Here is a 61,583-nt window from a genome sequence, read left to right on the forward strand (position 1 = left end):
ATGTCACCAAAAAATTATCCAGCGAGAACAAAAGGGTTGTTGATACTGAACGCAGCCAGCAACGCTTGGTTGAACCCTATAGAGCTGCACTTATTGATATCCATGCTAAGCTAGCTGAAGCGGAGAATGAGTTGAAGGGCACAACCGAAAGGCGACAAACTTTGGAAGCCCATCAAGCAAAATATCAAACATTGCTTCAAGCTGAGTCAGATGATTTGGAGAAGCTAAGCAACGTCGTAAGTAACATGAAAATGCCCTCTGATGATGATTTGCGCAAGCAAGCTACGGCTGAGGTTGAAGTGGCACACCAAGAATCCATAAGCTAACTTGTCGAGGAAATCCCCCAAACTGTTGAGCATTTGTAATGATATTTTATCAATACAGTTATGCTCTCATCGATCGACGTTCTCCTTCGTGCACTTTGGTCCTTTGTTAATAGAATACATAAGACTTGTCTTAACGAGTCTCTGCCTTCAGAATTTCAAAACAACTGCCAAAAACCAAGTCTTAGAATTTTAAGACGAGGTTCGAAGTATTTCAACCAGCACTTGATTGAGGTAATGACCCTTGGTTGTTTTGAAATTGAAGACGAGGTTCGACTGATTCCAACTAAATCTTGGTTGAAACAATGACCTTCGTTATTTTGCACCTTGAAAACGAGGTTCGACTGATTCCAACTACATCTAAGTTGAAACAGTGACCTTCATTATTTTGCACCTTGAAAACGAGGTTCGACTGATTCTAACTAAATCTTAGTTGAAACAATGACATTCGTTATTTTGCACCTTGGAAATGAGGTTCGACTGATTCCAACTACATCTAAGTTGAAACAGTGACCTTTGTTATTTTGCACCTTGGAAACGAGGCTCGACTGATTCCAACTAAATCTTAGTTGAAACAGTGACCTTCGAGGTTCAAACGAGTTCCAACTGAGTCTTGAAATTCGAACTCAATCGAGACAGTGACTCTCGTCACTTTTGACTTAGGAGCGAGAGTAAATCTTGTTAGCTGAGGTGGCAACCTTCTACAGTTCCCAAACTGTTGATCCACATGGATCCGTCGCTTCGTTTCATCGGCATTAATTTAATGCGTCGCTTCGAGCCACATCTTCGTCGGCGTTAAGTACAAACGTAATTAATTGCGTGGCTTCGTTCCCAGCACCCTTTGGCGGTTCGGTGCTTAGAGATTCGTGAAGATAATCACATCCACTTGGTTGGCTTCTTCGCCTATAAATAGACAATTGCCTTTTTAAAAAGATCCATCTTCCTTCTTTTCAAAATAACTCAGAGGGATCTCTGCATTTTAAAGTTCCTCTCTTTATCTCCTGCGAAGTTCCAAGCTTCTTTGTCTTCGATGATCGTCACTGGTGAGGTAGGCAAAACTAATGACGCTACTACTTCAGGTAACGTTCTTGATCTGATGATTATTCTTGCTGCTTGTAAGTTAGATGAAGTTCAGTCATTTAACAGACCTCAATTTCAATTTTATGCAATTCTGACCCATTGATCTTTGCAGTGGCTCGTTCGTTTGAGAATTTCTTAACCTTTCAGAAACGAAGTCAAACTGTACTTCGACAACTTGTTGGACTTTTGAATGTAACCCCAAAGAAATATCTTAATTTCAAACATGCTTACTATCTTGACATGCCATGCACCCTCAAGCATGCAGTCCTTCATCTGGACTTTAGTCTATGTGGCAGCTTCGCAAACTTAGTGAAGTGCTTCTTTTCGGAAGAGTCAGCAATAATGTTAGAGTTGCCTTCACGTTCTGCGGAGATAGGGAAAGTGTTGATCCTATGCTCAGAGCTTGTGGTGTTTCTATTAGCACTCAGCATACCCAAGTAGATAAGCGTGTGCTACAAGCACCAAAGTTAAAAATTGGGTATGGGGAAGACTTCATGTCTAGGAACGGAAGATGGAACTTCAACAACAAGAACATCGACGTTGTTGCGGACGAAGCTCGTAGTGTAACTTCGAAGGCCGTTGAAAGAACTTGTAACTAAACCTCGTAGTATAGTTTGAAGATCGTTAAAAGAACTTGTAACTAAACCTCGTAGTGAAGTTTGAAGGTCGTTAAAGGACTTGTAACTGAACCTCGTAGTGTAGTTCGAGTGTTGTCGAAAGAACTTGTAACTGAACCTCGTAGGGTAGTTCGAATCTTTTAAGTTCAATCTCTGTGCTTCAATTTTCTGTACTTTCAATCATTATATGAATAACATTTATAGTTTTATCCACATATTATTCTCTTCTTTTTTGTATAATTAAAGAATTTTAACTTAGGATTTTAGCAAACCCTCAGCTATCAACGGACTTAAGTTGTCTTTACCAACTGTTGTTTGAGTTGGACTAGCCATACTTTTTTCCTCAGTATGATGAGTTATCAAAGAGTTTCTCTTAGACTTAAGTGCTAAGATTTTTTTTATCCTTAGCCTCTTTTAGGCTTCAGATCAAATGTAGGATAACAAAGTTCAAATTATGACTAAGTGTTAAGAACGAAGCTTAACACATAGCAAGCTCGATGGGAAAATAAACATCATTTGTGAAAATGACGACGTTGGGATGATCAAGTCATTCAATGACTTAGAATAACAACGATAAAGAAAACAAAGGCACATCACTTGGTAGGCCAATGTTGGAAAACAAACGTCATTTGGGGAAATGAAGATGTTAGAAAGAATCATGTCGTTCAGTGACTTAAAAGTATAACAACGATGATGGAAACAAAAGTACATCACTTGGTAGGCTAACATTGGAAAATACACGTCATCGGGAGAATGATGACGTTAGGAAGAATCATGTCGTTCAGTGACTTAGGAGTATAACGACAATGATGATAACGAAGGCACATCACTTGGAAGGCTAACGTTAGAAAATGCACGTCATTTGGGAGAATGACGACGTTAGGAAGAATCATGTCGTTCAGTAACTTAGGAGTATAACGACAATGATGATAACGAAGGCACATCACTTGGTAGGCCAACGTTAGAAAACATACATCATTTGGGAGAATGACGACGTTAGGAAGAATCATGTCGTTCAGTGACTTAAGAGTATAATAACAATGATGATAACGAAGGCACATCACTTGGTAGGCCAACGTTAGAAAACGCATGTTATTTGGGAGAATGACAACGTTAGGAAGAATCATGTCGTTCAATGACTTAGGAGTATAACGACAATGATGATAACGAAGGCACATCACTTGGTAGGCCAACGTTAGAAAACGCACGTTATTTGGGAAAATGATGACATTACAAAAATCACATCGTAGGTTACTATTGGAAAGATATGTTTTGAACAAGAGTTAACTAATGACTATCAGAGATAATCATTAACATGATAGTTTTGTGGTCCCGCTATCCTATTGAAGAGGATTAGTAAGGGAAATTTGGAAGAGACGAAGTAAAGAAACCATTACCTTTATTTGTTTCTCCTCCTACTATGAGACACACTTGATCATGGGGCCTATAGGTAATATTTCTTCAGAAATTTACCATTGATAGGTATCATGAGTTTGTCATCATCTTGAGTGACAAGACGATATGCCACATTTGAATAGATAGTTTCTACCATAAATGGTCTCTCCCATTTTAGCTCGAACTTTCCTTTCTTTTTGGAGCTCAAAATTATTGGGCGTCGGACGGCAAGAACCAAGTCTCCCTCCTTGAATGTGCGGTATCTAACCTTTCTATTGAATGCTCTGGAAATCCGAGCTTGATAAAGCTCGATGTGTTGTTGAGCCAGTAGTCGCTTTTCATCTAGTGCTTCTAATTCTTCAAGACATCAGTGATAACTTTCTTCTGTTGTCATGCCAGTTGCAAGTGCTATCCGCAGAGACGGAATTTGGATTTCCAATAGTAATACGGCTTCACATCCATATACCAAGGAATACGGTGTCGCTCCTGTCAGCGTACGAACCGTTGTTCGATAAGCCCATAAGCTTTGACCCAGTTTCTCATTTCAGTCTCTTTTACTCGTCGAAACCTCCTTAGTGAGAATTTTGATAATGGTCTTATTGAAAGCTTCTGCTTGTCCGTTAGCAGCAGAGTTATAAGCTATTGAAGCCAAATTCTTAATTCTAAATTTATCACATAATCGAATGAAGGCTTGACTAACGAACTGGGGCCCATTGTCATGGACGATACACCTCAGAATGTCATATCTATATATGATGTGATGTTTTAAGAATTTAACAACATCATTTGTCTTAACTTCTCTCAACGGGATTGTTTCTGTCCATTTAGAGAAATAATTAGTTATCACTAAAATAAAGTGATGCCCCTTGGAAGAGGGTAGGGTTATTAGGCTAACGATGTCCATATCCCACGTTTCAAAAGGCTATGAAGTGGCTGACGGGTGAAGATGCTCGGGCGGTTGATGCATGTAATTAGCATGTATCTGGTATGCATGTTATCGTTTAGCATAAATAACAGCGTCTTGTACCATGTTAGGCTAGTAATAACCCAATCTGCGTAGTCGGTCCTACAATTTAGGGTCGAGCTGATGAGCTCCACAGATGCCATCATGAGCTTCCTTAAGAGCTTCTTTTGCTTCTCTATTTGACAAGCTACGAAGAATAGCCCATCATACGACCTTCGGTATAAAGTCTGGGATTGGGAATCGTAGTAGAACCTAGGTGCTCCTCTACGAATAGATTCTCTTTCCTTGATGTCTTTAGGTAATAAGTCATATAGAACATAATCAATGATCAGAAATCATTAATCTTTAGGTTCGTGTGTTGCGGGCTCATCTTCAATCACGTTGATCTGCAACGCATACTTCAACTTTGCTGATATCCACTGCTCATCCACTAGTAAGTCAAGATGAATCCACATCATTTCCCTTTTAGAGGTAGTGTAGGGGACCATTCCCTTCTCTTTCTTCTGATGAGGGTTAAGGTTTATAACACTCGTCTCTGCTTGGGGAATTGGTTTCACGCCATCTTGAATTTGCACCTCAGCAAAGTCTCCGAACTGTAGTGAAACCATATTTGCAGATACCTTCTTTTGCTTAGCTTGAAGAGTCATCACACCTGCATCTAACAAAGCCTGGATCTCTTTCAAGATGTAACATGCCTTGGTTGGGTGGTGCACCATCCTATGGTACATGCAATAGTTAGGATCGTCGGTCCTTATCACTTCTTTGGTCCGCCTTACCTCTGACAATTTGATCTTCTTCATTTTGATCAAAGACGTGAGGATGTAAACCACATGTTCATCTTTGAAACCATACTTCATTTTGTCGAAAGATTTTCTTTCTGTTTTGCAGAAGACTTCGGGGATGGTGTTGTCTCAACAGCTAGAGTATCCTTCCCTTTTGATTATTTCTGGGAATTATAGTTACATTTACCCCTCCCTTTTTAGGCTAGGATTCCTAAGGTTCTTCAGCCTCTATCCTCTTGAGCATGTTTTTCACCTGCTCTCCTTGTCAAACCAAATTTTTCCATGAACAGGCTTCAACAGTGCCCATCTTAGACAAGATATTGATAGAAAGATTATTACGACACATTTCCACAAGAGTAGCTTCAGAAACTTGATCATGCGAATGCAACGATCAATTTTTGAATCTCTTGACGAAGTCACTGATAGACTCCGTCTTCTTCTACTTCTCGGCCAATAGCGTGGCCATAGACACCTCGGTGTCATCGTCGAAGAATCGAGCTAGAAAAAGCTTCTCCAAATCTCTCCAACTTTGGATTGATCCGGGCTCAAGTCTGCGGAACCACTCAAAAGCCACCCCTTTTAGGGTGCTGATGAACAATCGAGTCATAATGAGATCATTACCCACTATATGTCCGGTCTGCGCTTGGAAGTAATAAATATGTTGAGTAGGAGAACCATTACCATCAAATTGTACTAGATTGAGTGGTTTGAACTTCGAAGGATACGGGATCGTATCCCATTCACTTGGATATGGCCTAGCTACCCCAGTTCTTTGAAGTTTCCTTGGAGCTTTAATGCGTCAAGTTGCTTCTGGAAATCGTCTAACTTCTGGTCCCGTACTTTCGTACGAGGATTGGATTCCGCTTCATATGATTCAGAATGGATCTTCACAACATTTTCCTCCTCATCGCCTTCATCATCGCCATCTGGGCTTCGACGACTATTTTCTTCATCGACAGGTGAAGGGCGCCTACGCCTTGATCCCAAGGCTTGGGGATAAACCTTCTTCTTCTTCTTTTCCTTCTCATGGAGGAGTTTCTCCACCCTGCTTCCAAGCGTCTGATAGATTCCTGTTGTTGGAGGATGGTTGATTGTTGCTCTTCCATCTTCCTTGCCATGTATTCCTTACTTCCGACCATGTGAGCACTTGCTTGTTCACTTTGATCTGTGTTGGAAGGCTGAGAAGTGCCAATGACTGAGTTTTCAGGCTCTTCTTCAGTCACGTCTGTGATACCCGCTAATCATCTGTAATCAAATGGAATCACTACACCCTTACGAGTACGAGTATGTTGAAACATCCCTTGTCCTTCCACAAGCATTTTACCTAATCCTGGAGAGTATTTGGAATCAGAAGATTCAGATGAATCAGCCAAGACTTTGCTCTTACCCTTGTTGACCATGTTGATCATCACTTCAATGTGACGATTATTGGATGCTTTCTTTTTTGGACGAAAGTGTCTTCTTCTTGATGACAAGATCGTCGATGGCTCAGTCAATCATTTGAAGACTGAAAATTTATGTACTGACTCCCCACATGGGCATTGGGAAAGTACTGTAGAAATAAGCGTCTCGCAGCAGCAATGAGATTGCATCTGACTCATATTGCTTTTGCGCGTGAGATAATCTTGAAGGTCGCCAACAGGACAACCCCCAGCTGACTCTGTCATCTTGGCTTTACCCAGGCGAGACCCTCTGAATGATAGAGGTTGATGACCTTGGGTATCTTGACATACTCCGTCATTCATGTGACAAGGTTTGTTGATATGACGAGCTTGGCGCATACGCCTTCTCGGTTGGTTCTTAACTTGAGATTCGTTTTCTTGACGAACCTCGGTATGAACCGCTTGTTGAATTTATTGAACCTCTTTTTGAGGACGAGGTTCATGTTCTGAGTCTACTCGGATATGAGGATGAGGTCTGTCATTTTGACATTCCTCAATCACTTGACCCTCGTCAGACTTGTAAACCTTGGGCTGGTCAGCTCTCGGTCGATAGTGAAAACCGTCTAGCGAGACCAAAGCTCGAGCCCTGCAACGAGCTTGGTTCCTGCACTGATATTGTCGAGCACGACTCGATAGTAGACCAATAGGAACCTTTGCCTCAGCCGAAGCTGGCGAGGTTCGTTATCAAAAGCCATAATTTGGCTAGTAGAAGCCGAAGTTCGGCTAGGTTGCTTGACAATCCATTTCTTAGTCTGACGGCTAGTTGTTGGAGCCTCCTCTTTGAGGGGCATGGACTCGAGTTGAATCATCAAAAGCCACATGGGTTGAAGTCTCGTACGAGACTCAACGACACTTACGTGCCTTCGTGGGACTAGATGCTCCAGAAGAGATATTCTCCTCGTATTTGGTCTGGTCAAACTCGATGACCAGAGTCTCAACCTCAGTTCCCACTGCAATCTTATCTGACTGCACCACCACCATCTTGTCGGAAAGAATGGCTATTCTCACTGTGGTCGCCATCGTTTGTAGGGTCAAAAATTTGACTAGGATTGATTCTTTTATTTTAAGAAAACTGGGTTTCATCACTTGGTATGAAACTCTAACAATCACTCACACTCTCTCTCAATTACAGATGAAGAAAAGATTAATTCAGCTCCTCCTTGTTTAGAGTGGGTTCTTGGTGGCGAAAGGATGCTTCCTCCGATGCTTGAGTCGAGATTGCCTCCCGTTGATGATCAGAACAAGATTGCCGGAGCTTCTGACGTTCGTTAGACTGCTAGAATCGATGTTCGAATTCCAGATCTATATGCAGGAGCTCTGATCTCTGATGATTATCTAAAGCTTTAGAAGTCCGAACCAATCAACTTTTTCTAACCCCTTTCACTATAGCCATCCATGGCTATTTATAGGGTTTAAGCACGTAACTAACGTGCTAAGATCACAGGTAGAGGGGCGTAACTGCCTCCTCCAAATCAGCGCACACCGTAACGTGCTCCTGAAGACTAGCCCACGTGGTTGACTAAGTCCTCAGAGCCGTTACAGCTAGATCTCACGTGGATGATGAACCTCGTCTTTAATTGAAATGGGGTTCGTTATGTAAGACGAGCCTCGATATGCAACGAGGTTCATCTTGCAAAGCAAACTTCGCAGTAAACAAGCTTCTTCTGACGAATTTTGTCTTCACTGACTTCGTCTGACGAACTTCGTCTTCACTAATGAACTTCGTCTTCGATAGCTGAGTCCAACTGTGTAGCGAGCCTCATCTTCACTAATGGAGTTGAGAGGCTGAGGATAAGCTTCGACCCTCGTTTCCACCAACGAACTCTGAACTTCGTATTCGATGACCAGCTTCGAACCTCGTATCCAACGACGAACTCTAAACCTCGTTTCTAATGGCTAGTTTGCTTTTGTTGTTGAGATTCACTGTGTGGCGAGTTCCGTTTGGGAAGTGGATCTTTGCTGAACAACGAGCCTCGTCTTGGATCGAGACGAGGTTCGTTTTCTTGATGACCCTCCTCATATTTTGAAGCTTGGCATTTTTGAATGCCTACATGGACCTCACTGGCTCGATGAGCTCGACTTCTCCTTCCTTCTCTCCTACTCCTTCTCCATGCTCCTCTCCATCAATCTCGCCGACCTCCTCTCCTTCTTCTCTAAGCTTTCTCAACACTTGCCTAAGATGAGGGGGACGCTCAGTGGTGGCGGAGGAAGAGGCAGGTGAGGAAGACATTGGGATCGGAGGGTAAGAGGAGTAAGAGGGGGAGAAAGGTAGAGTTAGGGGAGAGGAGGAGGAGAGGAGCATGAGAAAAAGAGAAAGGCAGAGAGAAGAAGAAGAAGTACAATAGGGGCAATTTTGGAAGTTTTTTGGTTACTTTTTGAGACAGTGTCAAAAAGGGCTGAATCACAAAAAAACTTGGTATTTGGGCTTATACATAAGAGAATTAATACGGGGCTGGGGCACACATGAAGTTTGTTTTTTTTGGGGCATTCACATGTTTTTTTCCAAAAAAACTATAGTAAAGTAAAATATTTTAAAACTTTCATCACGTGGAGATTCTCACTTGGAGTTTAATCAAGAAAAAATGCTCAATTTATAATTCTAAAACATTTTGTTGAATTATAAAAAATATAAATAAACTAATTAAAGTAAAGTGGAATATTTAGAAACTTTCAATCAATAGAGATTCATTAATAATTGAGAATAAATTTTAGGGTAATAAAAATTTTAATAGAAACAAACCTAATTAATTGAAATCAAGGGTAAAATAAAAATTTTAATAGAAACAAACCTAATTAATTGAAATCAAGGATAAAATTGGATATTAGTTAATTAAACTAACTAAATTCAGTTAAAAGTTATATATTTGAAATAAAATCAATATAAAATCCTACCCAAATAGTTCTCAAATAACTTAAATCTCTTTTACTTCATTCTCTTTATTTTTCCCATTAATTTCTCTTAACACCATATATAATTATATTATATTAAAATAACATGATATAAAATAAAGAAAAGTAAAATAAATACCACGAGTGTTCAAAATCAAGAGAAGAGCCCCCAATTACAAATATCTCTTGTTCGTGAAAATCCAAAAGAAAATCAATAGTTAGAAAAAGAGCAAAAAAGTATTAATAATTCATGAAAAGAGTGAAAAATAATAGCTTTTAGGTCTTATGTGAACTCGTCAAAGGATTATCCTAAAAGAACAATAATAAAAAACGTTAAAATTTTATGAAAAGAGTGAAAATTTATTTTGTGAAGAAAAAATACAATTTTGGAAGAACGGTTAAGGACTCATCAGAAGTGTAGAGGTAAATAAAACTGGGGCGGGGGCTTTTGTATTTTTTGGATTATATTCAAGAATATTTTTTTTGATATTTAAAAAAAATTATTAAATTTTAAATAATTAAAATTTTACAAAAATATTTCAATTTCAATAATATAGTTTAATTAACTAATTATTATTTATATAAATTCTAAAAGTGGTGGATAAATCAAATTATATTCTATATTAATTATTATTATTTTATTTTTGTTATATTTTATATAATTATATGTTATAAATTCTAAAAGTGGTGGATAAATCAAATCTTAAGAAATTCAAGAATATCCTATATTAATTATGATTAGGTTATATTTTATACAATTATATAGTTTATAAATTCTAAAAATAAATAGTAAATTGAATCTTACAAATTTTAGGAATATCATATATTAATTATTATTGTGTTATATTTTATATAAGTATATATTATTAAATCAAAAAATAATATGTAAATTAAATATTAAAAATTTTGGGAATATCCTATATTAATTATGCATATGTTATACTTTATGAAATTGTATATTTTTTGCATAAAATATAACAATAATGTGTAATTCAAATCTTAAAATATTTGTGAATATCTTCAATTAATTATGTGTGTGTGTGTTTTTTAAATCAATTATAAGTTTTTCCTCATTCTGCTCATCAAACTTTTATTAAAAATCAATCGCAAAATAAATATTCCAAATAATTGATGTAAAATTATAATAGATAAAATCAAAATATCAAATCTATTACCAATCCACCATCATATAGACTCTAAGAGCCTGTTTGGATTTGTAGAGGGTGAAGGGAAGTTAGGGAACTAGGTGAGAGAATGGAAGGGGAAGGGAAAGGAGTTTCCTTCCCCTTGGTTACACCCTAATGGGGGGTTATTCGTTGGTGTAATTTGTGGGATAATGGAGTAATTTTTGGAACATCAACTTTTGGTGTTATTCATTGGGATAATTGGAACTGGTGTAAAATTTGAGGTGTTATTAGTTTTTTGGTGTAATTGGGGGACAAAAACTCCATTACCCCTAAAATTACACCAGCTATATAAGCATGACTCAGCTCCCAAGCTCAAAATTACCCCATATCGCCTCCTGGGACAAAAGAACTTCCGTTCTCGAGCTCGATCGAGAACAAATTCGTCGTCGTCGTTCTCGAGGTCGTTCACCCGCTCCTCCGTCGTCGTTCTCGAGCTTGAGAGCCAGCTCTGCCGTCGCCGTTCTCGAGCGCCCGCTCCGCCGTCGCCGTTCTCGAGGTCCATCGCCGCCGTTCTCGAGCTCGTTCGCCGACTTCGCCGTCGTCGTTCTCGAGCACGATCGCCCGCCGCCATCTCCTCCGCCGCCGCCTCCGCACCACCGCCTCAACCTACCCAACCCAGGTACCCTACCTCAACCTATCTCAGTTCTACAAGTTGATCTGAAATCTCTGAAATATTGTTCTTTTTTTTTTTGAGAAAAATGGGCTCAATATTCATGTAAACTTGACTGATTTCAAGCCAGGTGCCAAACTGATCCTTTGTAAACTTGACTGTATATGCTAGTGTGAATTTCACAAAACTGATTTAGGCCAAAACTGATTTCAGGCCAGGTGCCAAACTGATCCTTTGTAAACTTGACTGTATATGCTAGTGTGAATTTCACAAAGACCAGGATTCATAGAAAATTATCATAAACTATTTATTAGAAAAAGTTTTTATTGTCTAACTTCCAGTAAAATGTGATACGCATGCCCTTAACCTTAAAACCGTTAATTAGGTAAAATTTTATTCATTGTAATACAATTCCTAGTGCCTTCAGAGAGGTTTATCCATTGATTTTAGAGTTTGCGGTAGTTTTCTCTAATAAAAATGGTTAACAATAGTTTCCTACAAAGTTCTAAACAGATTTAGAATAAATTTTATCAGAATGTCCTCATAGTATCAGATCAGGATCTTGTGAGCTATTCACTGGGAATGTAGGAGGCACTATGGAACTTTCAGTTATCGCCTTTATGGTTCAAAACACTTCATTCCTATATGAGATTTCTTGAAAAGATCTGTATTCTGACAGGTCGTGTTAGTTTTGTAAAATTTACTATATCCATGAATAATTTACATGTCGTCACAAGTGCTGATTTTATAGCTGCAGGAGACCAATATCAGGGAATACATGTTGAGTTTTTAGATATGACAATACAACTAAAGTTACCATGTGAAACATGGTTAGGAGTCCTGAAATGTCAATATTTTTAATTATAGATGTTTATTATAGATGTTTTTAGATATGTATATCATGATAAACGGAATTCATTCCTATATGAGATGTTCTTTATTGTGTATCCAATCCAGAAGAGACTAACATTGTTTACAAGGAAACACCAATTAAAAACAAGTGAAAGAAAAGCTTGAACACGATAACTTCTTCATCTCCAAAATATTTGAACTCTAGAAGCTTAATAACAACAAACATTGCCATTTATATGATTACTTTTTGCGGTTGACTGTGCCTGTTGAGGGCCTGGAGCATATGAATTTTTGAGGATGCTACTAGTTATGTTGATTGGTGGTGAAGTTCCCTTCTGTTGATTTTACATGATACCTGTCATATTGTTTGGCATCAAACTATCAAGACTGCCAAAGAAATCAAAGTACTATGCCAACTTAAAACTCATTAAATCATGCATCAATCCCCAGTAATTGTAAGATAGATATGTATTCCCATGCCAAGTTTGTGTATAACTCGTGTCAGATTCTTTTATTAATGACTATTATCTTGGTATGTTTTTGTTATTATACAGGTGAGGTTGTTCTATCTAATTTGCTTTGGATAGTTGTTTGCATTAGTAATGAAGTGTTAGAGGGGGTCACGTGGCTTGATTACTGGTTGTGTGATGGAATTCTTATGCATGCTTTGGATAGTGATGGAATTACTTGTAGTGATGGAATTCTTACTTTTTTGGTGAATATATTGTATTAAAAATATTACTATTATTTGATCTCGTTTCCTAATACAGGATGGAAGATAATCAGAATGTCTCTATTTTTCTATTTGATGAGGATACTGCTGATAATCTCCTCATTCGCATTAGCAACATGGCTGCACAAATAGGAGGTCTAGTCACGACTATGCTGATTAAAGTGACGGGGAAGGCCGAAATGGTATCAATCACATAGTATTATATAAAGAGTTGTGAAGGATTTAGTATTATATAAAGAGTTGTGAAGGATTTTCAGTTCGTTTGCACACAATGAGGACATAAGAATCATGATTTCGTCCTTTGCAATGCAATCCTTTCCCGAGTTTCTGAAGTGTTGATGCTTGAAAAGTAGGGAAATGGAAACATGTTAAGATACTGTTCATGGTGATTGTTAGCAGCAGAGGCAGCTTGATCAGGAGAAGTTGTGGTGGAGCTCGGGTTCGGGCGGTTTGGGGTTGAAGGAGGTGGTTCTGGGGGTACTTGGTGGCATGTGGTCGGAGGGGGAGGTGGTGTTAGGGGTGTTTGGCGCGGTGAGGGAAGGTGAGCGGAGGAGGGTGGTGGCGCAACGGCGGCGGCCACAATTCGATGTTGAAACCATTTATCTTGTATTGTTGTGATAATTTGATGTTGAAACTATGTACTTGTGAATTTTCTTGTATTGTTGTGATAATTTGACGTTGAAACTATGTACTTGTGATAATTTGATGTTGAAACTATGCTCTGGTGATTTGTATGACAGTTGGAAAATTTTGTGTGTTATTAAAGATTTGGGTTGTATGTTTGAACAATTATTGCAATTAAAAAATTTATTAATATAGCATAAATATTAAAATAAACATCAAAATATTCAAAGATTGATTAATATTAATATTATTATATTATTTTTATTATTTTATATTAAAATAATCTTAAAAATAATATTATTGTATATTATAACTATTATTTATTTAATCATTTGATGTTATGTCAAGTTAAACTTGAATTTAATTGAGCTATAAATATAATATTATAAAAAGATGTTATACTAAATTGTCCCACTTAAATTGTCCCATTACCCCATTTTACCCTAATTTATTCCACTCAATTATCCCATTGGGTAAAATTACCTCATTGGAACAATTTACCCTAAATTACACCAAATTACACCAATGAATAACCCCCCCGACCCCCCCTAGGTGGTGAACCAAGGGGAACTAGGGTGAATAACTTCACCTCCTAAATGTTCCCAAACAAGGTGAATGGAGGTGGGTGAATAACTTCACCTCCTAAATGTTCCCAAACAAGGTGAATGGAGGTGAATGGTTCCCCTAACTTCCATTCACCCTTATTCCCCTCAATCCAATTCCCAAACAAGGTGAATGGAGGTGAATGGTTCCCCTAACTTCCATTCACCCTTATTCCCCTCAATCCAATCAAGCCCTAAGTCTCAATAAAATTAAATGAGTTGAATTTGCCTTCTTATCTATTTGAAGGTTTAAACAGCAAGCACGGTATTTGGTGATAGATTCATCTTATGCAAATATCAAAATTACAGTAGAGAGGATTAGAACACATAATAGTTTACATATATGCTCAAAAAGAAATACCTAAATGTAGAATTAAAAAAACTAATCTACCAAGAAAAAATGAGAAAAAAATACCTAAAAATAGAATTCATAGAAATAATTCTTCTAATACACAAATCCAAAGTTACGAACAATGAAGAATCTAAATAATAAAATAAGATTAAAATCCCTAACCAAACATTAAAATCTTTGAATAAAAGGGGGAAAAGGAAGAGACGCACCTCTGGTTTTTGTGAAGGAACTGATGGAGAGAGCCGTCAGTAGTTTTTGTAAAGATTGAGAGAGAAAATTGATTAGATAAATCATAAGAATGAAAAAATGTTATAGAAGATATATACCCAATATTATATAAATTTCAAAATATCATCTAATTAGTTAAATCATACCTAATACATTCTTACAAATGTTCCATCAAATTTTCCAACATTTCATTTTTACTTTTTAATTAAACCTAATTTGGTTTTCATTAGAGGGCTTTTTCGACTTGGACATTTTTTTTCGATGAGCATGTCTTTAAGCAAGCTTTACGGCAACCCACAACACTCAAGCTAAAGGAAAGAACTAAGCTCTTGTGTATATATAGAGACATAGAAGAGGGTTTTACCCTCTTTTGATTCAATGCTTTTTCTTTAAAGGTGTTCTATTTATACGTAATCTTTGAATATTTAAAATTTTAAATTATACATTAGTCGTATAACTGTTGCCTCCCCCCCCCCATCAAATTATACCATCCTTGGATTTTAACCTTCATCTAGTTTTCCATATATGATTGAAGTAGAATACTTTGTTAAAATAATGTAATTATTGAGGGATGATTTAAATGGTTCAAATTAGAATGTTTTATCTTATCGACAAAGTTTATAATTTGGGGAGTAATATTATAAATACACAGGATTTCATGGGTATATGTAAAACCTCATAATATATATGTACATGTATGTGTGTGTATATCAATTATAAATTTATAGATTAGCATATTATTTACATTCAAAACTTCCTTCTATTGTTTAACAAGTGCACTTACTTGCAATGCGCTTGAACTATAATAGTTAAGATTTTAAAAAAGCTTGAAACAAGTATAATATGGAGAACAAGAAGAAACACAAATTAAGAAAAGAGAATTCGGATCCAATGCTGTTCAAGAGAGATCTGAAACCCGTTTTCGGGTCACAACATCTGTGAGATCACTCGAACTTAAACCCATCTGCGATCCGACGCCTCCGTCTCTCCTTCTTCTTTCAACTAGTGTGAACACCGTGCAAAGCACAATATAGAGTATATTTTTTTTTCTACACTACAGTAATTCCGGTTTTAAAATACTACAGTAATATTTTTGAATTACTAAAGTGACCCTCCTGTGCGACAAATTTTTTCAAAAGTGCTACAGTATCCTCGTGCACTACTTTTAAAAATCACCATAGCATCCTGTTTTTTATAAAGTATATATAAGTGTAGGAGGATTACTGCAGACAGTATGAATAGTGATCGTTGGGTTACACTTTTTATATTTATATGTTTATTTATAATATAGAGACGAGTAGATTTCTCTCTTAAAAAAAAGAGAAAAAGAAAAATGCAACCCTAGAAATTCTTTAACGTCAACAACCTCTCGAAATCCCCTTCATCGATCGAATCCCCTCTCTCAATCCTTTAACATTCTGCGACCTCGATCGATCAATGGCGTTGTCGGCATCGGACGTTCAAACCGTCTACTCTCTCCTCACCAACTCGTTGAGCTCCGACGAGTCGCTCCGAAAGCCGGCGGAGTCCGCGCTCGCCCAGTGCGAGAATCGCCCTGGATTCTGCTCTTGTCTCCTCGTACTCGCGCTCTCTCTCTTTCTAGGGCTTTGATTGTTTCCATTTTTGGTATTTTTCTCAATTGGGGATTGTGATTGCAGGAGATTATAGCGGTTAGGGATGCGGCTTGTAGCCGATATTGGAGGCATCGACGAGATTCTCAGTGAGCTTTTTGTCTCAATTAGATTATGAAAAGAATGCTCGTTGTTGATTCAATGGTGCAGAACAATAAATTGTGTTACTCACTTTGGGAGCAAATGTATGTGATTTCCCTTTGTTGTGAATGGAAAATTAGGAGAGTGAAAACTTCTGGGCTGGAAAGTGACAATGTGAGATTAGAGATTATGTCTAGCATTCAGAAGTAATGAAGATTGTAACTTCACTTGGAGATGATCCTCAGATCAAGTGTTGGATTACTATAAATTTACTTCATCCCCATCAGAATATGTCTAGCATTGTGATCAAAGAGTGCATATGCTGCATAAAGGGGAGAATTTGGGGCAGGTAATGAAATAAGAGCACTAGAGTGTGAGCAATGCTAACAAATATACAGGTAAGAGGAAATAGGAGGTGTCAGATGATAATGTGCTCAATTTACAACGTAGATCATGCTTGACTTTGGACACTATGCTTGACTTTGGAGACTATATTGGCTGTGAAAGGAATATTGATTGCTTATTCTTAATTTAGTGGTGATGGAGTGAAGACCTTAACATAGCTCCTGTAGAATTTTGTTAGTGTTTGAGACCTTGATGTGACACACAAATGTGGAAAGTAGAGGTATGGCTCTTGCTGTAGCTTCAAAATGTAGAAGAGATACCTGAAACGAAGACATTATGATCGAACATTATGATCCGTAAGAAAATATCCATCTGGATTTTGAATAGCACCTTTGTGATTCCAATTTAAACTTGGCAACACAAGCACTCTAGTAAGAAGTTGCATGAAAACATTAATAAGCGGAGCTTCTTTGTACTTCTTAGGACTGTGATTTCAAGATTGATGGTGTAAAAGGAATAAATACACCAAAGCCAAAAGCATTGAGTCGGGCAGTTGAAAATGAAGAAGATTGTTTTGGTCAAGACCCTCAACATCCTTCTACTATCCTTTATTTCCTATACATAATACTACATGATATCTAATAAATTTGAAGGCTAAATTTTAGAAATGCAGGAGTCCACCCCCTGGAATAACAAAATGGTTGGAAAGCTTTTTGGCCACCTTAACGAGATTAGAGAAGTTATAAAGTATGTACATAGTTTTCATTATGGTTGATTTAAAATTAAATATTTAAATATCATTAATTGGAAGACTCAAGGGTTTTTAATTTGGTAATGTTGGTCCAGTGTGCCCTTGCTTATGGTTACTGTCCAATCTTGTAAAGTATAATATATGTATTGACATTATTAGCTGGAATGGATGCCCATGACAAGAAAAGAAAGAGTAAAGTTCAATGTCTATGGAAAGCAAGATATGTATTTATGTTTTATGTTCGTTTTTTAGATTCCTTGTCATGCTTCCACCTAAAGGCTAACTCTGAAATTCTTTCTTACTTTCATTGCCGATATTAGCTCAGTTCAATCTTGCTTGTGTGGATGTTGTTTAATTTGGAAGGTACATTGAATCCTTGCAGAGGGATTAGCAATGATGAGAAGGTTCACCTTCGAAAAAAGCTGTTGTTACACATCCGAGAAGAGAATCCTCAGGTAAGACTTGATATTGCTTTAACAGGTCAATTTATTTATGTACAGATGCTTAAATTATGCAAAATAGTTTTCTCTTTCTCGTTTGATAATCCAAGATAGTGAATGTACAATATTCAGTAAATCTTGTTACTAGTTATTTTCATGTGTTGTCATCATCATCAAGGCCTCTATTTTTTTTCCTTTCTTTGTGCGTCTGTAGTCATGCTAAAACTTTATTTTCTCTACTTTTTGTCATCAGATAGCGCTCCAGCTTGCTGTTCTTATCTCAAAAATTGCACGCATAGATTATCCAAAAGAATGGTAGGTTCTTATTGGTCTTCTTACAAGATTTTATAGTAGTAAATTAATACAGTAGTTTTAATCATGAAAATTAGTAAGTAACATGCTTTTTCGCTAGTTCTGATATACTTTATGGTATCCGCTATGTAGTTGTCTGTTCCTGATTGGTGGAAGTAAATGTTGTGTAAACACCTTCATGTCTTTATTTCCATGCTTGCAGAATTGTGGTCCAGTTCATGGACTTCATGTGGTGAACTTGTTGTCAACTTACCCGACTTTAATAGCTCATGTGTCATAACATGTTCCTTGCAGCTAAAATGAAAAAAACTCCTGTCAAGTTAAGAATAAAAGGCTTAAAATTTTCTCCTTTCCCATGACATGCTTTTATTTGCAGAACTAAATTCTTTATGGTGTGAACAAACTAGAGAATGAAGGAATAGCAACTTTTCTCTTGTTTTAATTGTCTACTTTTGAGAGATGTTTGGTAAATCAAGAGACACAAATAAGCTGGTTGTTCCTGTTCATTTTGCTAGAATATAATTATGTTATATCTGTTTGGCAGTAAACATTTCTAAGCCATATATTTATGACAATACCTGGTCTATGCACTAATTCATTTAAGGAAGCTTCCTGATGATAACTGAATGACTATTTGCTGGCAAGTCAACCTGATATTCCGATATGACCTCTCCTCATCTGGGGTGGAATGCTACAAATGTCTGAGCTAAGTAATTCAGGATTTTTTCACACAAATCGATCAATTCAACTAGGGTTTCACAGGTCAATAATGTTCCTGAAATTTGATAATGATTTTCATAACCTAATCTGCCATACACAGTAGGTTTGAACTACTACATGATCTTTCTGCGAAAATATTATTGCACGTGCTCAACAAACCTAGAGGATTCTCACCTAGATTTTATGGTTAGCTCAGAATAGCCTATGCCTACAGGACTTAGTTTTGACTTGAGTTACACTTATGTATTCCAGGGAAATAAATTTCATTGCACGGACTCAGGCATCTCGTGGAATACACTTTAGCTTGAGCAGGATATGGAATGGTATTATCAACATTGCATCGAAGTAAAATACCTATTAAGCTAAAATATTGAAGGCTCGTGTAATTGCTTAACCTTTTATCAGAAGTAATTTGACTTCCATGGCCCCCATTTTTGCGAATTAAATACATCTAAACAAATAGTTTGACATCAAAATAAAGGTCTTTCCAAAGTTCCATTCGGGGCGTTGACAGTGATGATGAAATACTCACTAGGAGTTGATATTTGGAGGGACATTGTCTTGATTTTTAATTCAAAAAAATGGAGTGACTCAGAACAAAGCAATTGAGCTAATTAGTAAGTAATGTAAGAATGCTTTAACTTAAATATACTTTTGAGGCACAAGATATCTGATGATAGAGCATGTCTCTGTTTCAAGAGTGGAGAACATGGCTTGCTTCTTTTTGAGAATTTGTTGAATGCACTGCTCTTCTTCAGGGCATTGGCTGAGCTTTCTAACTTGAAAAAGGTGTGAAAGCAACTTTGTGGAGCCACAAAATGTCCTAACGTTTGGAGATTGTTCAACTCTAGTTGTTTTTTAGTGGAACGGGCTTAAATCTGAGAGCATTGACAAGGTGCCTTTGTAGTTATCCAGAAGGTCACTACCCTCCGAGGGGCTTAACTGATGGGTTTCGGAAAATTAAAGGAGTCTCCGTGTGTGCGTGTGTGCGCGTGTGTGTTGTGTTCTCTCGACTCATAGTTGGGTCCGATATTCAAACCCCATATGCAGATTTTTTTGATGGTGTGTGGAGTCAGATTAATGAGTGCATCCTAGTTAGAATCAACAATCAGGGAGAAAAATTATCACTGGAACCGATCATCAAGAAAGAGAAACTCTATCCATCACCTAGTCATTTCATTCGACTTTTTTAAGCATATACGTTTTGTTATGAAGCCTTATTGTTTTGTATATATTGTTTGTATTGATCTTTTAATATTTGTTGTTGGTTTTCTTTTCATCCCATATCATGTCGATGCGTCCATGTTTGTGCTTAGAATTTTAACTACACGGATTGGACATCAATTTTTTTTTAGTCCAACAATATATGTTATCTATAAATCTGATTATTCACCTTGCATTGAGAATTTATAACATTTTGGAGTTTCGTGTATAATTCCTCTAAGAATTTATGCATCTTCCAGAATATATTGTTGGTTTTTCTTGTCATGCAATGTCATGCTGATGTGTCCATGTCCGTGCTTCGTAAAATTTCAGCTACATGCATTCAACATTAGTTCTTTTTTCTTCTGAACAATATACCTAAACAATCCATTGATTGTTCACCATGTATTTACAATTTATAATATTTTGCAGTTGCTTGTATGGAATTGATCTCTTAAATTCCTTGTATCGTTAGGAATCTCATTCATAGCTTGAATATATCAATCTACCCCTTGTGCTATTCATCTAAATTTATGCTCTTAGTTAAGAGGGTATTTATGGACCGTTACACATAATATTCAATAACATTTTCTATCTGTTATAAGATATTGAAGTATTGTAATTGAGCATAGGTTTTATTGGGTTTGCTTTCTATTGTGTTTAGGCCAGAGCTATTTTCCATATTGGCTCAGCAGCTTCAGACCGCTGATATGCTTGCTTCTCATAGAGTTTTTATGGTTCTATTTCGATCTCTAAAGGAGTTGTCAACAAAACGTCTTAGCTCCGACCAAAGAAACTTTTCAGAGGTATTCTCTTCTGCAGAAACTTAATAATGCAATATTTTGTTACATACACATGCACATAGATAAGATGAAGCATATCTTCACGGGCTTATGACTTATCACATGGGATGGAAATTTATTCCTTTATTGAGTTCGTTTGGCTTACTGATCGATCTCTGCTGGTGCCAAAAGTTTTGGCCGTTTCTTGCTTCATGTGTGCTAACTCCTTTAATTGCGTAAATGATGCTTTGCTACATATCTTAAATGCTCAGTCCCTGCAGAAGACTGATTTGATATATTTTATTAGCTACTTGATCTTATCAAGAATAACACTTTTTATGTTGTGAATCTTTGCTAGGAAATTCTTTACAGCGGTTACCATGGAGTGGTGAGAGTGGTTAGCGTAGAGTAGTGTGTACCTTTTTCGTGAAAAGTGTCTGTGTACCTTTTTCGTGAAAAGTGTCTGCTTTATTTTGATAACAGGTGCTTAAAGTGCAGATCCAAAAAATGTAGTGCTCTATGCAGAAATTTGTACAAGTTGAATCTTTATGTAAATTGTGATTTATTGCTTATTTCTTACTATTCTTATACACCATTGGAAAAGGTGGAGTCGAAGTTCAAATGTTAAGTTTAGCTCCTTTGCAGCAGTTGATCTGTTAAGCTTTGTTTGCTATTTAGTTAGAATTGATTTGTTTTGTGGTACCTCATCTAGCCCTTAAGTTGGTGCCCAAAGTCAAGTAGTTAAAATCATCTGCTAGAGTTCAGTGATGAGTATCCAATGTTTTAGATATCGGCTGATAAACCAATTATAAGCGATTTATCGGTTTTGGGGGCCGTCTGCAATGATAAGTTCGATTCTAAATCGCTCATTGTTTTTGGATGTTTATCGCCAATAATGCGGCGATAAACTCAGTTATTGGCCGATATTGTTTGCCCAAAATTGGAATTATCGACCTTTGGTTTGAGTTTAGATTGGGGCAATAGGCACCTATTCAATGCACTTTAAACCCGAACTGACCCGAGTTTCTACCATTGGTTAATGATCCTAAACATAATTATTTACATTTTGGTATGTTTATATTTTATTAAATATGGTTAAATTACAGTTTAGAATATTATATTATGTATATCACCATCCAGTAGTGTCAGTTCGATAAATACTTCTTATCCCCGATATATCCCGATATCCACTATCCGATATGGATTTTGACTGTCCAATAAATCCCCGATAACCGATATTTAAAACCTTGCAAGTATCATAACATAAAATACACCTAATGATAAGTGTGTGATGGTGGAGGAATAAACAGTTTCAACTTTAGTGACAAGTACTCTAAATAAGATGCCTGGATTGTAAAGAATGAGATCAGAGGAGAAATGGAGGATTTCCGATTTTGTACTGAAAGATGGGATAGAGAAGAAACAAATGCCTTATATTGTTGTGATTGCAGCCCCCACTATATCTACCTGGCATGGCAGGTTTACTTCTAGAAGCATTTAGCTTCATATGTGACATAATTCGACATGCTTTCAGCTAATGTAAGGCTCTATTACCTTTTGCTATACATTGATCAAGAACTTTTTAGGTCATCCATTCTGAAATTTCTTCTACCCAAGCTTTCTTAACGACAAAATTTTGTGATTTGTCTCTAAAAAATCTTAGCTGTGGTTACTTGTTGCAGAACAACTGGAGAAGGATAATTTTTTTGAACTAGGATATTTAATGGAAAGTGGTGGATAATTTTGACAAGTGGAATTTTTGGTAAAATAATGTAGGATAATCAAGAAGTATATAACTAATGTATTTTGACGATATGTGCATTCTTCATATATATATATATAATTATCATAATATATATATATATATTATATATATATATACTTATATTATATATATATATATATATATATACTTCTTGATTATCCTACATTATATATATATATATATATATATTATATATATTACTTTCTTGATTATCCTACATTATATATATATATAATAGTCATTATATATATATATAATATATATATATATATATATATATATATATATATATAATGTAGGATAATCAAGAAGTTATATAATATATATAATATACTTCTTGATTATCCTACATTATATATATATACTTCTTATTATCCTACATTATATATATATAATATATATATAATATATATATATATATATATATAATATATATATATATATATATACTATATTATATGAGATTACATGGGTATCATATGTCATATGAGAGGATTCCCTCATATACAATGATGTGGCACAATCTCCACCAGTGAATAAATAGAAAGAGAGAATGCCTCATAATACATTTGGTGAGAGATTGTGCCACATCATTGTATATGAGAGAATCCTCTCATATGACATATGATACCCATTAATCTATCATATATATATATACTATATTATATATATATGCATATCGTCAAATACATTAGTCTATATATCTTTGATTATCTACATTTATATATATATATATATATATATATATATATATATATATATATATATTACTATATATATATATATATTATATAATATATATCATATATATATATAATATATATATATATAATGTAGGATAATCAAGAAGTATATAACCTAATGTATTTTGACGATATATATATATATTATATATATATATATATATTAATATATATATATATATATATATATATATATATATCGTCAACAATATACATTAGTTAATATACTTCTTGATTATCCTACATTATATATATATATATAATATATATATATATACTATATATATATATATATATAATATATATATATATATATATATATATGTATCATATCGTCAAAAATACATTAGTTATATACTTCTTGATTATCTACATATTATATTATATATATATAATATATATATATATATATATATATATATATATATTATATACACACACACACATATATATATATACACTCTCTAAACATACAATTATTTATTAATAATTGTTTTATACAATATTAATGAACCTTGCAAAGTTATTTGTTAGATTGTAACAATATTATTATTGAGAATCTTGTGAAATGAATGACTAAGATACTAAGTTGAAATTTTCTGCAAAATATCTAGCTAGTCAGTAAATTCTTGAAAATTTTCATGTTTTAATATTTTTTAAAATGAATATCATAGAAAGTTAGCTTTTCTATTCTTACTTGGAAAGTAACATGAATAAGTTCTGTAAATGCAAGGATAATAAAGAATAAAAGTAAGAAAAGAAGCAATTGTAGAGGCAACCTAACAATCATATTCATGTGGACTCGAGCTATAACTAGAAAGGGCAGTGAGTCGATCTAATCTCACTCTCTCCCTTAAAGCCTTAAGAGTATGCTTGACAACTTTGAATTATAATCCAAGTAGATTATAATCCATATGAAGTATTTGAGATTGTTTGATAAATTTAATGGATTATAATCCATTTCCATTAGTAGATGTTGGACAAATGGGTGGATTATAAGCCACAATTGTTATCAAAATGACCAAAAAGGAGACAACTCTAATGACTAGGGGTATATATGGGACTGTGAACTTTGTGAAATCATGAAGGGTTTGTCTGTCTTTTAGGCAGCTAGACCTTATGGCTTATAATCCACCAAAAATTAGCAAAGGAGAAAGGAGGGATGCTTTGAGATTCTTCGATGCTTAGTAAAAAAACTAATCAATAGTAAAAGAGAGACATATTAATGGATCTAGGGAGATGCTCCGATATAATGACGTCGAAATTGTGATAACTACGGTCGTCTGCGGAAGAAACGACGGAGAAGAGAAAAGGAAGGAACGACGGAGAAGAGAAAAGGAAGGCGAAACATAAAATCGTTTGAGACGGAGTTCCATTAAATTCATATCTGGTTCTCAACTCAAAAGGTAGGATAATATGTGGAATAATTTAAAAGACTATTCAAGTTCTAAATTTTATAGCTCCAATTGAATATCACTTGAAAATTTTTATCCCACAAATTATCCCTATTCTAAAGTCTAGTTCTAATTGACTAAACCCACCTTAAGGAATTATTATATAATAGAGAACATTATTGTGCCTATCCCATGTGAGATAATCGCTTAGGGCATTGTAGAACTGCTTGTCATGAAATCTAATCTCCTCCATCTAAAAGTGCCAAATGCTTGCAATCATGCAAACCAAAGTCATTGATGATTGTAGACCTCATATTTAAAACACAAATTTTCAATAAACTTATGTTTGATTGTATAACATGTATGTATGTATGTGTGTGTGTCTGTGTGTTTGTGTGTGTGTTTGTGTATGTATGTGCGTGTGTGTGTATGGCCTTATAAGCGAATTTGTTCATAGTGCGTAGCCGGGGGCTGCTAAGCATGAGAGATCCCATCTGTAAAGAGGCAGGCAAAAAAGCCGGTGTAGGAGAGGAGAGCAAGACAAAGCAGGCCTCTTAGTTGCAACAGACAAAAGAATCCCCTTTGAAGACACTTTGCCATAGGAGCACTTTACATAGAATAGAAGGTGGCTGACGACGTCCCCTTTACAACCAGTCATGAATTCCCCATATTTATATATGTATACATATATATACATATATATGTATATGTATATTATATGTGTATATAACTATATATATGTGTGTGTCTATGTGTATGTATGTGTATCTATATATGTATACACACACACAAATATACAAACACACGCACACGCATATGTATATATATGTTTACATATATATAAATACACACACACACATATATATACACACATGTACATATATCTATACGCGCACACACATGTATATGTATACACACATACACATACACACACACATATATATAGGTTTGATGGGTATAAGGTGGTGGCTCATTTAGCAAAATGAGCTACTAAGAGATAGATTGGTGAGACCCACACCTTTTAATGTGACAAGTAGGGTGGGCCTCGCCCAATGGCTATCTCTTGGTAGCTCATTTTACTAAATGAGCCGCCACCTCATACCCATTAGATATATAATACATGGCTGCACGTGTAATGCTGCCACTGCACTTTACCATAGGCTATATCTGGATATATGGGCTGGTGACAGCCTATGGGTAACCATGGTTGTAAGATATGGAGAATGAAAAATTGGTGAAAGAATCTTAGAAAATAGACAAGGAGGATATTTTTACTCGGGTAGTCATCTTTGCAGCAATCTCCTTATTGCCCTTGCTCAGTGGTGTTGCCGTGGTCCTTTTCGTGGGAGAGGAGTTGGGACTTGGGAGTTCAACTAAACTGGCCAATGTTATCCAACCAAAACCCTATTCTCCTCATAATGAGAGTTGGCTAATATGGATTTTTTTTTCTTTTTTGGGATGAAGCCGCAACTTTACTAAGGAATTTCAGGCGGACATTGTAAAGGAAGGTAGACTGGTTTCGGTAACTTGTTTCCATGATTTTGCAACATAGCTTTTAACCTTAGTGCATCTTAGCATTCCATAATTATGAGCTATACATGCACCTGTTCGTGCTTGGTTAAGAAGATTGTGTCACTACCTCTGTTGTGGTGTATGAGTTTTAATATGCATAGTAGGTTGCCTTTCCTGAGTTTTGGTTGCTGCTAAGCAGATACTGATGGGTGCCTCCACATTGTCACCGAGTTGTATAAATGCAGTTTGTGGATCGGAGCACTACACTTTCTGGTTTGTTATTTTTGTTTTCTTGCAATGTGGACTTTCAGCTCAATTACTTATTACTTTCTCTTGCCAGCACAAGCCTCTTGCAACTTACATTTGGAAACCCTTCGTTTAGACAGACTTAATGATCTGACCTAATATCTTAGATATATTTCACATTAAAATCGGAATTGCACTCACTGGATAGCTTCCTGCTTATGCTTAATTCCATTATCATAAAAATGTTCCAGATAGTGGCAGTGCCAGTTTATTGATTATACTGCAGTTCAAGCTGTTGTACCTTGATAGTTCTCTCTTGAAGGTGAATTATTGTTTTGAAGATCAATATTTTACAATAATGACCGCTGTGATAAAAATGAGTTTCTGTCATTTGCTGCAGATAGCCTCACTCTTGTTCGAGTACACTTGGAGCCTTTGGCAGAGAGATGTGCAGAACATACTGCAGGGATTTGCTGCTCTTTCTCTAGAACTTGCTTCCACATCCATTGTGGAGCAACAGAATGATATGTTTTTAACATGTGAAAGATGGTTGTTGTGTTCAAAGATTATCAGACAATTAGTTATATCGGGCTACGCTAGTGATGTAACATCTGCTGAGGTAGCTATTATGATGCTGAGTGTCGATAAATATACTTTTCTTTTCCATCATTTAATTTACATCCTCTTAATTTTTATGAACTTATTTTTCTTAATTCATTTTCTTCTAGAAGGAGGTTAGGCAGGTCAAGGAGGTCTCTCCCGTGCTCTTGAATGCTATCCAATCATTTCTTCCATATTGTAAGATTCTTCTTTTGGTCCAGCTTTTTAAGTTACTTGTGAACGTCATCCTTTAATCATGTTATGTCTATTTTGCTGGAAAATGCTATTTTGTCTGTAGTACCATTATAGCCAAGCTCATGCTACTTCAGCTTGTAACTTCCCACAGAGTATAACCTCCCATAATCCCTATAAATCTCCCTTTTTTCCCCATCCACAAATCGCAAACTGTTGGATCTGAGATGCAAGCCTAGAGTGGGGTGGGTGGGGGGTGGGGGGTTGGTGAATAGGTTTGTTGCAGTTTTTCGCTAGAGGACAGAATATGCTGCGGAAATGTCGACAAATAAAAGCGAACAACTAAATTAAAAACCAACCAAAAAGAACACATGAGATTTTTATAGTAATTTGGTTAACAATTCTACATCCACTTCTCACTTTAAAGTAGATTATGCTTCTCATTAATTCCAAATCTTTTAGTTGAATTGTTTTATGAGATGTTTCTTTCATTACTAAGTAATCATAAATGAGCTCAACATTCTGTTTTCTGGTGGATGATTTAGATTATATGTGTACTTTTTGGTAGATGCGGATATCGTCTCTTCTAAATTTTGAACAAACAGACTTGAAATATTTGCTCCTTTAAATCAGGGTAGCTCTTTTATTATGATAGCACAGTGTTGACTAACCTAATAATTCTGAGCCTCTAGGCCCTTTAAGGGTTTCAGAAGTTTGGTCTAATCTCCATTGTTTCTTTTCTTTCTTTTTTCTTTCTGAAAATATATGTTCGACCAAGTATTTGAGAAGTTCTGTTCCTTCTTCATTGTATTTTTGCTTTTTTCTCTGAAAATATTCATGTTGGTCTCTTGACCAAGGAAATCTGTATATGGACAGTTTTTTTATTTTTGTTTTTTGTTTTTTTACTCTACATGAAAGGAGAAATATTCAGAGATGGCCCTTAATAATGTTTTGGATGGAGAAATAGGGTGTAAACATAGATTAAGTTCCACCATAATATTCTCCTTTCATGACCTGTCACAAGGTATTGTTTTGGGCTATTCTTTCACCTGGTAGCACATACAGCATTGTCTAGGCATTTACTTGTAGGTATATGAGGATTAACTTTAAAATATCATTGTATCTTCCAACTATGATATAGTTAGGAGTCAGGTCCAATTTGGAATGTGATTTTAATTCACAACTGTATGAAATTAAACAACACATAACCATTGTTTTAAATATCCTTGATATATGTGATACATAGGCTGATATATCCTCTTACAAGTCTTGTTGCAAAATGACAGGGTCTCGATATGCTTTACCACTTTTTAGCAATTTTTTAGTGTATATCAGGCGACATATCATCCTTAAAAATCGGTTGAAATGTTACAATGCTGATTTGGACTTTTATTTGTTTTAAAAAAATTGTTTGGGTTTATGGTTCAATTGAGATCTAAACCCAAACAAATATTTGCTTATCTAAAGTTGTAAACAATCGAGAAGAAGAATTACAGCTTAATTGAGACCAAATTCTTTGCAAAAGATATCATCTTTCTCTGTAGCTCAAGTCTTGGTGCACCAAGTATAAACATCTACGATATTTTTATAGAAATTATCTGATATGAGAGACCAGTATTTGTCAAATGTCTCGATACCTCCCCGATTTTCACCATGGTCTATGAAATTTGTCTGTCCAACATATCACCGACATCCGATATTTAGAACATTGCAAATAACTGTTAGTTCTCTGTTGTTCAGGCGGTTATCTCTTCACATGAATGGTAATAACATGTTAAGATGGTGTCACAATTTTTTAGCTGGTTCTGTTGTTCATGCTTACCTTTTTGTAGTTTAGAACATAAACAAAGCATCCACTTTAAACCCTCTTTTTCAACCTTCTTCACTTGAATACCCCCAAATTTCTCCCTTATGGCAATGCAGACACTTTTGTTATATTAATTACGTAGGAATGTGTTCATTTCTTATTCTTTTTTATCATTCTGTGGAAGAGCTTGATGTTTCTCACATTTTGTCTGTTATTCTGTAGTATTTTCTCAACATTATAATTTAGTGTGAGAGACGAGTTGATGAGAAAATGCTTACTCTTAAGATTTTAATTCATATACTGAGTGTCTGGCAAGTACCAAAATTGCACGCGCATCTGAGAAGTGTAGAAAGATATTCAAGATAAAAGCACATTGTAAAGTTCAGGACTCTTTCCGTCAGTTTGAGAGCATGTTAGAGAAGTGCCCAACAAATATGCAAATTTTATTCTACTTTACAACTCGTTGTGTTCCAATCTTGCTGATTGCTTTTAATGAAGCTTTTTTACCGCAAACAAGACAGAGATTTTATGAAATGCAGTAACATTCCCCTTGTCTTTTTGGTTGAGTAATCAAGTCAAGTATTTCAATTTTCTGCTCACATGTTTTGAATAATCAACTATTTCTACATGTCTTTATTTTGCCTAAGTATTTTTTGTTTGTTTCTCTAATTCTTGTCTAGAGTAAATAGAGATCTTCTTTCTGAAATAAACTTTGAACAATCTATTCATTGTGTTGGATAATCCGACCAGTGAATATTATTGGCCTTTTCTTTTCTCATCTCTGCATGTTGACAATATATGGTTCTCTCCAGGCATTTCATCTATTTGTTCTATGATACTCGAGAGCAAAACAGCAAGTACATTTTGTTGTTTAACCGAATGACATTAAAAAAATATTTTTTTTAATAAACTCCTGCTTAATCAACTTTTTCTGACTATTGCAGACACTTCATTCATGGGGAGACAGATCGAATTTTGGGACTTCACACAGAGAGCATGCATTAAGTTGATGAAGGTTTTAGTTTCAATACAGTGCAGACATCCCTATTCATTTGGCAACAAAAGTGTTCTCCCAGCAATAATGGACTTTTGCTTAAATAAGATCATAAATCCTGAACCGTCATTGACTTCTTTTGAGCAATTTCTGATTCAGTGCATGGTTCTGGTGAAATCTATCTTGGAATGTAAAGAGTATAAACCTAAACTTACAGGCCGTGTGATTAATGAAGGTGGGGACACATTAGAGCAGAGGAAGAAAAATATTTCCACAGTAGTTGCTGGCATGCTTGCATCTATTTTGCCCACTGAGCGTGTTGTTTTGCTATGCAACATTTTGATAAAAAGGTAAATTGCTGGCTAAATGTTCTAGGGACTTCATTTCTCCATGACAATTTTCTTTCCTGCTTTTAATTAAAGCTTGCTAAGGGTTTTTTCCAGTATTTGCTTGTCTTTTTAAGGGGTCATACTTAATAACAGTGGTCACAGTTCCAGGAGGTATCATAACAAATCTCAGTTTTATCCTTGGCAGAACAAGTCATTATTGGCTTCTCGGACAAAGCTCCTAAAAAGTCTAATATCATATAAGTGTTAACAATCTGATTTTTTATTATAAATTCCTAACATTATGGGGTGGTTTGCTAAGAGTTCTTCTTTAGTCATCTGCAAAGCGTGAAGGACTTCTATTTTCTAATCGCTTAGGTTCTTAACTTGCTACCCGCAATTGCGAACTTTCACCCAGTGATTATTTCTCTCTCGCTCTTCTATTAGTGAATATATATGACTCATCTTCCTCCATCTCCATGATCCCAACCCTCTTCTATTAGTGAATATATATGACCCATCTTCCTCCATCTCCATAAACGCAACCATCAATAGATTTATAGCAGCAATGTTATCTTCCCCTTTTTTGTTTAGTTAAAATTTCCCCTCCCATCTCCCTTCTTAGTTAGAGGTTAGGTTGCAAGGTTACAAGACTATGTGGTTTTATGGTCATCCAATCACTGTGCTGATTGGAACAAGAAGAGGCTGAAGGCAGTGTAGATTGGAGAAGACAACAAAGGAAGTAACCTACCTTTCATCTCACGAAGCAGAACAACCTCTGCAGTCTACATCTATCACCAACTAAGGAGGGGGCAATCATTCTTTTTCCTCACGGTCAGCTGCCTCTCTGCTGCCTCATGGATATAATTTGTGGATGAAAATGAAGTTTCAGCAAAGTCGTGAGGGCTATCTACGGCTGTCCAGAAAAACAAAGAAAAGAGGTGGAAAATAGAGGAGGATAACAAGTAGACAGTCTTCATCTTCAGATTCACCAATATTTCCATAAAATTTGTAGTAGATTCTAAACCCTCACGAGCAAGATCTGGGTGATACACTGATACTCATATTTGTTTTTATATGGCTATGTAAGGGATCCTTTTAGCCCTGGATTTGGTAGAGTGTTATGAAAATGGTTGATCAGCTATATTACTCATGCGGCTAAATGCCTGAAAGTAAAACCCTAAGACTAGGCAGCAACTTTTGAAATAATGTTCACATGTCACAACACTATTATTGTAGGTAGTAGTCTAGTAGGGATTACTCTAATAGGCCTCATCCAGACATTTCAGATTGTTATCAAGTATATCTCTGAAATGTTGTTGTTGTTGTTGCTGCTATTATTATTTTTCATTGCCGGACCTTACCTCCACCAATAGAATAGGAAGTTTCTTTCTGTTGAAATTGCAACATAGACTTAACAATTACCTTTTTTCCGCATCATGTAGAGGTGAATGCTCAAGATATGGTGCTCATTTGGAAGACAAATAAAAAGTGACTCAAACATATAGAGGTGAATGCTCATATCTAAAAAAGCGACTCAAACATATCTGAGTCACTTTTCAGACTCTGGTACACCTCCCAACCAAAAATTGGACTGTTCATCCGTCTTGGATATGACGTGTGCGTCCATGTATGTTGCTCCCAAAAAGTATACAACTTATTTAGATCGAGCATATATATATTATCACCATTTGGAAAACACTAATAATTTTATATATTTACCCTTATAGGATATTTTTAGATATGAGCAACAATAGAAAATATAGAGAAACGCGCATATAAACCCATGTACGTGGCACAGTGCTGTGCCCGTATCGATATCTACAAATTGTATCTTCTGTTTGTTGGACATTCTAGAATCCGTATACCTGGTTATAATTATTATTTCTTTTTCACTGTATATTCGTAAACCCCTACAGCTTTTAAGCTGTGCTGTTGGCATCTTTAGATAGAATGTCAGACATTGCTGGTGATTACTTCTCTAAGTTTAGAGGACTGTTCTAGCTGGCAGTTAGTGTACAGCGGAACTTGTAGACCCAAAGAATGAGAACTTGGTGACATATGACCTGTGGATAAATGTTACAGGCGCTGTGTTTGAGATCTAGATTTGCAGTTTATTTATTAAGAGTTAAGTTTCTTTGCCTCTCAAATCTCCTTTCATTGTGGGACAATGAGATTTACAGAACTGCTGTGATTTGCAAGTTTTGTAATTTATATAAACATTATTTTATTGCTTCCTGGATTCCTGTAATCATCACTAAGGAGATGCTAGTTGAACTCCAAGTAGTTGACTTTGTCTTGTTCAAAGAAAATGGTCCATTCTACTTTTAATATTTTCCGTATATGAGTCTATGAATCCTCGAGAAGCATTAAAAACATAGAATACTTCCTTGTAGTTTGTATAAAGTATACTAATGTAATGTTTGATTGTTAAAGGGTTGCTTAATTTGGGTCCTTTAATGGTTGGCAAGCAACTCATTTACCCATTATCTGCTTATCATTTCTCAGGTATTTCATTTATACGGGGAAAGATTTGGATGAATGGCACCAGAACCCAGAATCTTTTCACCATGAACAGGACATGATTCAGTGGACAGAAAAACTGAGGCCTTGTGCTGAAGCTCTATATATTGTGCTGTTTGAGAATAATAGAAATGTCAGTACACCTTCTAATGTCCTACTGTAACTTATACATTCATCAAGTAACCTCTGCACAAATATTTTTAGGTGCTTGCTCCTGTAGTTGTTTCAATTCTTCATGAGGCAATGCGGGGTTCTCCTCCTGTGGAAAGTGAAATAACCCCCGGAATGCTTCTTAAAGATGCTGCTTATAGTGCTGCTGGTCATGTGTATTATGAGCTTTCAAACTACCTGAACTTTAGTGAATGGTAATTTTCCTTTTTTATTCAGATTTTTTGCTTTCTTCAAGCTTATTATTAGCCAAATGAGATGACTCAAGTGTATCTCTCTCGAACATGCAAAATTTCATGAACAAATTTATGCACAGATTGGAAGAAAATCAAGCTTATTGTTAGCTTAAGTTTACTATGGATTCTTAATGCTTCCTTTGTCAAATGTTTGACCCTTTTATATGATGTCTATCATTAAACTTAATATTTTTTGATATTGCTGATGACTCTTTTCTCTTTTACTATTATGTGCAGGTTTCGTAGTTCCTTGACTCAGGAGCTCTCAAATGAACAACCAAATATGCGCATTCTTCATAGAAAAATTGCATTGGTACTTGGCCAATGGGTTTCTGAGGTTCGGTCTTTATAATGGATGTTGATTTCTTTCCCCCTGTTATTTGCCTTTACTCTTTATTCCAAGGAGTATTGCATAAGTAATTTTTGCATTCTCATATAGGTTTTTTATAATCTATTTAAGTTGTTGAATTAATCGAAGTGTACATAGTTTATGTTCTCATGACCCTTGAACATAAATTTGTTTGCTAACTGCTGCTACATCGTAGTTAACTTGTTATAAATTTTTATATCAGCTTTCAGCATGCTTTCGCCTTTTGGTATTTTAACTCGAAAAGAATCTTTTGATATTTGAATGCTTCCATCCACCTTGAGGATGTGTTCTCAGCATGACTTGCCTTTTCTTTATAGTTTACTGAATTTTAAGTTTCTTGAGTAGGACTGTGATCCATCTAAGGTGTAACATCTGATATATAATTTAGCTTATAGGATGGTAATTACATGGAATTGAAACGTATGAAGCTGTATCATCTTTGCCTGGATATGTAATCAGCAAACTGTGTCTGTTTTGTGCATGTATTAACTAACCTCAATATGTAGGTTATGTTATAAAATGGCTTCTTGTTTCTCCCTTTGTTCTTCACTTCTGGAAGACTGGAACTATAGTTGCTATACCTGGCCCTGATTCTAGTTTGCAATACGAATTCTCTTTTAGGACAATGTTGAAATCACAGTGCATACTTTCAGTTTAACATGGTATTATCTATTGTTGAATAACTTTGTTTACGGATAGCTATGGTTGATATGGAATTTTTCATATATCTTTTTTGTGTATGGTGCCTGTTTTATTTTGTTTATGATTGATATATCCTTTAAACAGATCAAAGGGGATACCAGAAAGCTAGTTTATCATGCCTTAATCAGATTGCTTCAGGATAATGACATAGCTGTTAGAGTATGCTCTCTAATCTCTTCTTTTTACGAAGCTGTAACTATTATTGCATCTGGATTGACTACTGCACCAATATTAAGCTCCACTATATGAAAGATGTTATGTGCATGCTTCACACACATGTGCTCATGTGTGCTCATGCTTGCACATATACGACATTAAAAGGTTTATATGACACTATATATGACGTGATTAATTATCTTTTCAGCTGGCTGCATGTCGATCTCTATGCTATCTCATCCAGGATTCTAACTTCTCTGAACAAGATTTTTATGATCTTTTACCAATGTGTTGGGGCTTATGTTTCAAGTTAGTGAAAGATGTTCAAGAGTTTGACTCAAAGGTTTGTTTTTTGCAGTAAATTATTTTGCTCTGACATTTCTAGCATGTTTAATTGTGTAATTACCTGCTAACTTTAAACTTCATTAAGATTTTCATCTAGATTTTCTGGAAATGGAAATATTACAAGTTGCAATCCAACTTATGATCTAGGTTTCATTGGATGGACTTGGCTGGAACATCTGCCTGGTTCTGTAAACTTCGCGAGGATATTCCTTTGGTCTGAAACTGTAGGGGTTAAATTAATTTTACAATATAAAGAAAATCTTCAAACTCTGAGCACTTTGGTTGTTTCTTTTGGTAAATTTAAAGTGATTTTGAACAGGTATATAGTTAAAGTTAGTATTCTGTAATATTTGTTGATGAAGAACTTGAAGATTGCGTCTTTTGTATTTCTATACTATAGTTCTACATATCAATGACCTTAACCAAATCACTGAGTCCTTGAGGTGAATGATGCCACAATATCTTCTGCCATTCAGAAGTGGATTTAATGTTTTCATTACTTTTCCAAACAGAATCTAATCGTCTTGCTCTTTGCTTGTGCCGGTAACCATTATGGACTGGTACAACTTGAAGTTAACTAGGTACAATACATTGATAACACCTCAACTCTATTTTCTTTTTGCGATTGCAGCCCACTCCTATTAGGATAATGGATGCATATGAATAAATTTAACCCTATTTATATTTCATGGTTAGCATTTTCAACCTGTGGGATCTTCAGAATATGCTGACCATCATTTTCAACCTTCATCAGTTTCATGTTGTTGCCACCTAGGTAACATGGACACTTCGTTTTGGGTGCCGTGTCCATGTCCGACACGTCCGACACCAACTCTCTGCGGACACTCCATGGACACTTGTGATTCAAAGAAAAACCCGATTTCCCCATTGCTTATATGCTAAACTAGTTTCTGCGGTAATATCAGGTTCAAAACCAATTGTTTTTTAACCGAAAACTAAAACTCATTATTTAAATATTTGAAAAATACCAATTGTATTATCACATGCGGTCAAAACTAAACTTTTTGTTGTTGAATCTTATTCTTGGTTTGATTTAACTTGATACTTAATTGTTATAGATAATAGAAAGAAACATACAAATGTTAAATATTTGATCATATGTGTATTATATACCGTGTCCCCATATCCTACGTTTGACTAATTTGCCGTGTCCCGTATCTATATCCATATCTGTGTCCATGTCCGTGCTACCTAGGCTGCCACTCTGTTTTGTGTTTTTGAACTTTGATGACAAGTGGTGTCTAAAGCGGTTATTTGGCATACTACAATTATTAAGGCAACAAATATTTCCTGCAAAATGTTGCATGAAACGTTTGTTGTGTGAAACATTTAACGATAAGTTCAAATTCATTGTTGGAATCCACATTTTTATTGTAAGAAACGTATTTCCCAATTCATATCTAGTGTTTGGTTAGTTGTAACAGGTGTTAGGTTTGAATTTTTTGTTACAGGTAATGCATTTATCCTTAAATGTCTGTGTATATGGAATCATGAAATTATCTATTTTCTAGATTGGAATGCCCTAACTTGATGATATGTCATTATTTTTTCTTTCTTTAATCAATGCAAGGGTTTTTAGCATTTGATGCGGTCAAATCAGCTGAGTTGCTGGAGCTTTTTGTAGAAAATGAAAATCATCACTTACCATTCCAACTACCTTGTTGCTGACTAAACATGGAATATACAAATTTAATTGCCGTATTTGCTATTGATGCTCTATTCATATCAACCAAACAACCCAGTTAAAGCACTCTGGCGGGTATATCAGTTGCCCAGCAGTTAAGGCTGGAAATGGCTTGAAATTAGGAGGATTGAATGAAAAATAATTTGTATAAATATGTATATAGGATAGATTGGGCAAAGTATGTTAGATTGGTAACAGATGTAAACTTTAGTGGTTCAGTGGAGGCCGTGAAAGCAAGCCCTCACTCTTATGCAAGCGGCTTAATTATAGAAGTTGTGCAGGATTTCGTGTGATGAAAGGTGGCTACATTACTTGATGAAACCCCAAGGTTCATCCACTGAAAATGTTAAATCTTCCTATATTTAAAAAGAATCAAAGGAGATGAATTCAAAAGAATCCTAATGAATTTCCAACATTCAGAAAACTAAATGAGAAAACAAATGAGAAAACAGGGAACGGGTGATAATGAACTTGTCAGTAATGATGAAGGCTCATGGTGTATGTTCTTTGTTGATGGCATAGTATTAGTCGGCGAGGTTAGGCAAGTGACAATTTTGAAAGTGGACAAGTGAAGATAAGCTATGAGAAATATAATTAGTGGAACAAAATTGGATATGTGGAATGTAATATCAGCAGGGCGATGGGAAGAAATGAGAATGTAATGCAAATTAATAATTAGAATGATCTATTATTCATCTCCACTGTGAGATCGAGAAAGATTTGGTTTCATTTAAATCTGGTCTAACATAGAGGATCTTTTCTTGATTTGTGACAAGATAACACTCATGAAGTTGAAGAAAAATCCCATAGGAAGGCAACATAATTAGCAATGCATAATGGATCTGTGTATGGGACCTTTAAGAAGCAAATGTCCAACACTTGAGTACAGAAAACGGGGATGTTGATAAGGATAAGTAGAATTGAACTAAGGTCATGTTTGGATTAGGGACTTTTTAATTCTGGAATTAATTTAACTCGCTATAGTCGTGGGATATAATAGTCCAGCGGTTTATAGTGAGTTAAATTTTCTAATAATATGTTTGGTTCAATTTGTTATTAAAATCTATGATGCTTATGTCATGTTTGGGAACTTGACATTAAGAGGATACTAGTATTTAGCGCGTGCGATGCACGGATTAGTGTTCTTTCTTACGACATATTATATACTCGTGTTCTTTGTTAACGCATATCACGTACTCATGTGTACGTTGCTTGTACCATTTTGTATAATGTTACTTAAGTTATTTTATCAATATTTAGTTGTAAATTGTTTATACTTATTTTATTTCTCTTTTAAAGATTGTAAAAGATATTGTCTTACTCAATAGTTCGCATGAATATGATCATATGTAGAACCCAATTCTTTCCGTAAATATCCTTTACATACTTATTATACATGTGTTGAAGATATATTCTGATGAAAAGTTAATTTATCTTTGTTAATGTTTTTTTTGGAATTTAATGTGTTTTCTCTTGTATCTCAGTGTACCAATCACACATGTCATCGCTGGGTTGTTTTATTATTCCCTACTGTGTTATTATAAAATGTTTGAATAGTTTATTGAAAATATTCACTTCTTTTATTAAGCTTTATTTATTAAAAAGTTTACATAATCTAAATTGACGTAAAATAGAAAATATTTCATTTAGAAGAGATGTCGTGCCAACAAAGATTAGAAAATGCAATTACTAATCCATTAAAAACCTCATTCTCCTTACATTCGTGTAATGCAAACAAAAACTAACACATAACTTATAGTGTCCTTCTAGTTGTTATCTTCGATAGCCAAAAACTTTTTGGTAAGACTTATGGCTTTCCTTGTCCTTTAATTTCCTTTTGTTAGATCCATGAGGTTGGATCTATGTGACACTCATTTGTTAGCATGTTTCGAAGCAAGTTCAAGCATAGTCCTCAGTTTTAGATCAAAACATCTTGAACAAATAAAATAAAATCAAAATTAATGACAACAACAATAGAAGTTGAAATTTTATCTTCATAGAGATGACTTGAGAGTTTTGATGTATGAAGAAAACAAGTAAAGGTAGATGCATGAAAACTAATTAAGTGACAATATAGAGAGAAAAAAAATGCTAAGAGGCAAACTTGATGTACATTGAACTGTTGAGATGAACAATCATCATTATGAAGAAGAGGCATTGAATTTTGCATTATACTTAGACGTATAAACTCCGTCGGATCCTATTTTCTAAAAGAGAGCATTATGTGGGTCATGAATAACAATGTATATTTCGATATCATGCTTGAATTGTCAATTAAACATTCAGAGTTTAGCATGCAAAAAGAGGATAACAAAATTATAGAAGAACAAATTTCCTCAAAGCCTTAAAAGTGTAGATTGATTTAAGAGAAGCCAGAAGGACCTGAAATGAATATATAAATACACAATAGATATGCTAAACATTGGAGTATTGAACTACAATATTAGAAGCGAAAAAAGAAGTGTTTAACCAAGGATAAGTTTTTAACCTTTTAGTGAAAGTAATAACAAAATGTTACCTTTTAGTGATAGTAACAAGTAGTTATAATTACTGGCAATAAATTAGATCTAAACTCTTAAGAATAAATGACCAAGGATGAGTGTTTAACCTATCTGTAGGACCTTAAGCATTAAATACCATCAGCATTAACCAAATTAAATACCAAGGATGAGTGTTCAATCTACTTATAATCTCACATATCGTGTTCTTTGAATCCTGCACAAATACTTTGGTCTCCTCAACCTCCCAAAAAGCAAATCCACATAACCAAATTAATTGTTTCATGCAATAGTTATAAACATTGGCACTTTCATAAAAAAATTCCTAAAATAGTAATAAACATTGGTTTCAACTCAATGTGACAGTGACAGAGGTTATCAATAGAACTTTAGCATTGGATGTAATTTGACAGAATCATATCAATAATCAACAAAGAGATTAAAGAAGATCCACACCCTAAAGTTGCAAGCAATCCAACCTAACTGTCAAAAACTTACTCTGCATGAAAACAATATTGTAAATCCAACTATAAAGAAAATGCTTTAAACAATTACTGTTTGCAATTAAAATCACACACCTAATGCCTTAACGAAACTTATTTAAAAAATAATAGTCCATAAAAAATACGGCTTCAAAGACTGATAGCCTGAAATTAATTTAATGAAACTATTGTGAATAACTCTCTCGGCAACAAAGTAATAATCCCTAAAAAAGATGGCTTCTAAAAACTTGTTTAAGAAATTGATTGTATACTTTCAAACAATCCAACCCAACTATCAAAAACTATTATTTAACTATTATACATGAAAGTAACATTGAAATTCCTACTATCAAACCAAAGATCCAGAAATTCAGTCATTTCCATAATCCAAATATCACTACTTTTGCATAATCAATGAATTTATCACTTCAATGAACAACTATAATAAAATATATATAGACAAATTTAATCTTGCGTGAATAATTTTAATGTTGGTCTTCATATTCGGCCTTGGATCAATTATAAGCGAATGAACCCCCAAATCCTCTCAGTCAAATACACACACCATACAAATAGTTTAGAAATCAAAGCCATCAGTATCTAAGAGAACCAAGCTATAATTAACAAATAACTGAAAATAACCTCAAAAAAGTTAAATCAAAACATTTTACCAAAAAACCCAATAATTAATAGGAGAGAGAAATTACCTGGGATTTCTTCTTTCCAAAGAGGAAATTGGCGGGATCGATAATTGCGAGCAATATTTGAAAGCCAATCAATAGATCAAAAAATAAAAAAGAATCAGAATTTTTTATTGGAAACCCCTAAATTAATAAAAAAGAATCAAAGAGAGAAATTTTTATAAAATTTTAATTTTTCATCCCATCAAAAAACTATAATTTATAATAATTGATTTGTTCCATTGAAATAATTGAAATTCAATTTTCACTCACAAAAGATAACTCTTAATATCTTCACAGTCAAAGGCATTGACGCCCGCACGAAAAATGTAAATGCTTAGCATGAATACACATCAATTCAACGTCTTTATAAATATCTTCTGTTAGTATAAATTCATCTTTACAATTTCTACTTAGTTATTCTATTTCTACAAGCATCACAATCTTGTTCACTCTTTTCCTAATATATTCAACATTGCTATGCCGCTGTTTTTTACATTAAAACAACTCTTTTTACAATCTCAAGGTTCTTTAGTTATTACTAATACCACCATGAAAAGTTACCCAAATTAGAAATTGCTCTACCAAAAAAAGGGAATAAATTAAAGAAGTTTATTAAGCCAAATTAAACTATGTTGCATCGAATGAATCCTCCGATTCGATCTCGCTAATATCATCTTCTACGTAACCAGCTTCTCCGCTCCCCAAAACTCCCAAAAAGTTCCATCAAATCCCAAAACTGTAACCCTAAGCCACCAAAGAAAAACAACAAAAAAACTAACAAAACTTACTAGCGCGATCTCATCTTTGCACTTGATCCCAATCACAGTCCTACAACCCAAAATTTTAAAAGTTTAGTATGAGATTGCAAATTCAGAAAAGAAAGGGATTAAAGCGTAAAGAAAGTAAACTGCTGTTGTTGATGGACTTGACAACGTACTCGATCTGAAACACGCAAATATTGGGAGGGAAGGTGGTGACGTGAGAAATCATAGCCGATGCTGATCATTCGATTCTATTTTGGGTTTCTTGTGTTGGATCAAGAGGAGAAGAGGGAGTTGCTTGCAAAAAAGAGGGGCGAGTCAAATAATTTAGTTTCTAGAGAAGAAAAGAAAGAGGAGTGAAGAGGAGAATTTAGGGTTTTGTTTGAAAAAATGGAAGAGGCGAGAGAGAGAAGGGAGAGATAGAGGAGAACATAGTCGTAGAAAATGTGGTTTTGTAAAGGAACCGGTGTTTTTTTAAATTTAAATACGATAGGGGTTGGTAATGTGGCTGAGGATCCCACAAAAAAAACTATTCGTTTGTGGTTGAAATTTAATTGCAAAAGATTTGTCTTTAGTTATATAGTATTTGATAAGTTTAGAACATAACAGTAAATGTCCATAATGCCCTCTACATATCAGCAAAGTATTTCAGGAGTTTGTAATTTTTGGATTTTCAAGGCATTGTTTGTAATTTTCATATTTCTGAAGGGGATGTTGGTAATTTTCATATTTTTCAGATTTTTTGTAATTTTCCAAACTTTAAAGGGTTGTTTGTAATTTTTGATCTTCTTAGGATTTGTTTGTAACTTTTGAAATTTAGGGGGTTGTTTGTAATTTTTAAATTTTTTAGGGGGTTGTAATTTTCAAATTGTTTGGAGGGTTGTCTGTTACTTTTTAATTTTCAAGAAGTGTTTGAAATTTGCAAATTTTTTCGAGGGCTGTTGCAATTCATTTTTTTTCAAGGGGCTATTTGTATTTTTTTATTTTTTATTTTTTGTTTGTATTTTTTGGATTTTTCAAGGGGTTGCTTGTAATTCTCAGATTCGTACAACGCTTCTAAGTAATTTTTATTTCTTTAGGGAATATTTAGTAATTTTAGATATTTCCATTGGGGTAAAGGATCTTTTCAAATATTGAGGGATTAACGAATATCTGGATTCCGGGGATGAATATACAATTGAGGATTAGTAATAACTTTTAGAAAGTTAAGGGGTGGTGATGTCATTTTGGACCTAATCCCGAATGAAAAATAATCTCAGGACTGTATTAACACCCTCTCTCCCCCATTATTTAGTCTTAAGTCTCTGGATTTTAATGGTCTAAATAGTCCCACCTAATATCCCCTAAAATTGAACCAAACATGTCACTATTTTATTTTAAAAGATAAAGGGTTATTAACTCAAAGTGATACCCAATCCAAACATGGCCTAAGAGATAAAATAAAAAATAAGCAAGCTTGTAGAAACTTAGAGGTTGGAGGTCAATGAATACAACAGTGAGAAGTGGTAGAATATCGTTAATGAAGTTGAAGGAAGAAGGCTTAGAAGTAGATGCAAAAAAAATTGGATGGAGATGATTGAAAAGAATATTTTAGTGGCTAACTTAACTCAGCAGATTGAATGAAATGTGGATGGAACTGAATGGAAAAAGAAAAGCAGGATTCATGTAGTTTAACTAAAAACATTGGGTTAAGGCTTCGTGTTGTTCTTTGTCGGTTTATATTTTTAAAGAAGGATTAGACTTCAGAATGATTATTACATTTTACAACCTGAGGCTGGATGAGCTGATTTGACTTGGGCTTTTCGAGTGTACAACTGTAGGTAGAGCTGAAAATGACTCATTGTTTTTACTAGTCACCCCTTTCTTGTAGCTATACACACTTCCCAACTCATACCTGAATGGGCTTTTTTCCCCTCTGGTTCAATGATCTGTTTCCTGGCATGCTGCTGGCTTTATTTTCTTGTTCACTTTTTTTGAGGGGGAAAAAATATTTGTCTTTGTGCTCTTTTTCTTCAGGCAGGCAAATGTATTCTCGTCTATGTAGTCTCGTCTGGATATACACATCTCTGATCAAATGGTTTATCTATAAGCTTAAATGGTACAATACTATGTAGTCTCGTCTGGATATACACATCTCTGATCAAATGGATAAATTGAGTACATCTAGCTGGGTTGCTTTGCTATTTTCATACATGCTTATTTTTGCAGCATTATGATCTCATCTATCCATTCGTTCTATTGAGTTTTCCTATTCTCGTTTTCTCTCTATGGAAGTACTTGCACACTTATTAATTGTTGATGAACTTAGTTTGACTAACACTCATGGTTTCTTTTATTTCCATTTCAGATTTGTCTCATTAAATCTTCTTTGCACCTAATTTCAGGTCCAAGTTTTAAATTTGATATCTGTGCTGATTGAACATATTGGTGAAAAGATTATTCCATTTGCAAGTCAATTAGTGGATTTTTTCCAGAAGGTATTGACTTCCTTGTTCCTAACATTTTAGTTCTTGTAAGAAGAAAGAAGTTATCTGTCTAGACAAATTTTTCATCTTTGATTCCATGGTCTTGCCATATAGTTTTACTTCTTTTTTTTTTTGTAGTAGTAGTAGTAGTTAATCCACTTCTCTATGGTTGTTTCACCTAAAAAGAGAATATGTCAGATGAGTTTTAGTATAGTAATGCACTGAGTTTTCTTGAGATAGAGGAAGACTGTGAGTAAGAATATTGTTTCCCCATAAGTTACCGATTCTAAAGCTTTAGGTTGTTGGGGTAACGTTCTATTATCATTTGGCAATCCTTTTCGTTACAACATATTCAACTTTTTAGGTTTTTTCTTTTTTTATATTCTTGGTCATGCAACAAATTTATACCTTACTATCCGGTTCCCAAAGGATTTTTTTTTATTTGCTTATTTATTTATTTTTGATATGGCCATTTTATAAAGAGAAATTTTTTGCTTTTCGGGCTTAGCCTTACTCTGTATTAGCAGAAAGGTTACTGAATTGTGAACATTATATTATATCTGTTAGTGTGAAAAGGCAAGATGTTTTCTAATGCTAGTCCTATCAACATTTTTTGAAGTAGTAAACCTTTTAATTTGGCTTAGACTGTTTAGTTCCTGGAGAAAGCAGACTTATAAAAACTAGCAAGATAGTTTAAGTTTTCCTTTTAGAAAATTTAATTACACATTTTCTTACAAATCTGTTTGGGGTGGTGTGATAATCTAAACGGTACTTAGAAGCTCTTGTAGATATGATATATCACCCTCAATCTGATTTTTCTTGTTATGCTTGGGAGAATCTCCTCTTGACTTGGATATACGACTTCAATATTTTGTCTTTCACATTTTCCGCTAATCCCAATTTGTCATGCCATAGTATAACTATGAAAAGAGTATCATTAACATAATGTTCCTTCATTTGATCAAGTTTCTGCAACCTGTCTGTATATGATATGTTAAATTTGTTCCTCACTTTTCCAATATTCAGACTTAGGAAGCAATGCATTGCTTTATAGCTTTTAAAACTGAGTGAGTGATCCGTTCATCTTTTTTCATTATGATTTCAAGGCTTTATGGTTTGTACAGTAAAATTGCAAAAGGTTTTTGGCTTTTATCTGGTTCTGGTAGGACTTCTCAATCTCAGGGAAACTCGTAATAAATGCTTTCTAATTTTGAAGCATACATTCCCCAAGAGGTGAATTCTAGGTGGTAACATTCAATTCTTTGTGAAATATTGAACAGTTTACTGTCTATATACAAGTAGAGCAAGGGAATTATGGAGAACTTCTACTAGATGCAAATTTTCAGTATTAAAGTGGATTCAGTTTTTCTTTTAGATGTATAAATGGAGACATCAGACTCATTAAGCACTTAAGCTCATGAATTTCAATAACTGTAGCAGATATCTAATTTCTGTTTCTTAATGCTGAATCTTGAATACCACATTACTCTCTGGTTTCATGACTTCACTTTACTCCTGAGTTGTGATGTCAATGATTGATAAAACATCAGCAACCACTACAATGCTAATGAAGATTCAAGTTTTCTGTCTGCTGGTATTAAAATTAGAATTTGTCCGGTCTGTAAATCACATCAGAAAGAGAGATTGCTAGAAAATTTTACTCAGAATGGCTTTTGTTTCATGTCTGATGATGATTCTGATATCTTAATATTTTCAGATCTGGGAGGAATCCACGGGAGAGAATTTACTTCAGATTCAACTGTTAACAGCACTCCGTAACTTTATTTGTTCCCTTGGGTATCAATCATCCATTTGCTATAACATGCTTCTGCCTATTTTACAATGTGGTATTGATGTTAACAACCCTGAAACACTCAGCCTTTTGGAGGACAGTGTCCTGGTTAGTTCTTCTATTGGAACTCTATATTTTAATATGGTATTATTGGGGAAGCTACCTATAACCTTATGATATTTTGCAGTTATGGGAAGCAACACTTTCTCATGCCTCTTCAATAGTACCACAATTACTGGATTTGTTCCCCTATCTGGTGTCTATAATGGAAAGGAGTTTCGATCATTTGCAGGTATTCTATTGATATTTATTTCTGCATGAAGGATTCTTATATATTTCCCTCCTGCATGAATGTTTTTTATATTACAGTTAAGGAACAATATACAAAAATGAGTGTATGATAATGCTGAGAGCTTCAGGTTGGGACAGGATGAGGGAAAATCATCTCTAATGGTTCACATAAATGAACAGAGATCGCTAAACAAATTTTGTTCTCTTCTTTCTTATCCTAAGCTTATACCACTTATCTTCCAAAATAGAAATATGGATCTGTGGTTCTGCACTCAAAGGCTGACTTGAGCAGTTAAATTTAGAGGATGATTATCCTGATGGATTACAAGAATTCAACGGAATTGCTGTACAGGTGATAGTAGGTTAATACATAATTCCAGGACAGGTCATATATTATAGTTTTAAGATTCTAACAATTCAACCTCATTCTTCTCAAAGTGATGGCTAATTCCATTGTTGTAGAAGGCAGCCTGGGGCACGACCCCAGGCCATCTAAAGATAGGATAGCTTCCCCACAGGAGAGAAACCCAATCCAAAAAAAACCCACTAGCCCGCAAGACCCGACTCGTTAACCAAAACCCAGTTATAATTTTTCTCTGAAAACATTCCTTCCTCATTTAAAAAAACCATGAGGACCCAGTTCCCATGCCTCTTTCTTTTCTAAAAAGTCCTAGATCCTCAACTCCGGCACCTCTTCTGGGTGATTTCAGCACCATTGAGCTTCTCTAATCTTCTTTGATGAGTCAGCAACCTTGAAGAAGTCACAAATGGGGTAAAATATCATAGTTTTTTTAAGGTTTTGTCTTTCCATTCTGATGTAAATTATTCATTTAAACTGTAAATTATTTTTTTTCCTGATGTCTTTCTCTCAATATGAACCCTCCACACTACTGGACATTAGTTCTGGCGGAAAAAAGTTCCCCCTAGACTGCTGGATGCCAGGTCCGGTGCCGAACAACTTATTCAAAAAGTGAAAGTGTAGTCTTTATGACTCAGATTTTTTTCCTACGAATCACAAAACCGTATGCAGCTTAAGGTAAGGATTTGATTTTTATTGAAAGTAAAAAATAGCAGAGGGCAAAAAGACGAAGAGGGCAACGGGTAGAGGAAAAAAGAACAGGGAAAAGAAAGAGATTGATGAACAAAATTGCCATTACGATGGTTGTTGAAGCCTCCAGGACTTACCATGATTTTAAGTAAAGGGTAAAATACTGAAAGAGGAAATAAGGTGAAGCAAATACTAGGTCATGTTTGATCCAACAATTAGCATCTGGGTGAAATTTATGGAGACTAATCAATAACTCAACTAAGATCTGCTTTATTTTTCAACTTAAGTTTAATGGTAAGATCCTGCTGAAAATTGTATCTGAACCCTATAAAGGCAGTTGTAAACAAGACTTGATGTTGAAAGATTATATTTACACTTAGCATGCTTTCATGCAGATGGGGTTTGTAAAGATACTAAAACAGAATCAAATATCACTAAACTATCAGGATCAGGGTAAGATAAAGGAAAAACAAGAAAAGCATTTTAAGCAGCTGAAATAGGATTCATATTAAGCTGGGTAGATTGGTGAATTTAAGAGTACTTACTATTAGCAAAATAACCAGAAATCTGTATGTTCTAGATATGTCTGGCATCCAAAATCAGCAGCTTCTACGCTTAAACAAGGGGCCAATCAGATTAAAGAGGAGTGACCCTGCTGATATACCCAGAAGGAACTGTTGAAAGTTGGGGTCATGGGCCAAAAGGTGCTTGTGGTCAGGTGTTGTGAGTTTGGGCCTTGGGGGTGGCGGTTGGGGATGAGTTAATGCTCCGCCGTTGTATGAGACTTTTAAGCATGTCTATGCACAAAACAGAGATATTCCATAAGAAGATAATATCTTATAAAACACAAATAATGGTGGATTTTGTACGATTAGACTAAAACTGAAATTTTGAAATGCAGGTAGCTGTAGATATTATTGAGGACTACCTAATTTTTGGTGGGATGGAATTCTTGAGTCGCCACGCATCAAGTTTAGCTACTTTGCTTGATGGCATTATTTCAAATGTTAATGACAAAGGGATTCTTTCAACTCTTCCCATCATTGATATTTTAGTCCAGGTGTGTGTTAACTGTTATTTTTTAATTCAGCTAACTCTTGTGTCTTACACTGCCATCTGTTTATTCCCCTTCTTCTTCTAATTCTAGTGTAATTGGTTGTGGGAGAAATAGGGTATGATGATGAACACCCTCCAGGTTTTTAAAATAGAATATTTCTTACTGTTGTTTATTGGGTTCTCTAATTCGTCTTCTATTGTTTTTCATTCATTATCTGTCCATATTTTACTTTGTGCTAGTTTTAACCAAATAAAGCATGTTGTACCGATTTCTGTGTCTTGGAGTCTAATAAGATGCATTTCACAGCTTAATAGAGATTTATCAATCTGAAACAGCATGGGCTAAAATTATTTTCTTCATTATCAGTTAGGCCTTTCTTGATGCAGATTTAACTTACATACGTAAAGCTAACTGTAGTGCGTACGTTTATCATAAATTCGTGCTAACAAAATTATCAAAGAACTATGACTATATTTTACCTGAATTCCATAGTTCAACAGAATCTGTGCAAAACATGTCAAATGCTTCATGTAGCTCAGCATTTTCCAAACTTAGATCTCCATTGGTCAGGCCTCATTATTAATGAATGTTTAAAGGTCCATACCATCTATAGGTGTCCCATGGTGTCATTTTCTACGATCGATTTAGTACAACCACTTCGCAGAATGTTCGTACCTGAGCTGGTTCTATTTAATCATCAAAACTTTAGCCATTATGGACCGAAGCAAACTCGGTCAACAAACTATGTTGCATAGTGCATAGTCAGTCCAAATACCCCGTACTGCAATTTCCTCTGCTGTTTTCAGTTTCTTATATATGGAATATTCTGATCTATGATAAAAGTATGGGGATCACCAAACTCTTCAGTCTGGGTAGGTGTCCATTGTGCTGGGGTTAACTCCTTACTTACATGTTTATCTGCCCGGTAGTGATATGTACATTATCTCGATGAATCTTCTAACTTGGTTCCTTTTATCATATCCAAATTTAGTGTTTAGTTACATCCTTACTCTTAGAACATTATTTCTTATTTATGTAATCTGTTGGTAAAAAGCAGTAATTCGTCATATTCATTTGTGCCTAGATGATTTAATTGCGTAGAATGCCCCCTATTTTGGTCCCTGTTATCTCATGTTACCGGCCTTTATATTCTCTCATTTCCACATCCATGAAAGTTGGGTTCTTGATGAGAGTTTGAAGCCATCTTGAAGTAGCTTTTTCGACGAAAACACTTGTAGAAACAGTTGCATATTTACTTTCCTATTGAACTCAATGAAATCAAGTCTTTCCAACAGTAGATGGAAATTTGACTGCATTTATTTAGATGTGTATCCTGTTATTTAGTCAATATTTTGTTAACAAGTATCTTGGGAATTACTGTTCAATCATCCCATGATTTCTTGATCGAAGAGAATTATATAAAACTAAAAGAATACAAAGGTGATCAGCTTGGTTGATTTCAAATAATCTGTAGATTTACATTTGTTTCACTAAAAAAGAAAAACAGAGCCATGTGTATTTACCAAGAAAATATCTGGTCAATAATTCTCATTTGTTTCACTTAAAAGTCAAGCATGTTACTTTGAGAATCATATCAGTTTGAGAAGTAATCAAAATTTTCATTGTAGTGAACTTAGATGTAATGATGGTAGTCATTGATTTCCGTGCACCTTGGCGAAAGCCTTTGTATCTTGTCATTAATCATGGTTCAATTTTCATAATTGAGGATGCTTAAACAGATGATGAAAGATGGATTGTTCCCTCAACTAGAGGCATATTAATGGATTCTCTTCTTTTCTTGTGGAGGCTCAAATGTATTGTATTATAAGCTTCTCTTAATCACTTGAAGCATAACTGAAGTGTGTACTTTTCAGATTTGCTTCTTTTGTGTGCTCAGGGGGAGCATCTCATTCTTGCTAATTCAACCTGTCTTCCGACAATTCTGAATTTTAGGTTGATTTCGTGTTTCTTTGTGTATCTGGATGGGTTTTATGTTCATCTCCAGTAGTCGGTCTTCTCTCGTTTGTGAGCTATGCCAATTTTCTTGTTCATTTTTATATGGATACTCGAACCAATGCAGCATTTGAGCTCAGTTTTTTTTAAAATTAGAACTATGTGAATTTATGTATGTTTCTTTAAAATGGCCGTGTGCCTTTGAATAAAGTATATGTCTCATATGTGTACCTTATTTTGTTATGATTTTTGTCTTTAGCATATTTCATTCTTATATATTGTCGATTTTTATGAAATTTATTGTCGAAGATTTGGATGTATCAGTTTGTAATTATTTTACCATTATATATTATATGCTTAAAACATTTATAATTTGTAAATTTAAAATATAGTTAACTTATGAGGTCCGTTCATCACACCTTGAACCTTATGCCTCGCTTCATAAAGAAGTCCCACCTCCACGTTGCTCTTTTGCCTTTTTAAATATAGATCTCTTGGTATTCGTTAAACAATTTACTTACCTAGCATGCTTGTGTGCAGTGCTTTCCTGCAGAGGCACCTCCTTTGATATTCGGTGTGCTTCAGGTAACTAGAGTTCTGGTTAAATGTTAAATCTATTAATCAGAAAAGTTTTATGCTTTTGAGTTCGTGAAATGAATTTTTTGTAACAATGTCATTGTAGAAACTTATTGTTCTCTGCTTAAGCGGAGAAGATGATCATAATCCTTCAAGGACGGCTGTACGCACATCTTCTGGAGCAATTCTTGCAAGGCTACTTGTGATGAATACCAATTATGTTGCTCATTTAGCATCTGATCCATCTCTTGCATTAGTCCTTCAACAGGCGGGTCTCTGCATCAACCAGAATATCCTTCTTTGTTTGGTTGATTTGTGGATTGATAAGGTAATGGCCTGCGATATTTAGTTCTATAACTTTGTGGCATTATTTGGTCCATTCATATAGACTGTTGGTTTTTATTGATATAGCAGTTTCCTTCTGTATTTATTTGTTTTAACTATGAGGTTATCCTTTTTTTTTAACTATCTTATCTTTCGGGTTTCACCTTCTCAATTAGTCTGTCCTATTATATTTTGAGAAAATTCTCTGCTTCTGTTGTAGGTAAGGACATGGTCCACTTTATGTTTCTCTTGAAAGTGGTTGTGGCACGTTTTTTTAGTATATTTCTGAATATGCAGCTTTTAAGATGTTTTCTTGTTAAACCGTACTGCATTACTGATTTTAAAAGTAAGAACTTGTATGTTTTCTGTGGCTAAAATCTGTGTTTGTCTATGACATGTAAGCCTTTTGTAGATAGGAACAGCTACTTTACAGAATATCATAGGGTTTAGAAAACTCTCCTTGTAGCTATTCCTCAAAGCAAGGTTTTAAATGTCGGATGTCGGGTTCATGTCGGACGACTGAAATCCATGTCGGATAGCGAAAATCGGGGATATATTGGGGGATAGGACTAAATATCGGATTGCCATATCGGGTGGTGCGCATATGTATAATATCATGTCCTAAATGTAATCTAAGTATTCTTAAATTCAATATAAGCATACTTAATAAATTTTAGAGGTGATGCCGGCGATGGGTGGATTTTAACGTCGTAGGGAGGCAGCACCGGCGACAGGACGTTGCAGGGAGACAGTGCCGGAGCTCTTCTTCTTCTTCGTCTGCTCGGGGTCCTTCGGATGAGTCACCGACCACTCTCTTCTCTTTATCCCGACGACGGGATATCCTGTCGTCCTCGAGTTCGGTTGGGATTCGGATTTCGGGGCAAAAGGTGAGATGGACGACGGGGGGCCGAGATGGAGGTGGGGGAAGGGCGTATTTGTTCACGAAAGGAGTGATGGGTTCCCAAGTCCGTTGTAGCCCTAATTTTTCTCTTTTCTTTCAATCAGGTTCATAAGAAACCCTTAAACATGAGAACGGGTCAAACGGGTTTGGGTTTTTATCACTAAACCCAAACCTGATAAGAAAAATAGATCTAAAAAAAAAGGCCATATCGGCCTTTTTTTCAAAGATAAAAAATCGGTCGATATGCACGATATGGCTCCGATATTTCCGATTTGGCCCTGAAAACCGACATACAAGTTGAAAACGCCCATATCGTGTCGCTCAAGCCCTCAAACCGAATAGTCACATTGTCGGCCGACATGTTGGACTGTCGGCCGACATGTTGACAGTCGGCGACCTTAACACATTGCCTCAAAGTGAATTTTATATCGCCCCACACCTGGATTTGCCTTAAGTTTGCTCTCACTTATCTTGCCCGAACACAATGACTCTGAACAAGTAGACCACATTATAACCCCCCCCCCCCCCCCCCTTCTGTTTGTTGCATATGGTCCCCTTTTCTCATAGGGCTCTTCCTCCGTTATCTCCGTCTCATTCTCCTCCCTGAATATGCGTTTCCATGCCTTCTCCTTCTCTCCTTCTTCTTTTTCACCCCTTTTTCCTTTTATCGGTATGCTAGCGAAGTCCAATAATGCAATATCTCATTGTGAGGCATCAATCATCATCATCAATGCATCATTATATAACATGTGACTGGCATTGAAATGAAGTCAATGTGGAGTAATAAGTAAGGTAAGTCTCCACATTAAAAAATTGACGTTCATCTGACTTGGTCACCTCCTTCCCTTCAGCGAAGGGCAGTAGTGAAGTTCCTCAAGGAGTAACAGATGTAGATAACCTGATTGTAAGAACATAATAAAATGGGCATGAGCCATATAACCTGATTGTAAGAACATAATAAAATATGCTTGAGCCATATCCAATGTGTATAAGATATTCAGATGCTTAAGGAACTTGCACAGTACTCCTTTTTACCTCACCATGCATATTCATGTCCTGAAATTTCAGAATTTTTTGGTTTTTCTCTACTTGATATATCATTGGCATATCGATGCAACACATGGCTTGAGTGAACTATAAGAGTCCTCAATCTTCCAGCTTATAATTCGCAGCATCAAGCTGCAATTTTTAATATCTGCACGCTGCACTGCATGTTTTCTTATGTATTGTATGACATGGCCAAAAACAACAGGTGATTCCATAAAATTTGGTCTCTATTATCAATCAGTAAAGATTTACATTCTGAAAGAAAGTCTTTATTATTAGACTGTAAAAATTGATCTTTACATTCTGAAAGAAAGTCCAAATAAACTATTCACGGATTCATGATCCATTGTTTGTCCTTAGCTATCATCTCGTAATTATTGTGTAAGTGCCATTCTCAAGTGAACTCCTGTAAGGAAGTGGAGATCCTCTTATAAAAAGAATTGTGTAATATTCTAATTTTGGGATGCTTGCTAATTCATGATATGCAGATTGACAATGCCACATTCATACAGAAGAAGGCGTATGCATCAGCTCTTTCTATTATTTTAACACTAAGAGTGCCTGAAGTCATTGATAAACTCGAGGACATACTCAGGTATGTTACTACTTGGAGAAGTGATTTCACATTCATATGCACGTTGTATAAACCTTCCCGTGTTCACATTTTTTTCCTTTAAATGCAGTGTTTGTACCACTGTTATTTTGGGAGAAAGTAAAGAAACAAGCGAAGAGGATTCCAGGTACAATTCCTTTAGACATTGCATAATTTTCCAACTTACTTTGTATATGACAACTTGCTTTGGTATTCATGTTCCTCATTGAATTATTGGCAATGATAACAGTGCAAGCTCCCCTAGCTCCCCTTGGCCTAACAGTGACAGTTTTGGATATGGTGGCGTGCCGAGCAAGGAATTAAGAAGAAGACAAGTAAGGAAGCTACATCTCCTAAGTAGTGCTTGGCTAGACCAAGTTTTGCCTATTTTTTAAACAAGAATGTGTAAGATTCAAGTTTAGCATGTGCACTGAACGATTATTTCTTTTTATTTGTTTGGGTGAAATATACCAGATTAAAGATTCAGATCCCATCAAGCAATTGTCCTTGGAAAGCATGCTTAGAGAAAACCTGAAAGCATGTGCATCTCTGCATGGTGAAGCGTCTTTCAATGCAGCTATTGGCAAAATACATCCCTCAGCATTTGCTCAGATACAGCAGGCGCTTAAGATGGCTTGATGAATATTATTATCCAAATCGTCATTCTTTGAACATTGCCATGTGTTATTTTCTTGGATTTTTTTTATTTTCCCATATACCCTGTGAGTCTTTGACTCTTTATGCCTTTTATTTTGTTCAAAAATTATAAGTTGCTATGCCATCCTTAACACGGTGAAGTATTTGTTTCAGGTACTTGGTTTTGGATTTTCAGCTATTGGCTGCTCAGTTGTTTTCCCCAAGTGGCAATTTCCACTTCCCTATACAAATTGTTGTACAATGTCTTGCCTACAGCTTGTGCAGAGCTCCATATGTATAGTGTCCAAAGGAAAATGCATGGTTTTTGTGATTGATTTTGCATCCGTCTCATCCCCTGAGGGTAAAAAACACAAGCAAGGTTTGCTTGTAGAAGCAGACAGTTTTTTATTCGTCCTGCTTCAGATTTTTTGAGTATGTCTAAAGTTTGGTTATTGTATCGAGAATCCAATTCCGGGAAGCTTGTATCCTGACGATTTCAGTTGCTGTGTGAGGCTTTTTGCTCTAGTAGACAAGTTTGTACATGGATAAATATTTTTATTTTTCTTGCTGACTAGACTTGTCCATTGTTTTCTTGTGAGAAAGTTGAACATGACTGAGCTCTGCAAATGTTGTGTCTTGGATGTTAGTTGGCAAAAAGATGCATTGAAAACTTATGCTGGCGATGTGGTATTTGATGATTCTGTGGTGCCAATGTGTGTACTTCTACCTCTTAATGCACTTTCCCGTATGTGACTAATTTAATTAAAAGGGTTTGTTGCAGACAGACCCTGAGTACTATTGTCAAATTGCGAATAGACCCCTGTACTTCTGCAGCAAATAGTTAATAGATATCCTGGATTCTCAACTCCATAAGTAAATTAGTTGTATTTAGTGATCATCATGCAAGTTTATAGTAAGTAAATCAGTTAAGCTCATATACTTCAGTTTATGTCACTCCAATCTTAACAGGAAACTAATGGAGTTAAAAGAACTAGTTTCTATCTAAAACAGAAGTACACGGGGTTCATTAGTCTATCCACAATTTGGCGATAGTACAGAGGGGATACGATAGTACAGAGGCCTATCCCCAGTTAACCTACAGTGGTATCTGCAATTATAACCCTAAAGGGAGCAACTTGCCAACATTACACATCAGTTATATGCCTCTAGCGGTTTCCGTATGAAAAAAAACTCTTCTTGTTACAATGTCTTTTGATAGAATTTCATATACTTGAGTTGAGTATGAAAAAAACTCTTCTTGTTACAATGTCTTTTGATAGAATTTCATATACTTGAGTTGAATAGATTGGGGTGTTCGCGGAATGCTGATTACAACATTGTCAGATTCATGGGGATGGCCAGTTGATGAGGGATTTATCCAACTGTTAATCACTTTACACAGTTTCATGTGACCAGTAGAAATGAAAGAATATAACTTGATTAAAGTGTATTCGATTTTGTTTTTTGTTTTTTTAAATCCCAAACGTACAATTAATACAAATTAGCTTCAAAGGTTCCTTCAATACCATGATGTAAGATACCAAATGTGACGCGCAGTATATATTGGTGCACCAAAGGATATCATATGACCAAGTTCTGAATCAGATGCCAAGCATTGAGAAGAGGAACTATCCTCCAACTCGCAATCATCGCATCTTAAATTCTGAAGTACTTTCAATCAGCAAACAATAGTCAGAGATTCGATTCCCAAGGTTTATATGCTCCTTTGTGGCCTAGGTTCTGCAGCCAAAAGAAAAAACCGCGCAACAGCATCAAACCCCCAACATGATCAGCAGATTTCACCTTTCTGCGGAGATCAGGGTAGTGATGAAAATAAGAAGCCCCCAGTTCATCGGTTTCGTAAGGTATGTCCTCTGTGCGCAGGTGCTTAAATTTCACTATGGGTTTGCGCTTCTTCGCCTCTGCCAATAACCTATCATATTCTCTCTGATCAAAAGGCCTCTTTAGACTCTCCATTAGCCTGCTTTGGAAAGAAGATAACACCTCGCCTCCCTGAAGCACATTATCGTAGACGACAGCATGATCAGTTCCCTATACATGACAGTTTACACGACAAAAAAAAAAAAAAAAAACCGTTAGAAAAAAACAANACCGTTACGAGTAATCAGTTTGAAGAACATGTGAGACTTGGGCTAGTTTGCCACCGTGTGTTTTCTTTCTTTTGGGATCTCAGAGATTTTTGGATATGTTTTACGTTTTTTTGTTGCAAGATGGTGCTAAGATATCCGGCTTTCTCACATGTTCGAAAGTTTTAGGGACCCCCCCTCCCTTTCCCTTTTTGTAAGCTTTTAATGGCTATTCCTGCCACCAATAAATAAAATCGATAGGGAACCGGCTAATTTCCGGCTAAAAAAAATTTTGTATCAGTGATTAGCAACGGGCGTATCGAAGTTAAGTGGCATTGAGATTCTGAGATATCAAAATGTTAAAAGACATACCCTGGGATTCAAAATTCGGATAACCAAGTCCAAGTGTTATTAAAATATATATATATTTGGGGATACCAAGGTGAACTAAGGCTAAATTACTCGATGAAAGAAGACGATGCTACGGCCTAATAGAACAAATTTTTACTGTAGACTCAAACCAACTTTTAATTAATAAAATCGATCTATTTTTTTTTTTAATTATCAAAATCGATTCACTTTATGCCACATAAGTTTAATCACATTTTCTAATGCCCTAAACAGTCGGGGTTGGTAACCCTGACTAATTAGGAAATAGGATTAAGCTTACGTGACATAAAATTAGTCGATTTTTGTAATTAAAAAAAATGGATCGATTTTGGTAATTAAAAGTTGGTTTGAGTTTACAGTAAAAATTTGTTCCGGCATAATATTATTGAACATTTCGTACCAAAACGTCGGTGGACGCGTCGTCGGGGCCCGAGACGTCTTTAGAACTACCACAGTCACCATCGTTCTTGTTGTTCGTATTGTTACGATCGAAGCTGCTCCCGCCTCGATCCTGGTCTTCGTACCCGATCACGTTGTTGCTGATCCGGAGAGTGTAGGAGGCGCCGCTGCGATCGGGGCTGAGATGATTCAAGAAGAGGACGTAATCGGGATCATCGCCTTGGTGGCTTTCGACGCGGTCGTGGGATCGGGAGGACCCGGGGTTTCGAGGGACCATGAGCTCAGATTGAGCAGGGGGCCGGGGTTCCAGGTTCAGCTCGATAGCACCGGATCATCAATCGGATAAAACCCTAGAAACGAATCAAGAGGGTTGGAAGAAATCGGGTGAAATTTTTAAGTCTTATGAATGTGCTTGTTTCCAATCAAAAAATTTAGGGTTTTTTTTCTTTTCATACAAAACCACCACAAAATATAGCGATTTTCCGAGAACCACTGTAAGATTTTTTTTTTTTTTTTTTTTTATAGAACTATCATAAAATACACTAGTTTTTGGAAAACAATAAAAAAAATTATTTTTCATAGAACCACCATGAAAATATGAATCTTTTACAACGCCCATCAAGTCGTAATTTACATCAATATCTTGTTAAATAATCATACTCCCTTTAAAATCACGAGTTCCGAAAATCTTTCTATGGTCAATATTATCATTTACTATTTTAAATATTTTATTTATATCTTAATATATCCTAATCATAATTATATCATATCCTAATCCTACGTGAACTATCTATATCTTAACAATTTAAAAAGTAATATTAATAAAATATATAAAACATCTTTTTATTGTATTAGTTTGTAAAGATAAAAAAAAATATACGTAGCTAATGTACTACAGTACATAAAGTATTGCAAAAAACGTACTATAATACATAAAGTATTGCAAAAAAACCTAGAAAGTTTTAAAATTGCACAAAATACCTAAAAAGTTTAAAATTATAAAAACTATCCCGACGTCTAAAAACTTAAAACAACAAACATGAAATCAAGAAATTAACAGCGAAGAATTTAAAATTTGCGGATAACATCTTATTATCTCAAAAATTATAGAAACACCCTCAAAAGTTTAAATTACAAACAAGCACATGAAATTCTAAAATTTCAAGACTGACAAACAACATAGATGAATTCAAAGGGATTACCATAATGCTCCTAAAAATTTTTGACATTTTAAAACTTAAAACAACAAATATGAAATTAAGAAATTAGCAGCAGCCTCCAAAAAATTTAAAATTTTTAATTAACACCCTCAATGTCTCAAAAATTATAGAATCCCCCTCAAAAGTTTAAATTATAAAAAACAACCTTAAAATTATAAAAAATTTAAAATTTACAAACAATTAAAAGATGAATTCAAAAGATTACCCTCATGCACCTAAAAATTTAAAATTTACCAAAATTAACCTCAAAGTTACAAAAGTTGTAGAAAAGACTCTTTCAAAATTTAAAAATTACAAAAAAAACTCTAAAATTTTAAAATTTATAACCAATACACATCAAATCTGAAAACTATTGGTAGACCGCTAAAATTTAAATTTTTAAAAATTAATCTATAGTTTTAACAATTGCAAAAAAACAGACTTAAAATTTTTAGAGTTGTAAGAAATATCGTGATATTTAAAAATTACTACCGACACATGAAACATGGAAGTTACAATTACCAAACTTAATTTTTTTTTTTAAAATGCTCTCAAAGTTTTAAAAATTATAAATCACATCCTTAAAGTTCCAAACCACAAAAAGGGCTGAAGTTTTAAAACTTGACAAAGAAAAGTATAATTGTTAGATATTATTTCATTAAGATATATATTTAATTGCCAATTTAGGGTTTACTATTCCTTTTTAGCATCTAAAGACAATCTAAGTTGATACTCATAAACAAAAGCAATAAGAATTGATTAAAAAGATTCGGTTAAGAAATAAAAATTTTAAAAATATTGTAGATTACAAATTATCGTCACTATATAAATTAAAGCAACGACATAAAATTTCACTAATAAGTTGGAGTAGCAAAACACATTAGTAAAATTAATTGATAAATGTTTAAATCCATAAAAATAATAAAAGACTATAATATAATAGCTTAGCATCAATTAATTATAATTTAGAAATATTAATATCTGATGTTAATAATATTTATAGGGTAAAAGAATACAATGAATTACGTATAGAGAAACTATCAGATAGCTCAGAGATATCATTCGAAAGAATCAAGCTATTTTTATTACAAATGGGAAAGTGACGTAAATAAATCTAAAATTTAGAAAACATCCATGAATCATTTGAATTGGCATTAATATAAGGCATGCCTACTAAAGAAACACCAATTGAGTTACATTGAAGAATAATTTAATAACTTTATCCCAATCAAAAAAGAATTCTCCATGGAAGATGTAAGAAAAATTAGGAAGCATTCATAAATTTCATACTTTATTCTTCAAATACTAAAAATTAAATATTAATATTATAATCTAAGACAAATCGGTAATAGAAAATACAGATATTTAGTTTAGATCTTTGTAAAAAATAATAGGGATATAGCAAATGTAATATTATTGATGTAACAGAAACTCTTATTGAATGCATATCAAAAGAATTCATTATAGAAAAAAGAAAGAGGTAGCTCATAATCTTATTTAAGTAATAAATTAGGAACACAAAGAATTTCATATATATATATATATATATATATATATAAAAATTCTCATTGAACTAAAAAAATCAAAGTTTGTATTTCAAGAAGTTTGTGTTGAATATTGGAAATACATTTAACTTTTTTGTGAAGTTAAACAGCAAGATAAAAGATTAACGAGCTCAGGAATGATTAACGAGCTCAGGAATGATAACAACACAAAAAGTACAACTTTAGTATGATGTCACAATCGAGTAGATGATGAAGATACTACTCTAGAATTGCTCGAGAAAAAGATAAAAGTGAGTAATGATTGATATTAGCCCAGTAAAAAATAAAACAGAAGAAATAAAAGATAATATTTTCTGAATATTTTATAAAATAGTTTAATTATTTTGAGTGAATTTAGAAATCTTTAGAAGAGAGTTTTATGAGCTTTCTTTTAGTACTTTTATATGCTTGTGCATATGATTTTATCATAAGAAAGTATACTGGAGTTAGCGTTAATCTTTAATTTATAATTTTTTATGAAGTCTATCAATGATTAAGAACAAACTTTATATTCTCTTTTGTATCGTTTTAGCATACTTTTAAGTAATTATTTTGTCTTATTAGTTTTAAATATTCACCTTCATTGTATAACACTGTTTCAATATTTTTTACTTTTGCAATATTGTACTTTCTTAAGTAAAACTTGGTTTCATGTCAGTCAAAATAATATGAAAATTCAAATTAACTTCAAATTATATTTATTTTCTATCAAATCAAATATTAACATGAAATTTAAATTGGGTGTAGACCATTTAAACAAACATCAGAGAAAATAACTAATCACAATATTAAAGTTTAGAGATAAAAGTGAGCATAAACTATTAAAGTAGAACCGAGGAACAAATTTTAGTTAGAAAATAAGCCAAAAATACTTAATCATGATATTTGACCACGTGCATTGCACGTGTATAAAACCTAGTAGTATAAAATAGTATAAATGTTCATTATGAATTTTAGAGAGGATGAGTGTGGTGGGTATTTCAAGGGGATTAAAAACTTTTTGAGGGAGTTAACAAAATTTTAGAGAGAAATAAGCTATTTTGTTTTTGTTTTTGTTTGTTTGTTTGTATGTTTTTTTCCTTTCTTTCTTTTTTTTCCTTTGATAATGAGGCGAACATGAACCGACCCCAAGATGTCGAAGCCATATTAGAACCTCCAAACCATCTGTATCATTAATGGTGCTCAGGGATTTTGTTGGTTTAAGAAAATTTGATAATACGATTTGGTGGGTCCCACCATGATGGTATTTTAGGAATTTACCATATTATTTAGTTTAACATGATATATATGCAAAATTATAACTTGGTAACACTTTGTTATGGATGCATATTTTCATGATGGTTTCATGAAAATAAAAAATTGTGGTGGTTCTCTGAAAAACCGCTATATTTTGTGGTGTTCAATGAAAATAAAATAAAAATTGTGATGGTTTTCTAGAAAGCCACTACATTTTGTGATGGTTTTATTAAAAAAAAGCCCCAAAATTTTCCTTCAAGAAAGTAGCCTCATTATTCTACTGTGAAATTTCCAAGTCTATTTCTAAGCTCAAAACTCGGAAATTGACTTTTTTTTATTTTCTTGACGTGATACCCAATTTTAAGGTCACATTTCTAAAAATCATCTTTCAGAGCAGAGTAATTAGAAATCAATTGAAATGATCTACTCTAAATCTCATATGTCATTTCTTAAAAAATGAGTTTCTTGATTTTTTTTTTAATTTGTTTCGAAACAAACAGCTCTTTGAGGGATATTTCTTTCACTAGAAGAAATTTATTAGAGGTTGCCACGTTAGCTTTTATGGTGTCATCTCACCCATGATGTTTGTCAACCAAACAATATACAGTAAAAAAAGTTACTATAATTGACGGTCAAACAGCCCCTAATGAGTAGTTTTCAATTATGAATTTTATAGCTTAGTTTCCAATTATGAATTTTAAAGTTTCTTAAAATCATATTTCTTTAGGAAAATAACTAAATATTTTTTTCATTTAGTAAATACTTTTAGTATTCATAAGCTTAAATTATAGGAAAATGCTATGAGCCCCCAAAATCAATAAGGTAATTTTAGTATTCATAAGCTTAAATTATAGGGAAAGTGCTATGAGCCCCCAAAATCAAAAAAAAAATGT

At 34.7% G+C, this 61,583-nt stretch overlaps 2 protein-coding genes across 4 annotated transcripts; one reads left to right on the forward strand and one right to left on the reverse strand.

Annotated features, from left to right (window-relative positions):
- Window positions 15,986-54,530, forward strand: LOC109840900 (importin-11). 2 transcript variants are annotated; one of them, XM_020409726.1, is made up of 24 exons: window positions 15,986-16,258; window positions 16,339-16,400; window positions 17,871-17,943; window positions 18,182-18,243; window positions 20,828-20,969; window positions 27,006-27,224; window positions 27,337-27,403; window positions 30,149-30,548; window positions 33,033-33,180; window positions 33,252-33,412; window positions 33,689-33,788; window positions 34,608-34,682; window positions 34,888-35,022; window positions 43,538-43,630; window positions 45,336-45,518; window positions 45,598-45,702; window positions 47,651-47,809; window positions 50,300-50,344; window positions 50,442-50,663; window positions 53,096-53,202; window positions 53,291-53,347; window positions 53,450-53,534; window positions 53,674-53,921; window positions 54,010-54,530. In XM_020409726.1, the coding sequence occupies exons 1-23, from the start codon at window positions 16,118-16,120 to the stop codon at window positions 53,836-53,838; spliced, it is 3,006 nt and encodes a 1,001-aa protein (XP_020265315.1). In that variant the 5' UTR covers window positions 15,986-16,117; the 3' UTR covers window positions 53,839-53,921; window positions 54,010-54,530. The 2 variants fall into 2 exon arrangements, with proteins under 2 accessions (XP_020265315.1, XP_020265316.1); XM_020409727.1 differs by lacking the exons at window positions 15,986-16,258; window positions 16,339-16,400; window positions 17,871-17,943 and having other exon boundaries at window positions 18,184-18,243; window positions 27,334-27,403.
- LOC109842887 lies at window positions 55,252-57,136 on the reverse strand. Of its 2 annotated transcripts, none has more exons than XM_020411795.1 (2): window positions 56,713-57,136; window positions 55,252-55,848 (listed from the first exon to the last, which is right to left on the reverse strand). In XM_020411795.1, exons 1-2 carry the CDS (start codon window positions 56,986-56,988, stop codon window positions 55,528-55,530), a joined length of 597 nt encoding a protein of 198 aa, XP_020267384.1. In that variant the 5' UTR covers window positions 56,989-57,136; the 3' UTR covers window positions 55,252-55,527. The 2 variants fall into 2 exon arrangements, with proteins under 2 accessions (XP_020267384.1, XP_020267383.1); XM_020411794.1 differs by having other exon boundaries at window positions 55,252-55,887.

Source organism: Asparagus officinalis, chromosome 5, assembly GCF_001876935.1.
Source record: "Asparagus officinalis chromosome 5, Aspof.V1, whole genome shotgun sequence".
NCBI lineage: Eukaryota > Viridiplantae > Streptophyta > Magnoliopsida > Asparagales > Asparagaceae > Asparagus > Asparagus officinalis.

Excerpts from the sequence above, each read along its gene's own strand:
- LOC109840900 (XM_020409726.1), top strand. The coding sequence starts at position 16,118 with ATGGCGTTGTCGGCATCGGACGTTCAAACCGTCTACTCTCTCCTCACC. Across the intron at positions 17,944-18,181 it reads TCCGAGAAGAGAATCCTCAG|ATAGCGCTCCAGCTTGCTGT; the intron begins GTAAGACTTGAT and ends TTTTGTCATCAG. Across the intron at positions 27,404-30,148 it reads CCAATCATTTCTTCCATATT|ACACTTCATTCATGGGGAGA; the intron begins GTAAGATTCTTC and ends TGACTATTGCAG.
- LOC109842887 (XM_020411794.1), bottom strand. The coding sequence starts at position 56,988 with ATGGTCCCTCGAAACCCCGGGTCCTCCCGATCCCACGACCGCGTCGAA. Across the intron at positions 55,888-56,712 it reads ACGCGTCCACCGACGTTTTG|GGAACTGATCATGCTGTCGT; the intron begins GTACGAAATGTT and ends TGTCATGTATAG.